Raw genomic sequence first — 69,962 nt, 5'->3', positions numbered from 1 at the left:
TCAAAGCAAGTGCCAGATACCGAGTGGCTGGAGGTCCCCCCTGGCTCTGTGAATGTGGAGCTGCTGTGAGGACAGGCCGCTGGACTCGGGTCCCCTGTCTCTGCTCCTCCCCTGACAGGAGCCGGCAGCGAGCCTGTCTGTTCTCTGAAGCGTCTCTCCTCGCCGGCTTTGCGAACCCCTCAGCTACACGAGTACACGGTACACAAATTCCTGGAATATACAAATTCCTGCATGTGCCCTCTGCTTTGCAAAGCACAAATTAGGAAATAAGTGAAACACTGCCTGTCTGTTCCAGAGATCACAATAGCGTCCACAGACTTTTATCTGTATTCACAAATATTAGTAAAAAAACCCTCTTTCATATTTGCCCAGAAAGCAAGCTGGAGCTCATTATAGCTGCATGCTCTATGGGAGCTTTAAAAATGGTGAGTACAAGATACCTGGTAAAACTTTAACAACGTATAATTAGATCTGAGCTGCCTATTTTCTGAAAAATATATTGAATTATTTGCCAGTTTTGGCTCTGGGATTATGCTGTAATACAGAATGCTGAGAGTTTTGAGAAAATTCAGGACTGAAAATACAAACCAGCTATCTGAAATGCTGGTGGCAGGCCAACATCAGTATTCAGGAGTTAAAACCTAAATCTGATTTGTGGGCCAGCAAAGGTTTGTGATGAGTGCTGCGGGGGGCAAGGGGCAGCTCTGGAGTCCCTGCGGGGTCCTGGCTCTCTGGGAGCTTTGCAAGTCTTGGGCTGACTCTGCCGGCATGACCCCAGCGGCCGTGCGAGCCAGGCAGGGGAGCTGGAGGAGGGCTGCTCTGCTCGCTTCGCCCCAAACCTCCCCATGGATTGGACGAGTGGCGAGAAAAGTAAGAAAACTGAAGACATCGTTGTGGACGGATTAAGACGTCTGTCGACGGCCACCTTGGCCATGCAGCCACAGCGCTGCTTTCAAAGCAACTGAGGCCCATGAGTTTGAGGAGGATGAGGAACTTAGGTCTTGCTAAACAGACCTGGAAAACAATTTAGAGCACCCCTGAAATGTATCATGAGCCCATCTATGGTTGATAGACGTGAGTACTGAGAAGAAAGCTAACACATTCCATGGAAGATGTAGGCTATAGCAGATACAAGGCTATAAAAGATGTGAGCAGGTCACTCCAGCGCCCGAGGAGGGACAGGGCCGCTGAGGGCCAGCACACCTGCGTGCTGACAGGCCTTGGCTGCGAAGGTCCCTCAATCTCCATCATGTGTTTCCTTTCACTTCCACTGCTAATTGGCACTTTTTACCCATTTTTGCATGTGGAGTGTGTTAGTACAGGATAGGGTTATTATCAAATTAATTAGGAGCTCCCTCCAATTATTCCTGCTGTGCCTGACGGGCTCTCCCCGCTCCCCCTGACGGGCTGATTGGCTACTATAAACTCTCTGGCTTTACACGACTGAGCGGTGCCACGGGCTCATTAAGAGCGCTGCCTCACTGCGCTCCCCCGCCCCGTCGCCTCCCTGTTGGTGCCGGCCGTGCCGCTGCTGGTTTGCCTCCCTGGTGCCAGCGAAGCGCCTGGGACCCAGCGAGCCCTGGAGATGACGGGAGTGTGGATGCTGCTCCAAGCGGTGACGGTGGCTGTCCCGGCTTGGTCCCAGGGAGCTCGGGGACGGTGCTGGTTGGTGAGTGACCCTTCTCCTTGCACACACCAGCACGGGTCTTCAGGGTGGTTCTGCACCGTGGCAGGGCAGGGGCGGGTGAGCAGCATGGCTTTAGCGGGGCAATGTGACAGGAGGGGATGGCAGGGGATGAGCAGAGGGGAGAGGTTTATCCCAGCACCCGGATCGCCGCCAGCGAGGGCGAAGCTGCAGTACCTGGTGTCAGGAACAGCCAGCCGAGGCCCTCAGGCAGGGGACAGGGATTTATGTACTGGATCGTGCAACGTACAAAACCACAACAGCAGCTAAAGCCAACCAGGGTGCGGAGACTTGCTTAATTGAGAAATAAGCACATAGTTGTGGGTCAGTGACTACACAGCTGATTGGCTGAGGCTACTTTATTTTGGAATAATTTACAGTTGTTAAATGGATTTGGAAAAGCCTTAATAGTGGTTATTAAACTATTGACTTAGCCTGACGTGTTTAGTGTAGTAATCCGTGTTTGTATTTGTCGCCGTGATGCGGCTGCCGGAGCCGGGAAAGGTGCTGGAGCGCTGTCAGCCCCAGGCGGGGAGCTGCCCAGCCGGGGGTGCGGGGCTGGTGGGCAGCGCTCCTCCTGCCAGCCAGGCAGGGCAGCAGCAAAGCACTTCAGATTTTATCTGGGTCAGAAACGATGCTGTGCTTCCCCATAGTTACAAATTCATTATGTGCATCTCCATCAGCATCTACTGAACCTAATTTAATGTCAAAACCCCTCCTGTACAGAGTGGTTTTTTTGCACCTGTGCAGAAGCAGACTCATTTTTAACTCATCTTTTCAATGAATAACTTCAAGTGCGGTACTTGTCGAGTGGCCTTCTGGCCAGCAGTTCAAAATGTTATGCATTCATTTATAGCACGGTGCAGGATAAGCTAGGTAAGGACTACAGAGCACATGTTTTATGATGCATAGAAGAAATCCCTGTGAATGAACTAAATATCCCCAACTCATCACGTGTGCTGTCCACAGGTGATTTACAGAGCAATTCTTATTTTCTTTTTATAGTTTTCTTTTGCATGATGGTTAAAAAGACAGTGGACAGATACTTAAAAGACAAATCCCCTTTTTTTGCTTTGTTTAAATGAGCAGAGTACTAAATGTTGGTCTTGCCTGAAATGCCGTGCTGTGGGCTGGCAGCTGCGTATTTAGTACAGAGGCTTTGCTAGGAGGAGTGGAGCTCTTGGACGTTTTACAAAACGCTTGTTTCTCCAAAATGTCAGTTGATCACCAAACTCCAGTAGACATTAACTAGGAAGAAGGAATGCTAAGCAGTCAGATGAAAAATAAAAAATGAATAAAAAATGCATTTTCCCCTCTAGACTTCCACTCCCTCGTCTCAGGCAATATTATTGTTTCATTAGTTGCCCAGTTAGCCAGAACCCCTTCTGGGAGAGACAGGACCTACATTTTGAAAGAAAAACAAAGAAACAAATAAACAAACCATCATGCAGAACCTCTCATCTATCTCTGCCAGTTTCCAAAGAAAAAAATTCAAGACTCCTTTAAAATACGATAAAAGGGCAGGAGAGGTCAGAGCCTCACGGGCTGCCTTTGGAGGTCACCTTTGAGGGCTGCTGTGCTGCAGCCAAGGGCTGCAATGTTTTTATTCCCCATCCTCTCTTAAGATCGCCGCTTTGGAAATGCACCTTCAGTGTGAATGACTCGCTGGACTGAAAGGGGATTTTTAGGTTGCAGTGGAGAAGAAAAAAACCCACCTATTCAGTAACAATTACAGAAATGGTGTGAAGTCCATTGTCAGGAGCGCTGGTGTGAGGCACCTGCATACAGCCATGTTTCCAGCTTCAGCAAACCCTGACCAGCAATGGGAAACTCGTGTCGTGGCCCATTTACAGCCGGGACTGCTGCCCAGGCTGCCTGGCATACTCGTTGGCATGCCAGCAATCACGTTATTGCTTTTCCAGCCATTTCACAGGCCCAAGGTCGGATCAAAAGGCGCCTTTTCTGGCAGCGTTCCCAAGTTTTCGTGTGTGCTTAGCAATGCAAAACCAAGTAACAGCAGTGGCAAAGCTCTCCATATCCTGATCCTGCTATTGCACCAAAGCAGTCGTATCGTGATATGCCCTGGTGATATAGGAGCACGCCTGCAACGCACAGCCAGGTAAGAGTTGGGCAATTTCTGCAGTGGCTTCTGGAACATCAATGTTTCTTGGGATACAAAAAAGTGGGAAAAATGTGTTTTGTGAGTCAGCAGCAAAAGTGCGTGTTTCCTCAGCCCAAGGTCTCTCCTCTCTTAATCATCTCCTGGTAGCTTGGATGAGAACTGAAACTGTGGGCTTTGGGAATAGTCCCAATCAAACTTTTGTTTTATTTAGTATTTTTTTAATGTATCATAGGATCATAGAATGGTTTGGGTTGGAAGGGACCTTAAAGATCATCTAGTTCCAACCCTCTGCCACGGGCAGGGACACCCTCACTAGACCAGGTTGCCCACAGCTCTGTCCAACCTGGCCTTGAACACGTCCAAGTCCTCCTCCTTGGGGCTGCTCTCAACCCATTCTCTGCCCAGCCTGTGTTTGTGCTTGGGATTGCCCCGAACCACGTTCAGGACTTTGCACTTGGCCTTGTTGAACTTCATGAAGTTTGCCCAAGCATCCCTTCCCTACAGCGTGTTGATTGCACCACACAGCTTGATGTTGTCAGCAAACTTGCTGAGAGTGCACTCAGTTCCACTGTCCTTGTCACCCAAAAAGATGTTAAACAGCACCGGTCCCAATACCGACCCCTGAGGAATGCCACTCATCACTGGCCTCCACTCGGACTTCAAGCCATTGACCACAACTCTTTGAGTACAACCATCTAGCCAATTCCTTATTCACCAAGGGGTCCATCCATCAAATCCACATCTCTCCCTTATCCTCCAATGCTGTAACGGCATCATAGAAGGCCACCAAATTTGTCAGGCACGATTTGCCCATAGTGAAGCAATGTTGACTGTCACCGATCACCTCCTTATTTTCCATGTACCTTAGCATAGTTTCCAGGAGGATCTGCTCTGTGATCTCGCTGGACACAGAGGTGAGACTGACGGGCCTGTAGTTCTCTGGGTCTTCCTTTTTTTCCCTTTTTGAAAATGGGGGTTATGTTTCCCGTTTTCCAGTCAGTGGGAACTTCACCAGACTGCCACAATTTCTCAAATACGATGGAGAGTGGCATAGCAACTTCATCCACCAGTTCCCTCAGGACCCATGGATGCATCTCATGAGGTCCCATGGACTTGTGCACCTTCAGGTTCCTTAGATAGTCTCAAACCTGATCATCTTCTACAGTGGGTTGTTTTTCATTCTCTGCCTTCTGCGACTTGGGAGGTGTGGCTTGAGCACTTGCTGGTGAAGGCTGAGGCAAAAAAGTCCTTGAGTACCTCAGCTTTCTCCATATCCCAGGTAACCAGATCTCCCGTTTCCTTTGGGAGAGGGCCCACATTTTCCCTAGTCTTCCTTTTATCACTGACGCACCTATAGAAGCTTTTCTTGTTGCCCTTGATGTCCCTGGCCAGATTTAATTCTATCATCAGGGCTGTAGCTTTCCTAACCTGATCCCTGGCTGCTCGGATAATTTCTCTGTATTCCTCCCAGGCTACCTCTACCTGCCCTTGCTTCCACCCTCCATAGGCTTCCTTTTTGTGCTTGAGTTAGTGCTTTGAGCATGCCAGGAACCTCCTGAATTGCTTATGCCCTGCTGTGTTGTCCCTCCAACAGATATCAGGGTGGTTGAGGTCCCCTGTGGGGACCATGGCTTGTGACTGTGAGGCTGCTCCTATCTATAGAGGGCCTCATCCACTTGGTCTTCCTGGTCAGGTGGCCTGTAGGAAACCCCCACTATAATATTACCTGTCCCTGCCTTACCTTTCATCCTGACTCATAAGCTCTTGGCTGGCTCCTCGTTCATCCCCAGGCAGAGCTCCATGTAGTCCATGTACCTGGACATTTTTTCTTCCTTTTGCTTTTTTACCAATGGTCATTAGTATTTCTACTTTAAAAATACCACGATCTCATTTAAATTATGCTACAATTAGTTTTTAGTCTTAGAGTTGAGAGACATTTCTGTATTTTATACATATATAATGTATATACATACACAAATACACTCTATAGATACAGATACACTACTGCAAGTGGGAGTTGCTGCTTTTCACACATATTTAGCTATTCAATAGTAAAGAACAACATGACAGTTTTCTATCACAAAATACAAAACACACACAAATTTAGGGGCTCCGGGTATTTCAGAACTGTGCAATGCCATTGTATTTACCTCCAAGTACTCTGTGAGTATCCTGCACGAGGGCACTAACCTAGATAGTTTACGTAAGACTCTGGAAATTCAATTCGAGAAATGAACCTTCGCATCTCTAGGAACAGCTGGGGAGGCTCAGGTCTACTCATCCTGTTCAGAATGGACACAAGGAATTTGGATTAGATACAGATGGAGCGGGGATTTCGTTAATGACAGAAAGAAAGGCAAACATGTTGAGACATAACTGCCTGAATACAAACGCATAATATCTGTGTATATATTTCTGACTTTAAACTATGAACACCATAAATATACTATCATGCAAGAGGCAAAGCATATGCAAACGTAACAATATGCCATTACCTCTCCAGCAAAAAAGAATTTTCATAACTCATTCATACCCCATTGAATAAATGCTAAGATTCACTGCTGGCTGTTAATTATCCTCTACAAAGACCTGGTTATTGTGTTCAATCTTAGTAAAGGCGCAGTTGTTATTGTAGTGTACATAGAGAGAATGGTACCTGAGGGAGCGGGGAGGAAATATGCTCATGCAGAATTTTAACAAGGAGAGCTCTGTTGCACAGAAGGGATTCATAGGGTGGGATTTTGATATGTGCTTCAGGAAATTAAGCTTTTTCAAGACAAAAACCTTGCTGTGACTCTCTGAATACATGATATCGCTCAGTATTTGAAAGACGCCAGCCGCTTAAAAATTGCTCGCTGTTATTAAAAGGAATTTCTAAGACTACTTTGACCGAAAGGGTAGAAGGGAGGAACTGGCCTGTTTTTCCCCTGAAGTCTATGGCCCCATAATCATATCAAGATAGGTGTATGCAAGAGCTCACAAGGCCCATTCATCTCCCTGGGGTTTTGGGGAGCATTTGGAGGCCACTGGCCAAAGGCAGCAATCTGCTTCTCCTGCACCAGCACGGTGGAGGAACTGGGCCCTTACACGGGAGCTTTCCCCGTAGGTCCTGGTGTCTTGGCACGGTAGGAGAGCGCCAGCTCGAATTGCCCTCTGGGCTGGGTGCAATGCCAAGGCCACCGGGACTCATCAGACTTCAGAAAAAGAAGAGCTGGGAACAAAGGTGATTTATCCCAGGGAGCAACATATTTTCTGCACTGAACTGTTGGAACGCTGCAGCTGCTTGGCATTCCAGAGGGTCCAGGAAAGATCTGCTGAAGGTGTCATTTTCATGGGCGAGTTCTTTCCCACATGCCCTGCAGTATCTGAATGTCAGGCAGGAGGAAGCAAAGCCTTGTGACATTTGGGTTGCTAAAGTCATTGTGTTTGGTATGAAATGGGTTGGTGGCTCTAGGCTCGTGTGGGAGGACTAGCCTTGCTCAGAGGTAGCATGGCGGCTGCAAGGAAGTCAACTTCTCTCCCTGTTTCTTTTTCTCATTTGTACTCTATGCCCCTCTTCTCCTTGGTTCTGCAGGGACGAGTACAGAGCTCACACAGTTGTGCTGCTTGTTCCAAATGTGAATGTTGAGAGGAGAACAGAGCTTGTAGCTTTGGATGGAAATACCGAGAACAACAAGAAAACAGAATAAACAAGGATGAAGAAAAGAGAAGTAAAACTTCTATAAATACCAAGTATAGCTAGGGATGAAGGGAACAGAAAGAAGATATTGTAGGTCAGGGAAGTGAAGCAAGAACTTTGGGGTGGGATATAAGAAACCATGAGACATCACAAGATGATCCCCTGTTGGTCCAGCTTACCACGACGCTGGCTGTGGCACAGCCCTGTTGAGGAGCCCTTCCCTGCAAGGCCAGTTGGATATGACTCTGGTAGTCCTGCCATTGCCTGCCCGACTGGGCTGGAACAGAACGGGACGCTTTAGTGGCTAATCCAGTACAGCAGTTAAGAAAGCAACACCAGAAGACACAGTTCACTTAGGAGATACTTGGATCCTTGCCTTGCGTTGAAAAGCAAAGACCTGTGTAGGCTTCCCCCAGAATCCTGAACTTGGTCTGACTGTAATAGCGAAATAGATTAATTGTACCTTCTGTTCATCTGTTAGCACTGTGTTCAGCATTAAATCCTCTCTGACCATTGAGCAGATAGATACTGGTTTTCTTTGCACCACTGTAGTTAAGACGACTACTATCAGTTCATGCTCAGAGACTGCTAGCTTATAGCAGCTAGAAACAGTCATCAGCTAGAAACAGTTCACTAACAAGAGTCTGGATAGCGTGATATGTTGTTTCATTCGCTTCTTTTAAGTTCTTTGCGACCAAGCTGGGAGATGCCTGCTGCCGGATGGCCATCAGGACCTGTAGAACGTCTCCCCCGTGGTGAGACCTGATACCTAAACCTGATTTTTGCTGCTCAAACAATGTGTCTGAACAAGCAGGATCCCAATGTATTTCCACTACTCACAGCTTGGGAAGTGTTGCAAGACCATTTTGTCTGTAAGTCTTATTACCGGAATTATTTTTTTTGCATTTTGGCATACCCTTGGGTTAGAAGGGAAGACTGTAAATATTTTGAGGTTTTTAATAGTTTTTATTACAAACTGTGTAGTATTCTAATAGCTGCTTGCAAAGTTCTTGTTTATTTGGGAGTGACTTGTCACATCTGTATAACTTTTAATGTTTAATATTAAAACATCTCGAGAGGATTTTAAAGATTTTTTTTTCTCTGTTGATTTTTGTGATGAGTCAGAAAATAGTTTTGATGCCCCTTCTGCCTGTGATTTTTCCTGACCCCCAGCTGTTGTCCTGCAGCTGTAACAGACGCACGCTGCACCTCCTGGGGTCTCACTGGCAGGAGGAGGGGAAAATAGCCCTCAGTCAAATTCCATGGGTGGCGTGCTGTGCTCCATGGGTAAAGCTGGTGGATCAAAGATGTAAACTAGGAGTATGTGGTTTGGTTTTGGGGTGGGCTTTTTTGGTTATTCCCCCCCCCAGTTCCTGCAGGGAGGTAAGACTTGCCTTAACTAGATTTACCCTATAGGAACACAGTGTCAGTGTGGAAGAATGCTGGGTCTTCCCGCTTCCTCAGTGTCCGGATTATATTTATCAGCCTTATTAAAAAAGGATACCAAAATGAGTATGCAAATCATTGCAAGGCAGAAGCGATCATCTGGCCAGCATCTAAGGGATGCATTTGTATTTGTGTCTCAGAAGTGCAAGCGTGATAATGTTCAGGTGCTCAGGCAGAGCAACAGAGCGGGCAGACCGTCAGGGCTCCAGCCTGAGCTGCGGTGGCAGTTTGCTTTCCCTCCTCCCCTCCGGTTTTTTCCTTCATTCGACCAAGCAGCATAACCACCTAGCACTGCAGCATTTAAGTGCTATTTTGCAACAGACACACACAATGCAGAGCACAGGCTTTTCTGGTATATACGTTGCATTTTGTTATTATGAGTCTCCTAATCTATTTCTAGGTGTGCTACTCCCAGTCAATGGCTGCCGCTTTCTTGGGGCTCAATTCATACCACGGTTAAACATTACACAGCAGATGAACAGTCTTGCGTAGCCTCAGTTTTGGCCTGAAATAGTGGCTCATATATGGTCAGTCTTTACGCGCAAGGGAAAGAAACACCAAGGCAAATGTTGTCTGCAAGTCAGAGAGCTGTGGAGATGAGCCGGGGTCTCTGAATGTTCAAGCAAATGTGCATCAAAATACAGAATACCTTATCGCAGCGGTATTTGTGATCTTGCCTTTCACTTCTTGAGTTGCAACACCAGAGGGTATTTGCTCAAGGGTGGTGGTTTCCTGGTCAGTGTTGTGCCTTAGCGTGATTCAGGGCAGCACTGGCGGGAAGGAGCAAAGGAGCCGCGCTGGGACTGCCAGCCCTGAAGGGTTTGGGGCCCCACGGCGAAGCCTGGATCAGCCCCAAACACCTGGCTCTTCTCCTGGAGGAGACTGTGCGCAACTGGGAGAAGAGCTAGAAGAAGGGGAAGCCGTATCCCTGCCTGGAGAGGAGGGAAGGGCGTCCAGGACACACCTGAGAGAAGTCCAAGCAGGGCCGGCACGCAAGGCGAGTGACTGCAGTTTCGGGCATCTGATACGCAGGTGGTTGTGCTGCATAACACAGCTCACTCCGGACTTCAGCGTGGAAGCATATGCCTATGGAAAATAAACCTGTGTCAAATGCACAGGTGATGGATGGAGTGAGTAATCTCACAAGATATGTGAGAGAAACACGGAGATGATATCAGCCACAGGGGAACTAGACCAGAGATTGGGTAAAAGTGGAAAAGAAAGAAAAGGAGAGTTATCCTTCCTTTTTTGACAGTTTCGGGGACTAAAAAAACTATCCAGTGTAAGCACTGAATAATGTTTTTTTTCTTCTTTGTGTAAAATAAACTAGAATGTTTTTTAGATCAAGAACTGCCAGGAAAATGTGAGCCTGCTTCCTGGAATGGAAAAAGGAAACTTACACAACAAGAAGGGGTTAAAAAGTAGCAGGAGGAAGGACTTCATCCTTCTCCTACTGATCCTTAATCTTTTCCTGGGAACTACCTTTCCTGATGGAAGGATATGTCATGTAAATCATGCAAATTGTTGTTTTATACCATTATTTCACTTCAAACATAAAAACAAATGTGCCACTCTGGGCTTTTTCTGGGCTTCCTGGGCAAGCGCATGTGCCGAAGGCACACACCGCTGCCTTACCCGCCGCCCTGCAACGCTTGGCGCTGCGAGAGAAGCCAGAGCGTGACAGGGCAGAAAGGCGAGGGGTTGAGGGGACACTGGGTGCCTGGGTTTGGAGCCCTGGTGGGAAAGGAGCCGGTAATACTATTTGCTATGTGACAGAGGGAAAATATCGGGACAGACCATTTCTGTTATTAACGATGATCCTGCTGAATGCCCCCTCCTATATGCAAACAGGCTGCTCGACCGCAGGCACGCCAGCACAGTCTGTCACATAGCTTGCAGCGTGCAAGGAGCCCAGCCCGCGGCTGTGCGTGTGTGTGAATACCTCCGTGCCCCCGAAGAGTCTGGCTGTATCTCGCACTCCTACCCGGGCGAGTCAAGTGAAGGTTGGTATGGCCACCAGGTCAGGCTGTGGGGGCATTTTGATTTAATCACGTCTCATGTATGGCAAGGGCTATCATTGTATTTTTCAGCTTTGCTTTCTCCAACAGTTTTAGATACCTCATGTGGGGAAAGTAGTATCTTTTAAAGAATACATTCTATATTTGGTAATGATTTGAGGCTCGAACGTGTCTGAAGGAGAAAGGCTTTTCAAGCCGCGTGCTGCTGGCTCAAAGGTTCCTCAACAAATTCTGCCGGGCTCTGCCTCTGAGCCGTGCTGCCCTCTCACCAGCCTGAGCCTTGAGGGATCAATTCGGGAACTGCTTGAGACTCTGCACGATATTCTTCAATGGCCCCTTTCTTCTCTGGAAGAAAGATACAGGGAAATGTCAGAGAGAATTAACAACTTAGATGGGTGGGTGGCAAGGCTTGAAAACCGTACAGAGATGATTGAGAGAGGAGCACTGTCCCACAAGGAAACAGTTACTAATGCTGCACAGGTGGACTTGGAAAATGTGGTTGGTTTCTGCTTTGGGGTTTTTTTTAGTACAGCACAACCTTAAAAAGAAAAAAGTGGGAAACTAGATTTAAATAATCACCAGCCAGTATCTTGGCAATAGTATGTTGGGAAGGGCTTCTATTACCATCCAGGCTGAAAAACTCAAGTTGGCTATAACGCCCCGGGGCTGTAATGATACGCTTCCTACGCACGAGTGTGTGTGAAATTGTCAAAACTGGAGAGCACAGGCCAGGCAGCGGCAGCTCTGTGTCGGCTTTGCAGGATTCCCACTTGGATGCTGATGTGCCCAAGATGACACTGAGTTGTTGATGAATTCAGAGCCGTTCCCACCATTAATGCCTTGAGTTGTTTTCCTTCTGCGTAACTACAGATGTGTGGTGCAGGCACAACCTGGGCTGGTGCTGCTTGGGAGCTGCTTTCGTAGCTGGCCTGCTGCTTCCCAGGACATTAACTGGGAGCAATTTGCAAATTGCAAAGGCATGCTTATGTGGAAAATCTACAACAGGAAGGGAAAACATTTTACAAAGAAGAGAATGGAGCAGTAGCCAAATAATTAGGCTCTTTCTCAAAACAGAGGACAAGGAAGAACGTTGTTCCATTTCTCTTCTCTGAGGTGGAAAGACAGAGGATGGACTGGGATCTAAAAAATGGGAGTTTAGTTCTTGGTTCTGCCGCGATCTCTGGCAAGGCTCTCAATAACCCTGCAGGTCTCTTCCATGTCTGTGAAATGGGGATAATCCCTTCCATGATCAACAGAGATTTTATGAGGAGAACATCCTTAACAGACCAAGTCCTCAGGCCGGGAGGTAGAGCAGTGTTGGAGGGAGTTCTCTGATTTCTATAATGGGCACCGCTGAATTAGATAAGCAACAAGCCAGGATTTCAAACAGTTCTGGAGTTGAACAGCATTGGTACCCAACAAAGAGCAAATGTTTTATATTGGGAGATAAGGATATTGTGTTTCTTACAGTGTAAACAAGAAAATATTTGTCTTTGTAGATTAGCTGCAGCAATGAAAATACTTCGCATAGTCACTAGTTGGGAGTTCTCAGACTCTGCTAACACATCCCAAACAGTCTGGTACAGACTGGAACAGGGAGTTGAATTAAATAGGAGATACTGGGCAGGTTGAGGCCTTTTCGCTCAGGATGCAGCAGGTTATGTTCTCTGCGAAGTCTCTTCTCTGCTTATAATCATCACACTGACGACCTGCGTATCAAACATGGACAAACGGTAGACACACCAATGCGGAAATGGCAGAAAGGAGCATTAGCTCACCATCGTGTTGGCTGCCACTCGTTTTTGATGCACGAGAGACTGCCTCTCTGACCCTGTGGGAAATCATTAACATACTTTAATTCCTATTGATTTCTATGTGACAAAAGTAGTATCTAACTCACGCTTTTCACAGAAGCCAGACTGGGGCTCTTTATGCTGACTTTCACAGATAAGTTTCTTCTCCGTGTGGAAAGCCCAGAGGCAGATTACAAAGTTTCACAGATCATTTGGAAACCCCTAAAAGTGGGTTTTTTCTTTTTTTCTGTGGCCATAGAAACCTGCTTCCCAGCCTGCCTCCTTCATTGCCTGAACATCATGGGAATAAGGAAACATTTTCTGACTACAGCCCTTCCAACTAGGAGCATTATCATGAATTACAGAACCGTGAGTGTCTGGGTCCCAGAAACTCCAAAATCAAGCGCGTATTTAACTTCTAATCCGTACTGCCCTGGGGTCTTAACTCCGTAGGGAACAGTAAATAAGAATGAGGCAGCTTTTTCTCCCTCTGGCCTAGAATTAACTTGCAGATTTAATTGACCTGTTTTATTGCAGATGTTTATGTTGAATTGTCCTACTACAGGAATTATCATTCATCCAGGAAATAAAATGGCTCTAATGACTAACTTGAGTGTCACATAAAAAAAGATAAAAGTGCTGCCAAATTTCTAAGGTTTTATGATACTGTTCCCTTATACTGTTAAATGAAAGTAAATTTGTTAAATATTTACTTATTCAACAAACATGGTGTTCTAACTTCCTCTCTATATCTTTAAGTAATGAATGACAGAGCACAAAAAGGCCACTTGTCTAATTTATTTTAGATTAGTGCAGGAAAAACAGGGACTGACAAGTATAATGTACTGAAGAGAATGGATATTTTCCCATAAAATTGCAAAATGTAGCTAGTTTAGAAGACTGTAACTTGATTTTATTGCTCCAAGCCTTGGAGATTCTTATTACTGTGCCGGGTCATTATTATTCTCTTAGCAACAAAAGATCAAAAAAAAAAAAAGTTCATTAAAAATATCTCAGGCCAGCCTCACACACGTGTAGCAGCAAGAATAATAATAATGCCACACACATCCCTTTGTCACCCTGTGACGAGAACGGGCACTTCTGTGGTGTTTGGAGTTAACGTTTTTTGGGAAGAAGAGGGGAATAGCAGGATTTGGCTCCTGAATTCTTTCATTATCTCTCCTTCCTTTGTGTGGGGTATGAAGGACTGTGGATCAGAGCGCTGCCAGATACAGCTGCAGGCATCCAAAGCAGCCTAGGTGCATTGATTGCCTCAGCACCTACGAGCAAGATTGCTGAGCCTGAGCGCCAAGTGTCCTTGCTACACACCATGGAGAAGAATAAAAAGTTTCTGGATGATATTTTTAGAGACGTGAACGTGCCTAGCAAAGGAGGGTCTGAAGCGTACAGTGCAGAAGAGAGCTATCGATGAAAGATGAGCTACTGTGAGTAGGACCTAAAAAGGCAAGCAGTCATCCAGAGGGGACTGCAAGTGGTGGAGCACTGGAGTTTGTCCCTGGATGTGTGACCGATAGGTGATGAACATGCAACTCTGTGAAGTAACCACCCCAGCTACGAACGGGGTGGAAATGTGGCCGAGACAAGCACTGTAGTGGGTAAGTGTTGTGAAGACAGTGTGTTTATTGGTACAGCATGGAGCACCTGGTTTGGACACTCTCTTGCTTTCAGTTTTCCTTTGGCATCCAAGCGAGATGCCAAGGCCACACGGCACTGGCGTGCATGTCTTCTGCAGACCAGCAGAGCCCAGGGCCCTGTGCTGCACCAGCAAGGGACAACAGTGCCAGGAAGCCTGACTTAGTCCTTCCTCCAGCTGCGTCTTCTGCATGGATACCGCACTTCTCTTACAGAAAAATCAGGGAAGTTGATAGGCCTAAGATGCGTATCCCTCACCAACCTTCGGAGACTGGTTAGAGCCTTGGACATCAGTGCTGTGACAGGCTAGAAAGTGGGATGAAAGGCTTTTTAACAGCACTGGCTCTTGCTGACTTAAACAAGACCAAAGTCCTGGCTGCCAGGGCATGCAGTTTTTCTCCAGTCTCCAGGGTTCAAGAACCTGAAGATGCTGTCTTCTCTTTGTCTAGTGTGTGGCATGGATCACTGAGACTCTGGTGAGAATACCCCATGGGGTCTTTGAGAACACATTCTGGTCCTTCCTTTCCTCTTGGGTTTCAGCTTATCAGGTTTGTATGGAAAAAAAACCCAACCCTTTTTTTCTCCAGAGTCAAAGGGCAAACATCGAATATGTCATCTTCAGAGCTGGACAGCAATGGCATAGAAATCTAGCACAAACCAGTAGTCCTGTGGATCTGGTGGGGCTTGGTTTCCCTTGGGCAATGTCTTGTTTGGATTCTCCTAGGTTGACATAGCTGGAAGCTCCGACTGCAGCTTTTCCTGTGGGTGGGTATTCGTAACATCTTTCATCTTTGCAGCTTTCTGGGTGTTTAAGAAGGGTTTAAGTCAAACTGCAGTGGGTCTCTCTTCTTTTACTTAGCAGCCTGTTTTCCTGAAATGTATAGGAATGTAACACTTTTAGCCTTTTATTGCTCTGTCAGATGTGGTTAAAATTGGCTACTGTTTGTTCTTGTTCCCTCTCTTTCTCTTGCACAACATGCAAGTATGTACATGCACGTATGTGTGCACACATGCGCACACACACAGAGATTTATTATACATATGAAGAGATAATGATCTCAAACCCCTTTTAATTTCTGTAGGAATCCAGGCTAGGAAAAAAAAAGTATTGTAATGCTTTTTCTTTGGGAGAGGAAAAAGAGGATATTTTTTTTTTCTATGCAGCAGACAGAATATTCAATTACCACCCTGTTTAAACATAACATGTGTTGCTGAAAATCTGGCATTACTATTGTAAAGTAAAAGATGTAGTGGGATCCTTGTCCTGGAACTGCGTAGTCGTGCTTACGCACGGCACGCATGCTTCGCCTCCAGTGCCTGAGTGGTCCTGCTGAGACTGGAGCAACGTGCAGGGAACGTAGGCTTCCCATTGAGATCCTGTCTCCATTACATCTTTTGGAGTTTTGCCACGGAAAGGAAGGCATTTTACCCTGCATTTGTAAGTAATTAAGATGATAGTGGAGTTTCTGAGTTTTCCAACTTTGTGAAAACAAACTAATAGCAACGATCCACTTCAATAATTCAGATATTAATTGACACGAGAGAGAAACAATACATTAAAAAATAATTAACTTTCGTTAATTAATTTTTAGAAATAGGAAGGACACCTGCAGCAAGTGCAGACGTTTGCAAGTGTCATTAGATGGGGAAGGCTGTGCAGCAATTCTGAAATGAAAACAGGTCAAAAGGACTGAGAGTGATCTGCAGCATGGTCTGAGAAGTAGCGTGAACTATGCGATTGCTGGTGAGCCACAAAAAAGTTGATGAAGATGTGCATTTTTTTTAAAGATGTCTATGGAAGCCAGAGGTTAATTAGCAGTTTAAAAATGTCTATTGGTGTTTTATGTCAGCACCATCAGTGTGTTAATTATTGTCATTTTCAAGCCTCAAATGTGCCTCTTTCAGACTTAAGCTGAAATAGATTGATGATTCTTTTACTGAGGCATTTCTTAAATTTTAATTAGTATGTTTTTCCCCCTGAAACCAGTTTTTTTTTCCATGACCAGAACTGGAATTTCAAATCTCACTCAGCTTTCTCTTCCTTGGTATTTGTGATGCACTTGTCTGTGGTATTGCAGGAAGATAAGGTGAACATATCTGTTACCGTGGTCTTGTCCAAATTTTCAATTTTGACTTCTCTGCAACATAAGACACAGAAAGACCTGAAATGAACCCTGGAACTTTCCACCTCCTCTTTCAAAGTTATTAAGCAGAAAGGCACAAACCGAATTTGTTCTGTTGCTCTTAATGTTTATGTCTACTTTAATGAAATTATGCTTGTAGGAAAAAAAACTGCAAAGGCTTTATATGCCACTGTGGCCACGCCAGAACTCCGTTCAGCAACTGGGGTTCCTCACAGGGGAGCGAGGGTGGATCAGGCACCTCGGGGGCATCCAGGCCAGCCGGTCTGGAGACGGCATGGCTGCGTGCAGTCCCCTAGTGCCAGCTAAAACAAAATGCTGAGAACCGCTGCGAGGTCAGGTCGATCCTGCATCAGACACCTCCCAGGGAAGGTTCTCCTGCCATACACGGCCCCCAGCGCTCTTCTGGAAGTCGCTGATTGCAACTCCCATCAAGGATCCCCCACCTGAAGATATGTACGAGTTTAGAGCTGTCACCCAGGTTTATGAATCTCCTTTAGACAGAAAAATGGACGTTCACGTGATCCCTGGCTGTGCAGACCGCCTTAACCCTCCGGCCCTTAGGCTGCTGGAATTGGGGCTGCTCACCAACAACCCCGAGACTTGGCAGAGAGAGCACAGGATGTGGTTTGGACTGGAGCCCCAGCCTTCCTTTTCCTAGAGGGAGACAGAGTCCTGCTCCATCTTGCTCTGGGAACTGGAATTCAGACCGCGATGCCTAAAAACTCATCCCTCCCAAAATATTTCCTTTCAGAGTATGTAACTCCTGCTATTAAGTTTTCAATTTTTCAGTAAACATATGTGCATGTATATAATTTGACAGACTCTTTCCACAATGGCCTACTTTTCTATCAGTACTATTAAAAGTAAAATGCCAAAGTGGAAGACAGAATTACACTAGACAAGAAGTACATAATAAGACACCTTTTTTTTCTTTCAGGTGAATTTATCTATGTATCTATTAATTTATTTCCATTCCAATTTTGTGACAGGCTATGGAAAAGGACCCTTAGATGCCATATTACTGATTCTGCAAGTCATGGTTATGGACTTCTTCCTCTGAACAATTTTACTAACCTTACCTACACAATCTGACTTTTTTTCAATTATTTCTATAATTAAATTGTATCCATTGTGATGACCTTGAAGGGTAGAAATTAAGCATAAACAAACAGGATTAATGATGGGGCCCAAAGGCAGTAACTTTTAGGAAGCTTGAAAAAAAGATATGCATTTCTCATTTAAGCGAAGTGAAATGAAACTTATCTACAGTGATTTAACTGCTATAGGGCAAATTTTCAGCTATGTACCTATCTGCTTTTTCTGGCCACGTCTCTCCAAACGGGAGAGAGATTAGATGAATTTGTTTCCTCTTTGTTACAAAATACATTTTGTTAATAAAAAAGTTCTTACTTAGACACGATAAGTTGCCAATCGAATAAAAACCACCCAAATTTTACAGAGAAGATACAAATAATATACTCTTTATTTATTTGTATACACAACTAAAAACAATACAATACAATTAACAGGACATCCCCGCCATGCAAGTACATTGAAATTCTTCTCCTGTCTTAGTCATGTAGTTTAACATGAGAAAGAAAAAACAGCAGAATTAGTTTTCTCTAACATGTTATTAAGGACAGAGCTTGTTTACCAGTCAAATATTAGATGTCCCCATGGAATCTGACAATTTACAAAATACACAAAAATATAGTGCCCAGGGAGAGTTGCAGCTGTAACAAACGAGGAAGAATTTCTGACTAAAAGGGAACATGACTTATTTTGTCCTAATTGCTTAAAAAAATTCTTAAATACACTGACTAGGCCAGAAACAATGTTCCAGAGGACTGTCCTCACACATTGGCACGTGTAGAGCTTGGACAGACCTTCTGTTGGCCCCATTCTTTGAAGATCTGTCATCTGTGTTGGTGAAGAGTCACAGCCTTTGGATTTGTGTGCAGACTGAGTAGTTAGTTACTCACAAGTTCTTCCTCTTACTGTGGCTACATTACATGTCTCACACATCCAGTCAAGGGCAGAAAGCGGCTGGAGCTGGCGCGTTCCTGCTGTGAATGCTGTGCTGTCCATTACTTTGCTAGGCCTTTCTTTACCCTGTCAACAGCTTCCACTGGACGTGGAATCAGTGGAATCTAATGTCTCCCCTGCTAACAGCTGGATCCAAGTACCACAGATTTCTCTTTGACCTCACTTTAATGGCACCGTTTCAGGCAGGAACTAGTATTTTTAGAATTGCTTTCCCATTTAAAAAAGAAAAATTGTTCTTCCAAAATCCAATTTCACTTTTAATAAATATTATTTGTCTGTGGTTACACTTGGATACCATCACACTTCTGCAGCAGACTATACAAATGCCTTGAAATTTCAGATGCTCTCGAGGACTGTTTGTGCTCCTCTAGAGGCTAGCAATCCCGGGCTACTGACAGGCACTCTAGACAAACCTAGCCAAAAGCCAGTTCCTGTGCAGTCTAGCAAGCCTGACACCCTGAATTAATCTACTTGCTGCTGCTGAAGGGAGTCCTACCTCTCCCCATCTGCTCCCACCCATGGAGCCCTGTCCCTCACTGTGTCTACTTTGACTCAATTTGGCTTGCAATGTGGGGAGCTGTATTTGTGCAGGGTTTGTTTTCTGCCAGTTGTGTAAGTTGATTAAATTATGGTGAGGTCAATGAGCTATTAGTTTGGCTCAGCTGCCTCTGGTCAAACCACACCTACTGCTCAAGCCTGCTCCCGCCTTGCAAAATTTGTGCTCTCGTAGCTACTCATGCCAGGATAGGGACATGCTTTCTGGGGGATGACGACATGATCCCAGCCACCACCTTTCTCTGACCGCTGCTTCTTCCTTCCTGATTTTATGCCAGGCAAGGAATCATTTCTCTGTTGGTTTCTAAGTGGATAGAGTCAAGTCATGCAACTATATCCAACTAGTATGTGTTGACTCAAGAAACCTCACGAGTCAACCTGTGAGTCCTTCCTGCAGTGCTACGTAAAGATCTGCCAATACTCTTAAGCAAATGGGCCCATACGTGACGCAGAAATTAAGAGTGCGATGCCTAGGACTAGTAGCTAGATTCTTTTTCCTGTTTGCTAAGACTTAAACAAATTGGAAAGTAAGGCCAAAATCCAGAATGAAGTTGAATTCTACTAAGTTTAATAGGTCCGGTTCAGATCGTTGTAATTATCTTGGGTTTAGTACCAAGTAAATGTTTGGCACTTAGAAACCAAAACATATGGTCCTCCAGATTCTACTGAAATTTTAAACAGATGACTAAAGGAAGGTACCTCAAATTCAAGAGGATAAATCCTCTGAATTGTTGGGGTTTTGTGCCCTAGGTACTTTTTCAGGCATGAGATTTACAGACAATTCTGCTTGTTGTCCCTTCAGTAAAGGCTGCATTTTAAGGCAGCTTGTTGAATCAAATCCCTACTGATTCTTCAATGTCATTTTAAAGCCAGCCTTTCAAACTAAAGTGACCCAAATCTGAGTTTTCCCAGTAGTACTGAACACACCACAACAGAACACGTTCCTGCCCATCTTGTCCAGTTGCATTCTAGGCTTCAGCATGGCAAAACCACCGCTTTACAGAGGAACAGAGTAACACGGATGTGAAAACTGAACCGGACCACATACCGACGACCCTTAAATAATACATTCCTTTAAATAAATGCAGGGTCACCAATAGAAGGGACTACTAAAGATAGAAATATGTCATAACTCAGAAGTTCCAAAGGAGTATACAGACAGAAAAGACATATCCAAGTACAGCAGGCACTGTACTGGATGGAAGTTGTGTTAGGTGGTGCGCTTCCTTCTGAACTTGGACTGAATTGATATCCTCACAGACGCAGAGCTCCAAGACTTAAACCAATGATATAAGTTACAGTGGCTAAACGCAGCATTGAGCTTACAACCAAACTAGAGTGTAGGTATTAGTTTTAGCATTCTTTCCAATCTGCATCTTATTCCATCTTTCAAAACCTTCCCTGACGTTTCATCAGAAGCCAGTAGGCATCACTTCCTCGCCTGAACTCTACTGCTACTTAGCGCAAAGGCTGCATCTCAGTTCCAAAATAGCTGCGTTTTGGTATCTGGTGGAGGTATTCTCATTACGTATAGACCAGTGTTGCTTTCGCTGTATCTACGTAGCTCAAATTACAACACCCCATTTTCAGCAAATAGATTGAGAATTCATCGCAGGACCTGCAGTTTACCACAAGCAGCCTTGAAGCAGGAGGCAAGGGCTTACAGAGGCAAGGCTCTTTAATAATACACTGGTCATGGTTAGTTTATTCAGATCACATACTGATACAGTACATCTGGTGGGTAATCTCAAGAAAGAGGAAACAATGGCTCCTCTAATTGGGCATGGAGCTCAATCTCTGTAGGGATATCGGCACAGCGCTAACTCAGCAGAAAGACCACCGCCTAACAGCACTACCATCCGGTACGGATAGAATACTCTCTGTGATACATCCGGGATTTTTCTAGCGAATGCCTTGATGCTAGTATATTGATAAGCAAAAAGCTACAAATAGTGTCTTTTCTCAATTCCTTTTTTCCTGGATTTTTCTTTTTGCTTCTCGTGTTCTTAATCTCCACTGGGGAGTGGTAAATAAAACCACTTTATTTTTATTACCAAACAGTTTCTGTGTAACTTTTCTGACGGAGTTGCTTCTTTACACCCCTTTTTTAATAGCATACTGTTTATGCAACTTTCTGTAATTTATCTTATTTTTTAATAGTCTATTAATATTCTGTTTTGCTTCTTTTTTTATCTGAATGTTACCATCATGGTGACCCCCTAATTTTTAGGTACTTGACTAGAAAAAGTTAGTCCTCAACTAGTGTTGTGAGGCCTATTTACATCTGAGTACTGAAAAACTCCTTAATATATGAAAACAAACCCACTAATGATATTTCAAATCCTTCTGTCCTAACGCATTGCAGCTCTGTCCCAAGCCTACAGTCAGATCCATACAGGTAAACCACTCTATTAACATCTCACTGAAGTCGCAGAGCTCTCAACATACATCCAATTGTAGAAGAAGGACCAACGTTCCTATTTAGTCCTAGACAAATATGATATTCCTAAAGCAAAATGCCATTGACAAGGTTTGGCAATACCCTGCTAATTAGCAAGGGCCAGTTTTTTAATATCATTCCCACCTTCCCAGCATAGGAACAGGAATTATCTTACAGATCAATCTTTAAATGAACCACTTCCTAGGTTCAGAAGTCCAAAGTCATCTGTAACCATTCTGGTTCCAGGATCACAGGCTATCAGCCACTTTGCCAACAACTTCTGGTATTGCAAAACAAACTGCAGATTTTATACCAGCTGTAGAAGACTTTTTTTTTTTTTTAGGTAGTACAGTAGTCTTCTGGGTCACATAATCTTACGTTTTCACTTTTCTTCTAAGAGTTGTTTTTGTATATGTACTCACTCATTTTTAGAGGTTATATATTCTAGCTTTTACTGGCTAAAAATTATTTGACATTATTATATTATGTCAAAAGAAATGTGACTTCTGTTCCTAGTTACAGCTTTTGCTTCTCAGAGTATTCTATTACAGTAAAAATAATGAGTTGCAAAAAAAGCTTCCTCTCTTCTATCGATATGTTATTTAACTTGTCAACAACTGATTTGAAAGTAGAATCACAAGAGACTATGTAAACAAATATAGACATTTTAAAAACAGAAGTGGTTGGTTTGGTTGGTTTTTTTTACTACCCTGGAAAAAATGAATTGTGACAAATAGCTTTGGGATTAATTTACAACTTACTACTAAAAGTCACCTGAAGGGACTCTCAACATACTGGCAAAAGTAAATGGGCTTAAAATAAGACTACACATCACACAGTAAAAGCAATCTTCCACTGACGGGGGAGATACTGCAGTCTACCTCCATTGTAACTTCCCGTTATTACATTCACATTTTCTCAGCCTATTTTTTCCTGTTCTGTAATAGTTTCTAGGCAAAGCCTGGGCAGCTACTGCAAGGTCATAGTGCTGGACTGATTAAAAAAGCACTGTTTATTCTCTGCTCAGAGGCTGTTGAAAATCCTGACTGTATTTCTAGGTGTCCTAGTTACTAACTTCTCCGTGGGTTTATCTGGCCGGCCTGTGGCTTCAGATGCTCAGCACAACTATGGACATATGAGACTATGCTCTCTGTATCTCCTAGGTAGTTCTCACTGATAATTATGTTAAATATTGCAACAGGAAAGTAGGTTTGAGTTCTTCAATCCAATGCCTTTCAGCCTCATTCAGAGACTCCCTGGAACACCACGTGAAAGGTAACTAAGCAAAATTAATTCACCGGGGGAGTTTACAAGGGTCAAAATCACTGCCCTCAGCCTACGCGCTGTCCCATCACCCTGTGCGTGCATTTAGACGTGAGGAAAGGCCAAGCTAAAGTTGCTCCCCTTTACAGGAACCCCTCACGACTTACACGGCGCAGCAGGGAAACAGGCCCCGCTAATAACCATTTCAGCATCACCGTATACTTATATAATGCTTTAAACATATTTCCTGCCTCGGTTTAGCAATCCGAGAGCTCCCAGTTTCCTTTGTGTTGCGTAACGTGAGGGACGGAGCAGCTAACTGACACCGAGATCTTATTAATTCCCCTTAATATGACTAAAATAAAACCCGCTGGCACAAATACTCGGTTTATGCCAAGGCTCGGCTGCCTAGCTCGGAGCAGAGCACGCTTTCACGTCAAAAATCTTACTCGCGGCCTTATCCCCGACGGGTTTTATTCTACTGAAGAGGCAAAACAGCTTTGTAGCTTTAGCCCGCCCGGGTCAGCCAGGTGCGAGCCCGCCGCGGCCAGAAAGCTTATGCAACGGCCCACGGGGTCGGCCATTGAGGTGTGGCTCCCGGGGCCGCGCCGCCGCCGGACAGAGGCCGGCGCTGACCCGGATCCCCCGTCCCGCAGGAGGGGGCGGGCTGCCCTGCGGGCTCCGGCACCCGGCGGCGGCTCGGGACCGCCGCCAAGCAAGGCCTGCCCGGGCGGGCCGGCTCCCCTAGGGACGGCGCGCCGACATCTTAGCGCCGGCGGGGACAAAGCGCGGCGGCGGCAGCGCTGGCTGCTGGCAGGGCGCAGCTCGGCCGCCGCCCCGGAGCCGCGGCTGTCGCCAGCCGTGACTGACACCCCCGCCAGGGAGATTTCAAACCAGCGCGGCTCCAGCCCGGCGCCTCCCGGGCACACGCGCACCGCGCCGCCTGCGCGGCGGGGGGACGGGGGGGACTGGGGGGACGGGGCGGGGGGGGGGGGGAGGAGAGCGCCGCTGCGCAGCTGTGGCTCTGCGCTGACCCCTGCGGCGCGGGCGGGCTGACAGGCCCCGCGGGCCGCGTCGTCCCGGCGCAGCGGCGCGGTAAGCGCGGCGGCGGGCCTGCCTCCCCGCGGCGCGGGGGCCGCGCGAGCCAGGACCGGAGCAGGCCGCGGGCTCTCGGCGGGTCCCGCTCATTGTTCCTCGCACGAGCCCTCGCAAACAGGAAGCCGCCTCGGCATGGGGCGCCCCCCCCGCCCCTGGAGAGTGACTGGCAGGCCGGGCGGCCAGTGCGAGCGGCGGCGGCTGCGAGGCGCAGCCAATGAGCGCGCGCGCACGGGCGTAGGCGGGAGTTCCGGGCTGGCAGGCGGGCGGGCGGGCGGCGGTGTCGGCCGGGCCCCCTCTCCCGCTGCAAGCCCCACCTTTCGGCTTTCCCGCACCGTCAATCAAAATAGGAAAAAAAACCCCGGAGTAGGCTCGGGCCGCCGCCGCCGCTTCAGCCCGTGAGCACAATAAGCATGTCCCCGGCAGCAGCCGCCTAGCCCCAGCCAGCAGGGCCTGTGTGCGAGCCAGCCAGCCTGCCTGCCTGCCTCCCGCCCAGCCAGCCAGCCGGCCGCTCGCACTCACACCATGACCGGTACGTACGCACCGACCGAGCCGCCCCGCGGGGCTCCCTGCTCCTGCTCCGGCCCTGCGCTTCCCCGCTCCGGCCCCGGAGCGTCCGTGTGCGAGCGAGGCGAGAGCGGCACTGAGAGCAGCAGCAGGAGGAGCAGGGGGAGGAGGGAGAAGAGGGGCAGGGGCAGCAGCACGGGGAGGAGGAGGAGGAGGAGGAGGAGGGCTCCGTGCGGGAGGGCGGGGGGAGCGCTGGGGTTAGGGGGGGGGAGAGGGAGGGAGGGAGAGGGAGGGGGGTGATCGCTCCCGTCAGTGACTCTCCCCTCCCCCTCCCCGCTGTGCCCGCAGCTCCCGAGAAGCCCGTGAAACAAGAGGAAATGGCTGCCTTAGACGTGGACAGCAGCAGCCACAGCGAGTATCTCCAGCACGGCAACGGCGCCGCCTCGGCCTCCGCCGGGGCGGCTGCCCCCCAGGTAAGCGCAGGCCCGGCCGGGCCCCTTCCCCCCCTCCCCCGGGTGACACGTTGTGAGCGGGTGCGGGAGCCGGTGCCGCCGCCGCCGCTTCCTGTGTGCACGTCTGCGAGGAGCCCGGTCGCTGTCCCGCACTAACCGCCACCCACTTTCTCTCCCTGAACCCGCCCATTGTGGGTAGGACGCTCAGCCGTCACCGCTCGCTCTGCTGGCGGCCACCTGCAGCAAGATCGGCCCGCCGTCGCCGGAGGAGGATGAGGCCGCCGCCGCCGCCGCTGCCTCTCACTCTGCCGGAGCGGTGAGTGCCCGCCCCGCCGCTCTCGCACGGCCTGCCGGGGGGAGAGACAGCACAGCCAGCCAGCCCGCCCGCCCGGGGGGAGGGACGGGACACACGGCACTGCCCGCCCGGGGGGAGGGACGATAGCAAGGCCGACCTGCCAGGAGAGGGGTCCCCGGGCTCCCCTGCCTCTCCAGGAGGAGCCGGGCTCCCGGGAGGAGGAGGGAGCCTAGCTCCCCCCTCCCCCGCCATTGGGAGCGGCGCCTTCATTTACTTTCAAAAACGGGGGCAGGCGGGAAATCTTCCCTCCCCCGGCCCTGGCACCGGAGCGGCTCGCTCGGCACCCGGCGAGGCTGGGAGGCATCTCACCTCCACCTGAGAGCACCCCCGGTATCCTCTCCGTAGCTGTCAGCCTGGAACCGCGCACCCGGGCAGGAACACAAAATGAAGGCTGACTGTGGGGAAGGATGCAGTTAGAAGTAAAATGGCTGTTTAGAAGCGAACGCGGTGGTGGAAAGCTGCTTCCTGTATCGACGCTGCTTTTTCTTGGTGCAGTTATCATGCAGTCCCTCGTATTGCAAACTGAATTTCTGGCCTTATCTCTCATGCGCTGTCGGCTCCAAAAGGAGCCTTGATGACCTTGGGACCTTGTGTGATGAGATGGATCTTGCAGACTAGAAATGTATTCTTGCTGAAGCTAGTTTAACCATCTCCATAACAAAAGCCTAATGGAAACTCGTATGTTCCTCAATCGTCTAGCTAAACTCTCTTGTTGGCATATGATCATAAAGTTAAAAGAGATGGGGCATTTCTAAATAACTGATAGCTAAAAATATAGGTATATTAAAAGGGAGTTCCAAAATACCTTTTAAAATGACGTGATGAAGTATTTTTTTGGCCTTAGTCCTTGGGAAACCACATATATTACCTCTGATTTATTGTTTTGGGCTTTTATTACAAAAAGGGTTTTAAAACAAGAAACAAAATCTACTTTTTTATTTTAAAGTAAGTCTTGTTTTTTAAACTTGCTGTACAACAGCCTTGTATGTTTTTAGGATTCTGCAAATAGGAAAACTGCAAAACGTTGTACTGGTGGATGAAGTGGCTTTGGCAAGCTTGTAACAAATGTCAAAATGTTAACGATAATGTCAAGTTTATTAAATGCTTGAGTGCTACACTTTAAAATACTTTTCGTCTGTGCATTTCAGCTTACTTTACATAAAGGGAAGCTGCAGTAAAATAGTTGTCTGAGGTCATGCAGCAAGTTGTAGATGAATGACAGAGCTTGAAAATATATTAAGATTCTGACCCCCTTTCAAATGTCCTTTCTGCTGAACCTGTTTATTTTCTTAAGCAGTACACTTTTAAAAATCTTTCTAGACATTGTTAAGTGCCTGATACCTCTAGAATTTGTTTCATAATACCAGATGCATGCAGTGCTGAAGAGTGGAGTGTTGGATCTGTCTCTTGCGTAAACGTGAGAATTGAAAAATGAATGATGCTTAAAAGATAGCTTGCTTTCCTATATCCACTTTAAGGTTGTTCTCATTTTAAAGCTGGAATTGTGCACCTCGAGGATGGGTTGATCCCTTAGCATGAGCAGTGCTAGGTCTGATGGGGTACTAGAGTGCAAGTACAGGACAAATGGATCCTAATAGTTCTACGTGGGCAAAGTAGTTTTGAAATAGTACTTCTTTATTCTTGTTAAATTCATCTGTTGTTACGTTTATGTATAAGGGGCTTTTCAGGGCAGGGTGGAAGCAATTCAAGAGAAGCCAAAATCTTAGTTAAAACTAAATATGAATATAAACTCACTCACTACTTTTCATACATGCAGATAGGCCCCTCCTACCTATCTGCTGTGAGTTAGGTTATAGCATTCTGGTAATTTTTACACTCCTACAACATAGCTCTTGAATGATTCAGAATATTTTGGGTGGAAACTAAATATAAATTGGAGGAGATACCTACAGTAGCTGAACTAGACAGTGGAGTTAATTAAGATGACCTTAATAAAGAGAGGGGAGGGACTAAAGTCCCTGAAATACATTCTTTGTAAAAAACCAGAATGCCGAAAGGGATTTAGTGCAATAAAGGTTGTTTGATTTTTTTTCCTGGTCCCCTGAGTGTATCTTAATGGAGAGTGGAAGAAAGAGTGATGAGCTAAAAAGGCTTAAATTGTAGGTCCCTCATAACTTGTACAGAAAATGAAATCTATACGCATGGACACAGACATAGTGTCTTCCTGGGGTTTGTGATGCTCATCCCTTTCCTAGGAGCATAGATGAATCAATTTGATATCTGTCTGTGAGTCATGGTGTTAAATGTAGTGATGGGGAGTCAGTTCTTTCCCAATATCTTCTATACCTGGACTGCAGTTTTGACTGCTGAACATCTGGTAGAACTCTCAAGCCATATAAATGGAGAGTAGAAGTTAAACTAAGTGTTTCCTTTTAGAAGCATTTGAAGAGCTTGCATGTACAAGGGTAGTGGTGCTGCGTGTTTGGGGTTCTTTTGTTAATGCTTTACTGACATTCGCTTGGTAAGAACTGGCAGGGCTGGAGCCAGTCTGCTAGGCTAGCCAGTTATTGCACACTGCTTTCCTGGCTGAAATGATATGCTGCAGCTGCTCCCCAAGAGACCAGGAGTATGATTTAAAAGCAACAGCAACAATAAAACTCCCATAGGAATGCAGGGAATATTGCATGTCTGGGATTTGGGGAAGAGCTGGAGCAAATGCGATTGTGTTTGCTGTGATCTAGTTGGCCCAGCTTTGAGCCCGGGGGTTGGACCGGATGACCTTCAGAGGTCCTTTCCAACTGAAACTGTTCTATGATTCTGTGTTGGTATCTCAATCCAAGCCTGCTGTTTGAGTGGTAGCCACTTTTATGCCACTGAAGGGATTAGTGTGGAAATAAAAAGACTAATGAATGTGGCAAATGCTTGGTATGGAAAGCAAGTGAAGAAAACAGTTGACAGAGCTAAACTCAACCCTCTTCTCTCTTCCGTTCTGTCAATGAACTAGGCAGGCTGTCTCTAGTCCACAAGGTTTTCAGCTTGGCCCGGGATTCTGGTTAGAGCTATATTTACTTTTGGATGACAAAATACTAGCAGGCATTACTGCTGATCTTGTCTTTGTGCGTTGATGGAGATTGCAGTCTTTCAGCTTAAACTTTGACACTGTGATTTATTTTGCCTATGATCATTTGACACCAGTGCTTTGTGTTTTGCTTGCTGGTGTTTAGTTTTAATGTAAATGGCCTTGAGCTTGTGGCTTGCTTACCTGAGAATCTTTTCTTTGGTCGCCATACTGCTGCATCCATGGTTGGTTCAAATGCTTGCCATGGAAACTTCCCCTCAAATATTGCTGCTGGCTGGCACGTATGAAAGCCTTGCTGGGATGGTATGCACTACTGCCTGTCCTAGAATGGCAGCTCATGTGTTTTGACCTCTCTGGATGCCCTTAACTCTCTTGGGAATTTAAAGTCTGCGAAGTTTTAGTTTGGGTCTTGCTTTTTCACTGTTTATCATTGACTAATAATTCTACTTTAAACTTTAATATTTAGGATTCTTTTTCAGTTAGTTATAAATACTCTAGTTTCATTCCAGTTTAAACACCTGCAAAGATTTTAGCATTAGGTGAAAAGGAGAAGCAAAGCAGAAGGTGGCAGAGCCATGCATAGGGGAGAAAAAAAGAGGAAACATTATAAAATCAGGTCCAACAAAGTCTTGATGGTCAGTTGTATGGTTGTCACATGATCAGATGATTGTTTAAGAAGCTACAAAGTTGAGATGATAACCAGTTGTTTATGGTCTTTTACTTCATTGCAACACAAAGCTAAATGCGCTCTCTTGAACTATCATGCTCCCAAGGGCTGTTCTTGTGGTTGTGCTGGGCATGGCTGGGATAGGTGAGGAGACAGTGCAAGACTGATGGGAGTGCGGGGTGGGAGGACTGGAAGGCGGGTGAATTGAGAGAAGCGGCAGGCTGGCTGAGAAAGCTGTTGGCTCTGACAGCTGCCAAAGAATGGGAGCTGTCAGAGATGACTGCCCCAATTGTGGTGTGTAGTTGCATCTAGTTTGCTGCAGGCTGCACTGATTCTTTAGTCTTTTTTTTTTTTTTTTTTTTTTTAAAAGGGGGGGAGGAATGCTTTATTTGTGTTGTTGCTTACCAACAATATGTGGAAAACATTTGGAGAGGTTAATAATTAGCAGTGCGGGGAAGATGAGTATCATTTCTCTGCTGTAGACAAAGCATTTGTTTTTATCTTTTACAAATAAAGGTTGGAGTGTTACAAGACTGCTTTGGCATATCTTGAGCTTTAGAATTGAGTATCAATGCTTCACAGAACTTAACGAAAATCTGGAATTCCAGTTTGTTTATGCCTCAGAACATTACTTTAAGCATTTGACGTGCAACTAGCTTAACCTCAGTTTAGGTGGAACTAATAATAGTGCTTATAGGATAGAGAAATATGAAGGCATTTTAAATTTCATGTTTTCCACTAGGCAAAAATATGGATGAATGCCATGTGTCAGAGTTATCCATACTTCTCAGCTCTTTGGCCTATATGATGGTTTTGGGGAAGCTCAAAGTTATTCTGACATCCATTTTCTCCTTTATGGGTGATGATATAGCTTCTGGATGTGAACAGATGCACCAGAATGTATTCAGCCACCTTAGAAAAGCCTGCCTGGGATTGTCTTGCTTCTTTCTGTTTTATACTTTTGCAAAACAGAGAAGTTTCAGGTAGAATGTAGTGCCTAACAGTATGTTTCCCCTGCTGCTGTCCAGAAGCTCATATTTTAAAATGTTCTTTTATTTTTGCATTCCAATTATGTCTTCCTAGTGCTGGATCAGAACCAAGTGTAGAAGTTCTTTTACAGGTGCTTTAAGGATGTTCTTAAAAAAAATTGGTTTACTTCTCTTTACAGTTTTAAAGTAAGAAAATACATGTTTTAAAACATTTCCATATTTAAAGACAACATAAAAAAGTTCTCTCTCTGACGTTTTAACATTAGTAAGAAGTGTAAGACTTCATAGAATAGTTGAGGCTGGTATGGATCTCTGGAGATTGTCTGGTCCAACCTCCTTGATCAAAGCAGGGTCAATGAGAGCAAATTCCTTAGGACTGTCTCCAGTGGGTTTTGAATATCTCGAAGGATGGAGACCCCACAACCTCTCTGGGCAGCTTGTTCCAGTGTTTTATCACTCTTGGGGGGGGGGGGAGGGAGAAAAAAAAAAAGTTTTTTCTTATGTTATGGAGGCAGAGTCAAAAGTCTGACTAAAGTAGTGATAAATAATATCCCCTGCCTAACCCCATCTACCAAACCAGTGATCTCATCATAGAAGGTTGTCAGGTTAGTTAATTAAGCATCATTTTCCCTTCATAAGTCTAGGCCGACTACTTCTGATCACCTTCTTTTTTTCTTTCTTCAAGGTTATTTGAAGGTGGGGTTTTTTTTCCCCAAGGTTATTTTCAAGGTTATTCACTCCATTGCCTTCCCAAAGATGAAGTTTGATGTCTCCGGTCCTTTTTCTTCCCTTTCCTGATGATTTGGTAGAGCCTTCAGCACCTGTGTTGAAGGCATGAGCAAAATGAACCATTTCACACAAACTTCTATGCAAAATTCTAGTTTGGCATGCAGTTATATAGAGATTAATACACATATATAGATTAATAATTAATAAACAAATGAAGTTACGTACAACCTGCTTAAAAATGCCTCCTTGTTGCCATGTCTCGTTCCTTAATACTGCAGCTTTCTTGTTTCTGCTAATGTCAGGGACATTGTATTGTCTTAATTTAGACGGGTTCTGAACTTCTGCTGATTGAAAACAAGCTATTAAAGTTTTGAGTCCAGTTGTCCATCTCAAGCAAAAAGACATAGACACAATTAAATGTTAAATACGTTTCACCAGATTGGAACTGTCTTTTAAAATAAATTTTTAAGCAGCCCCAGATAATACTTTTTCTCTGAAACATTCTTTGATTCTCTAAACTTGTGATTTGGGCAAATGCATTTCTCTGAGTTGAGTGGCTTCATTGGCAGAGGTCTGAAACATGCAACAGAATTAATTTGCCTTAACAAGCAGCTTTGTGTCAGCTGAACCACAGTGACTGATGTTGAACATGTTTTTAACCTATGGCAAGTACAAGATAGAATGTATTAGCTCATACCTTAATGAAAGACTTGAAGCAAGTGCATTTTATCTTCTATTTGTAATGACCTAAGAATGCACAGATAGTTTATTGTAGCTTGGTAAACATATAGTATTAAACTGAGGCATTAGAGCCCTCACTCTTTCATAAAACAACAATTTGGATGAGGCAGTGGCCAATCTTGTTCATTAGGTATGTGATTTTTAAATGTTTAGGAGCTCATGACTCATTATCTGTCCACCTCTGCTTGTTTTGCTGATGCTTTTGCTCCAGGAATAAATGGGGCAAAAGTGACTTTCTGAGAACTGCAGCAAAAAGCAGTCCAGAATGGACTGGCACAGATAAACATTTGGTAGTTCTTTAGCAATAAAATACTGAAGACTAATGGCATGTGTCCAGTTGATCACATTTGACATGTCAAAATGCAGGTGCCTACAACATATACCAGTTCTTACAGGGATGTTTCTGCCCTTTCCAGTTTTACTTTGGTGAAGGATGTTTTATTTTTTTTCAACCCAAGTCCCATCCCTCAACATGGTTTAGATCACTTTTAAAAAGTATTTTGTCTTCTGCATGTTTCGCTTGTGTCCTTCCACATTTGACTTAATGTTTTTTTAATTTTCTCCAAACAAATTGAACAAGACAATTATTAGATTTTTATTTATCATGATCCCTCATTCTTCAGGGATGAGAATTTTGGCTCAGAGAAATCCCTTTATTTTACCCACTGGAAATTATATATCGCTTGTTAAAGAATCAAAAGACGGGCTGAACAGCGGTTGTTGCTTCCGCTCTTTGGTGGTACTTGACCTTTCTTCAGGTGGATGTATCATTTGATTTTAATTCTTCCCGTGCCTTGTGCCAGCTACTCTCTTTGCTTTGTTCCTGTCTCTTTCTCTTGTTTCCTGATACTGCTTCCAGTGAACTCCCCGTTGCTTCCTGTTCTCTCCTCCTTGGCTGAGTAGTGCTAATGCTGAACTTTCCTCAGATCTTTGTCCCTTCCTTTTGACACAGAGCCTTTGGCTTGCAACCGTCCAGCCTTCTCTTAAAGGAGCAGCTTCCAAATAACTACTGTCTGAGTATCAGTTGATAAGGAAAAGAGCTGTTGCTTTATCTCTACCCTTTAAGTATTTTGCACGGATGGCTGAGAGACAGCAAACATACTCTGGTCTATTAGGACTGTGCTGTAATGATCACTAAGTGAGTGGGCTGTAGATGTTGCTGCTCATACCTCACTGCTAGAACTTTGAGTTACTACAACAATGTTTAATTGCTTGAGGATCCAGGTTATTACCCTTTTTAGTAGGAAAACAAGTCCAAGAAATGTCCTACTAGCTCAGCAGACTTTGAGAAAGGGTATAACAGTCAAGCTTGTTATGACAGGTTGATGACCAGTTGAGGTTAGAGGTCATCCTCAGATACTCTTTACCATACAGGGTTTTTTCATGCTTTAGCACTGGCAATTTTGATAGCTGCCAGATAGCTTCTTGAAAGCCTCACCCTCTTTCTGCCCCTCCCTCCCCATGATTCATCTGGTAGCGTCTGATACAGCCAGCTGTAAGAGCAACATGTGAATAACAGGCATTTCATGTACTACATGTAGCAATAGCTTCGTATCCATGTACATGGTTACCCTGAACTTCTCTATGGACTGACAAGTGCACCTACCAAAAGAGTGGCTCTATTGAGCTAAAATCCTTACAGAGCAGGATTAGAGGAAAGATTTCAGTAGATCGTGAAAAGGTGAGGAGAGATGTGTACCCAACATGAAAGGGCAGAGGCCATTGAATGGTGATAAGGAAATCAACATACGTTTGGGGAGGAGAATAATGTAGGTCATTTCCGTATTGTGAAGGAGACAGATTCCTTTTGAACTGTTTCTGTGAAGGATACTCATATGTATTACGTATGAGTAGACATAGTCATACTATTGCATATTAGGTCAGTTCAGTTATAGCCTTTACGTACAAGCAAATGTTGAATGTTGTCTTAAATCAGTGAGAAATTATATCAGACTTGTAATGGTTCCCATTACTTTTTCTTTCTCTTTTGTTCTAACAGATACTATCAGCACATTATATTATACATTTATTTAATAATGACACCCATTAAACATACAACAATCATATTTTTGCTTTTGGTATTTTCTGACTGATGTTTACCTATTGGCTTTTATGGGTCTTTTGATACTTTATAAAACCTGCACTTAATAAGTATTTATATACTAGTGAATTGAGTAGTTAGGAACTTCTTAGCAGCATTTCAGCAACCAGTACCTACGTGTAAATGTTATTAAACACAAGACCATAAAGTTAATGTGGTAGCAGAGGAAAATGCCTTTTTCTGGATAAGATGGTGTGATGTGGAATATTACATATTTTTTTCTAATCTCATAAATTATAAGCTTGAAAGACTAAAAGATTTAAATATGTTCCTTAAATGAAAGGCTAATCAGTATAAGAGGAAAAGAAAATAATAAAATGGAATTACCATTACTCCCTTTTCTCTTTCTGATCCTTGAAGCGTTAAGGTCATAAAATTAGTTTTGTTCTGGTTATGCTGTAACTATTTACTAATAAACTACCTGAAAATTATATAAAACTTTGGGGGAAAAGAAGGATAGCATTCTTTTTTTCTAGTCACAATTACTATTTGTACAGCTCTTGAGAGGAATTTAGAATCAAGATGTGTGTTTCCTTATTGGAAATGAAGCTTGCCAAGCACTGTAAAACTATTTTTTTAATAAGTACTCAGACTTAAATAGAGTATTTTTCTTGTACATGTAAACATTTTAGTGTCACAGCTCAGAATAGGATAAGAAAGTGAAACTAGCAAAGTCCCAGCCTACACTGTGGACTAAATTCACTCAGATGCATGCCGCAAGATTCATTCAAGCTGGCTAAGTCTCAATGTCGTGTTAGAGAAGAGTAAGCTGTGTGCTGTATTTTGCATATCCAGGTTTTATTCTAAAGGAAGTCGGAGTGCAGCATCAGTATGCTCTGGTAACATCCCTACCAGGAGTGATCGCAGGATCAGTGCAGAAGGCCAAACTAGAACTTTTTTGTCTTTTTATGTCCTGTGGACTCTGCCAAAGAGACAAAATTTGTTTCACAGAGCTGAATGAGTTGTAAGACGAGTTAGTTAGTTGTTGCTGAATATTGTTATTCCATTGGTTTCCTGTAGTGTCGTAAAACAGTTAAGGAGAAAATTAACTACATCTTTTTTAGATTCATGGTTATTTACAATACCAAGTTGGTTGACTACACAAATCTGTGCTAAGTGTTGCAGGATGTTAAATCTAATTCTTAATACTCTATTCTGAAAAAGCTTGCTTTGGTAAAGAAAGGTAAGTGCAATTAACCTTTTCTTTACTGAATAAGAAACAAAAGCATACTCTGTTAGTCTTTAGGTTCTTTAGTCTTTAACCATGCAGGGGTCTGCTCATAAACATTGACCTCTTCTATTGTTCCAACTTAATGAAGGTAGATTTTTTTTTTAAAGAATTTTTTTTTCCCCTTAACGGATACATATGACTAAACCAAGTATGATTTCAGTGTAAAAGTCCTTAGTTTAGAGGCCTTCTTCCCTAGTGAAACAGTAACTCATACAAGCTTATAAATACTAGGACTTTGTATTATGCATAACTTAAACCCAGGCTATCCAGTCTTTCCAACCGTGTGACTAAGTCAGCTCTTAACATTCACCATACTGCTGAGAGTCACAGCATGCACATTTATACCATATATAACATGGAGTCAAAAGGCAGTGGAGCTCCGGGAGCTCCAGGCAGCACTGGCTTCACAGCGATTCCTCCACTTCTGTGCAATAGGTGCCAGGCTAGGTAAAGAGTGTAGCTGAGTCCCAGGGTAACCTGGTGATGACATCTCCAGCAGCCCCTGCCAGCTCCCTTCTTCCCACAGCCAGGCATTTGGATTACCCAGCAGCCCCCACACCAGAATAACCCTGCTGCTGGTCACCTGACGTAGCCATGGCACAGGAGCTGCATTTGACCTGCTCGCGAGCCACATGCAGCTAATGAACCACAGGTTGGTTACCCTGACTTAGGCATTAGCTCACTCACAAAATCTGTACTTCGTAGTTCTAATCCAGTTGCTCCTGTTCATATGGGCTGCACTGCATGTTGTCCAGTAGTGTGTCAATCTCTAGTGTTGAATTGCATGACTGTTCTAGCATATAGTCTGTATGTCTCTTGTTTTAATTTTGTCTTTTCTTTTTTCTTTTTATTCAGACAGGGGATTTGGCTTCTGTGCAATTAACAGGAACTCCAAATAGATGGGAGGTCTTGTCTGCAGCTCCTGCCACTATAAAGGATGAAGCTGGTAATATAGTACAGATTCCAGGTGCTGCCACAGTAACTTCAAGTGGGCAGTATGTCCTTCCTATTCAGAGTTTGCAAAATCAACAAATCTTTTCTGTTGCACCAGGATCAGATTCATCGAATGGTACAGTGTCTAACGTACAATACCAAGTAATACCCCAGATCCAGACAGCGGATGGTCAGCAGGTTCAACTGGGCTTTACAGCCTCTTCTGATAATAGCAGTATAAATCAAGAAACTGGTCAAATTCAGATCATTCCTGGCTCTAATCAAACCATCATTGCCTCTGGAACACCTTCAGCTAATATTCAGAATATCTTGTCGCAGTCTGGTCAAGTCCAGGTTCAGGGAGTTGCAATTGGTGGTTCATCTTTTCCTGGCCAAGCGCAAGTAGTTGCTAATGTCCCTCTTGGACTGCCAGGAAATATTACTTTTGTACCCATCAATAGTGTTGATCTAGATTCTCTGGGACTTGGCAGTGGTTCTCAAACCATGACAGCAGGCATTAATGCAGATGGGCACTTGATAAATACTGGACAGGCCATGGATAGTTCAGATACTTCTGAAAGGACTGGTGAGCAAGTTTCTCCTGAAATTACAGAAACCGCCACCGATAATGACTTATTTGTGCCAACATCATCTTCATCACAATTGCCCGTTACCATAGACAGTTCAAGTATATTGGAACAAAATGCAAACAACTTGACTACAACTAGTGGTCAAGTTCACAGTTCTGATCTTCAGGGAAATTACATCCAGACGTCAGTCTCTGATGACACACAGGCTCAGAATATTCAGGTCTCCACAGCACAGCCAATTGTACAACACATACAGCTTCAAGAGTCTCAGCAGCCAACCAGTCAAGCCCAGATTGTACAAGGTATTGCGCAACAGACAATCCACGGTGTCCAAGCAAGTCAAAGTATATCTCAACAGGCTCTTCAAAATCTTCAACTGCAGCTGAATCCTGGAACTTTTTTAATTCAGGCACAAACAGTGACCCCTTCTGGGCAGATAACCTGGCAGACATTTCAAGTGCAAGGAGTTCAGAACTTGCAGAACTTGCAAATTCAGAATGCACCTGGTCAACAAATAACTCTAACCCCTGTGCAGACTCTCACTCTTGGTCAAGTTGCAGCAGGTGGGGCATTGACGTCAACTCCAGTTAGTCTAAGCACTGCTCAATTGCCAAATCTACAGACAGTTACAGTAAACTCTATAGATTCTGCTGGTATTCAGCTGCATCAAGGAGAAAATGCTGGCAGTCCTGCAGGTATTTATTTTACTCATTTTGCAGAAAATGTTTTTTTATTATTGCATGTCGTTGGTTTGAATGGTGATAATTGTAACAGTATTGTCTTGCTGCGGAAACCTACAAAATACAGTAGGTTAAACATAGTGATGATAGATTTTATTTAAAACTACTGTTCTGTTAGAAACCGCTGTAATGGTAGAACATTGTCCCAGCTCACTTCTTTTAGTATAAGCTCCTGTAACTCCCAGCTGGTCATATTAGTTAACAGCACTTCTAATACAATGTTTATTGATGCTTTTGAGTCTTACCATGCAGAAGATCTGCATACTAAATTGTGGAGGGGGAAATCTGACTATCAACTACCGCTCTTCTAAGACAGCAGTGTCATTAGCATTCCATTCTTCCCAGTCCTGCTTTGATGAAGTTTTCATGGAAAATTCAAATATTTCTGTTGATACAATTTTTTTTTCCCCTGAAAATTTTCAGACCCCCTGAGGTGCTTTTATTGATTCACTGTTTTGTTAAATTAGTTTCCTACTGATTTAATATCAGTGTAACTACGAGGTACAAAACTCACGTAAGCAGAAGCAAAGCAAGCATGTAAATATCAAAATGGAGGCTTAAGAACGTATGTGAATTTCCAGTACTACTTATTTGTGTTATGTTTCAGAATGTACAATTGTTAATGATAAATTTCAGTGGGTTTTACCTTTGCGAGCAGAGAAGAAAGGCAATTTTTTTAAAAATAGGTATTTTTTAATGTGAGAAAAAATAAACATGCCTGTTTATTTTTGGTAAATTTGATACAATGCATTCCAAATTTTAGTGCATAGCTACCTAAAAAAAAGGATAAGAGGTGATTGAGGTTCAAGACATTTTGCTTTACCAGAAGCCATCTAATCTCATCATTGTAGAGTTGTACGCAGGCTAGTTATGAGGGCCAGAGTGAGCAGAAGAGGTAATCTGGGAGGGGACTGTTGCACAAAATAGCTTGGAATCACTGTTTTGCTATGATCATGTGATCCAAGGCTCTGGTTCATTAAGATACTGAAGCATAAATGTTTAAGTAAACCAAAAATGTTTTGTATTGTGTGCCTATTTAAGCATGTGAGACGAATGCAATGTTAAGTGAAAAATGCCTAGAGGAGCTGCTGAATGGGGCTGGTTTCAAAAGCCTACTGATTATAATACTTATATAGTTATTGATACTGATATATTCTACATCAGAAAGCTTGCTTTCCCTTTTGAATCTCACATTTGAATTTAAAATAATAAGCTGGGATGTTTTTCTAGTTCTTTTTGGTTTGGAAATGACTTCTGTATTATGGACTTACCAAAGTAAAATTACCCAGACCTAGATACGCCTGCTCTTCATTGGCTTGTAGGCAACAGCACCAAACAGATAAGTGTGCTGCTCACAGCATTTGCTCTGCTGGGTAATCTTGATTCTTAAATTTTCTATTTCCAGTGACCACAGCAGGTCTTGGTTTGTCACACCTTGTTACCTATGAGGACAGTGGGTATAGACATCAGTAACAAAAAGCATGTATTGTGCACAATAATACAGCTAAACTTGGATGTCAGAATCTAACTCTTGGAAAAAGGGCCCTGTGGCTAATATGAAATACAAGGGGGATGAGAACTTCTTTATTTCTGAGATTTATATTTGGTATAGGATCATGTAGCTGATGTTATTGCTTGTGGAGTAACATACCAGAAACTCGAGAGGAAAGACAGAAAGGAATAGGAGAGAGGAACCAAAAGAAAAGACATGTGAAAAAGAGGTTGAGCCTGCTGTGTGTATTAGTTTGTCTATTGACAGTCCTTGAGAGTGTTTTAATGGTGGTTCATAATAAAATGCAAGGGAGGTCCATCAAACATTCCTTGACTGTATTTTCCTGTGAGGAATTTCACATGGGAAGAGAAGAGAGTAAATGGGATATATGAAATGTGATTAAATAGGCAGAAGCAGTAGATGAATAGCAGAAACTATTGCCTGAAGTGAATAACTATAAACACCTGGTTATATTACAGATAGGGTGGAGATTTATAATGACATTTTTCTCACTTGTGTAGGAATAGTAAATGGACTGGAAGGTATTGAAACTGCCATCCCCTAAATTTGGGGAGAATTTAATTGGTCCCTCCTTTATGTTACAAGAAACTCACTTTTCCAAAATAATGATCAATGTGAAACTGCTTCTAACTAACAGAATCAGACTCAATTATCTTGATTGACCTTCAATGTCTTTTCCATGTGCATCTGGTATTTTGTCTATATCAAAGTTCTCTGAGATAATCTTTTTCAGTGATGTTCCTCCCCTTTTTATTTATAACCCCTTACAATATGGTATGGCACCCTTTCTTCAGGTTGAAGAATACATATGCAATTAGAAGCAGATAGTAAAATGATAAAAATTTTGCAGTCAAAAATTGCTCTCTCGATCTGCAAATGAGGAAGACTAATTTAGTTTTAAACTGAAAGAGGAAGGTATGTGGAAGGGACAGCAGAATGAGAGAAGTTAAAGCTAAAGGGTGAGAAGCTACTTGATTCCTCTTTCTGCAAACTACCAACAAGCTTTGAAGCAAGATAAGAAGAGTTTCCCTGTATTTTCTCCCTCCAGCCTGGATAATGCACTTCCATAACAAATAGAGTCGGGCTGTATTTTCCATTTTCGTTTAGCAAAACTTCTCTGCCTGAAGCAAAAATAAAAAGAACGTATTCCTAGTCTTGGGTAAGAGATGGTAATTATCTGAAGTCCAAAGAACGTAGATTGCTGTGTTAGCAACGTAGCTGTGAAAACTGTGGGTTAGGTTTTAGATTTTGGTAGCTACAGCCCATTGTGTTCTTCCAAGCCTCTCTTCCCAGGTAAGCATCAGAGGACATCTTTACTGTTCTCAGGAATGTGTGAGAAGAAAAAATGTCTTTACCTAGGTCCTATGTTTTATTTACATAATGGGAAGTCATCACAACCTTAATATAAAGCTAATAGCTTTCTCCATGAAATGTACAGTTTTCTTTGAAAAATGTCCAGTAATTATACTTCTACCAAAGTGTCCGCTTTACCAGGCATACATACACAGAGACTGCCATTGCACTTAATTTGTTCTGAAAGTTTTGGCTGAGCTTATTTATCTTAGAACGTTCATTAGAGCTCATATTCCTCCTCATTGTGCTTAGTGTTGTCTTGCGGCAGCAAAGGGAAAGGTATTGATTAGTCATAGCTAAAACTTTCCTCAGCATTGCTTTTAAAAACATAAAGCTATATCAAATAGTATCTACGTGTTAAACACTGGCAAGGAGATACCTTTCTCACCTGTGTTCTGGCTTCAGGCTTCTGGTCTTGAGAGGAAGTTAAATCTGAGAAAGCTTTGTAGTAGTCCACTCCTTTTGTTGGCAGTTAGTAATAAAATACTGCATTGTGTGTAACAAAAAGAGCCATTACACGCACAGTTCACATTACTCTTTAGCAACTTACCTGTTCAAGAAAAGTATTTATTTTTATCAGCACATTTATAGATTTCTTCTTCAGACATTTCGTATAAAGTAACAGCCCTTTTGGAAAAACACAGGGTACTGAAATGTACCGACTTGATTTTCATGTTTCTGGATTATTATTTTTTTCCCTAAAGCCATTGTCCAGACAAAGGAGACTTAACGGTGTTAATCAATATCTAATTGTAATAGTGTCTCAGCTAATTTATTAATGTACTGAATCACAGTTTTGGATTGGTTATTTCCTTGAAAAAAAAGCAATTTTACCGGGTCTTATATAGGTTGCTTAACTTTTTATAAGATGCTAGATCCGTTTTTTTTATACTTCTTTTGACTATTCCAGTAGCATCTGATGAAACTAACAAGTGACCTGAAAGAAAGTAGCATTGGCTTGAGAAGGGACTTTGCTGCTTATCAACCCAGACACACTCAGCTGGAGGATTCATTTATTTAAAAATAAACTACAGTTTTCCAGGTTGGTCTACAGTTGGAATAAAGTCAAAGGGATTCCTTTCAAGAGTTGACTCAAAGTGCCACTGCAAATCTGAGGTCTTCATTTCTTCATCTTTCTTCCCAGCTCCTCCTCTGCAGGAGTATACTCAGCTACTTATGGACTCCTCTGCCTGCTGCCATTGAAGCTTACAGTCATGCCTGTTTATCCACTTATTCCAGTTGATGTAGAGTGGGAGTGGTTGGCTATTTGTGGTGGGGACTTCATTCCATTCCTGCCAGAACGTGAAGTCTTTATCATGCTGAAGTAATTTAGCTATCTAAATTTGGCCAAAAAAATTGGCAGACAATTTTCAAGGTAAATAGTTGCCGAAGTGACAACTTATCTTTCATCTGCTGGTGTCTTGTGAGGCTTTGGTCAAACATCTGTTAGGTAAAACAGTCTAAACCACCAAACAAAGTAAGTTAAAAATGGAGTATTTACAGTTTTACTTGCAGGGATGGCTGTTGCAATATTTTAATGCTTCTGGTGAAGTAGTGCAGAGTGCTACTGAAAGCATAGCTTTCTTCTGGCATCTAGAACTTTTTATAAAGTTTTGGCTGGTTTTCAGTATTACACAACTTAGTTTTTTCTCTTTCTTTTTAAGTCCCAGTTTTTAACATAATCAATTTTACTTTCAGTTATGCAGTTTTTCCTTATAAGGCATTCTTTATACCAAGCTTCTGTGAGAAGGGCATGGTGTTATTATGAAATTAAATCTGATTATTAAAAAAAAAATCTTATGAAATGCATGAAGTAAACTGAAGCAATGATATTAAGTAAATACTTTCATCTGACGACATCTGTTTTGGTCTATCCCATTTACATCTGAGGCATTTAGTTTGCATGTTGTAAAATCAGAATAGTTAAAACCAGTTCCCCCACTGTTTTATTTTTGATACGAAAAATTAAATTCGGAACTCTGACAAATTTAAGTTAGTGCAGGTATTAGAGCTATTTATGTACCAATCTTGTATAAATAGTTTGCTTTCAACATGCTTAAATTACATTCCTTATTTTCTCATAGTTTTGAAAGGAAATTAATAAATTGTGGAAGAATTAGATGATCGTGCTTGTATGTGTTTCACAATCTTGCTTATAACAACATACAGTAAATTATCTCACTTCAAGTGTAATAACTTTAGTCTGATTATTTTTTTAATGTAGTATCTACTGCTGTGGAATAGATTTGCATTTTTTCTTCAAATTCTTGAAAAGATTGAATTGTTGCATTCTTCTTCTGTGTCTGTACTTCATGTGCTTTTCTGCTCTGTGTTCCAAAACAGCTCCTAGTCTAATTCATTCTCTTGCAGCCCATGGTGGTGAGGTGAAACTTTGTTGTATGTATGTTACTGTTAAGTGAATATTCTGTCATGTATGCTGAGTGTCTGATGAAGCAACTTAGATTCTCAAGGTTAAGTAGGTTAGCCTGAGTTATTTTAGGCTCAGATATCGTCAGAATGTTCACAAAAGAATATATTACCCAGTTTCAGGTACTCATTCATATCATAGAATCATAGAATGGTTTGGGTTGGAAGGGACCTTAAAGATCACCTAGTTCCAACCCCCCTGCCATGGGCAGGGACACCCTCCACTAGACCAGGCTGCCCAAAGCCCCATCCAATCTGGCCTTGAACACTTCCAGGGAGGAGGCAGCTACAGCTTCTCTGGGCAACCACCCTCATAGAGAAGAATTTCTTCCTAATATCTAATCTAAATCTACCTTCTTTCAGTTTAAAGCCGTTACCCCTTGTCCTATCACGACATGCCCCTGTAAACAGTCCTTCTCCAGCTTTCTTGTAGGCCCCTTTAGGTACTGGAAGGCTGCACTAAGGTCTTCCTGGAGCCTTCTCTTCTCCAGGCTGAACAACCCCAACTCTCTCAGCCTGTCTTCATAGGAGAGGTGCTCCAGCTCTCTGATCATCTTCGTGGCCCTCCTCTGGACTCGCTCCAACAGGTCCATGTCTCTCCTGTACTGGGGACCCCAGAGCTGGATGCAGTACTCCAGGTGGGGTCTCATGAGAGCAGAGCAGAGGGGGAGAATCACCTCCCTCAACCTGCTGGTCACGCTTCTTTTGATGCAGCCCAGGACACAGTTGGCTTTCTGGGCTGCAAGCGCACACTGCTGGCTCATATTGAGCTTCTCATCGACCATCCCCCCCGCCCACGTCCTTCTCCTTGGGCTGCTCTCAACCCATTCTCTGCCCAGCCTGTACTTGTGCTTGGGATTGCCCCGACCCATGTGCAGGACCTTGCACTTGGCCTTGTTGAACTTCATGAGGTTCACACAGGCCCATCTCTCAAGCCTGTCAAGGTCCCTCTGGATGGCATCCCTTCCTTCCAGCGTGTCAACCACACCACACAGCTTTGTGTCATCGGCAGACTTGCTGAAGGTGTGTTCAATCCCACTGTCTATGTCACCAACAAAGATGGTAAATGGCACCGGTCCCAACACCGACCCCTGAGGAGTCCCACTCATCCCTGGTCTCCACTTGGACATCAGGCCATTGACCGCAACTCTTTGAGTGCGACCATCCAGGCAAAAAAGTCTTTGAGTACCTCAGCCTTCTTCATATCCCAGGTAACCACGTCTCCTGTTTCCTTCCAGAGCGGGCCCACGTTTTTCCTAGTCTTCTTTTTATAACTGACGTACCTCTAGAAGCTTTTCTTGTTGCCCTTGACATCTCTGGCCAGATGTAATTCTATCAGGGCTTTAGCTTTCCTAACCTGATCCCTGGCTGCTCAGACAATTTCTCTGTATTCCTCCCAGGCTACCTGCCCTTACTTCTACCCTATGTAGGCTTCCTTTTTGTGCTTGAGTTTGTCCAGGAGCTCCTTGTTCATCCTTGCAGGCCTCCAGGTGTTTTTGCCTGACTTCCTCTTTGTTGGGATGTGTCACTCCTGAGCTTGGAGCGATGCATCTCCTTTTTTATTTTTCAAATACCCTTTTTACAAGATGCTCCTGAAGCAAAAGGAAAACTCTCTTACACCTGTGGGCGTGTATGGCAAGTATCCATGAAGTAAAAGAGGCAAGGGATTTTATGTCTACTACTGCTTCAACTTAAAAAGAAGGCTGGAAACTCAACTTCTGTCTTTTTGTAGTCTCAGCCCTTTAGGTCCATGGTTTCCAGTTCTGTGCAGTTTTCTTGCCTGTTGAACCTCCTGGCAGGATCACATACTTTGGTTCTGATCTCTCAAGCTAGCATGTCAGTGCATCTGGCTCATAAAAAGCAGCTGAAGTTTCCACCAAGGACAGTGGTGGCCTTTTCATAATGCCAGGAATGCTTACTGGGATCCTACTCTAATTGTGATTGCCCTCTTGAAGAAAAAGCTGGGCTGTAGATGGGTTGTCTTTCACTGCTTGTAGAAGACACTTTTTCAAAAGGTAGCAATTTTTAAGGACAAAAGGGGGAAAGAATACACTTTGTCAGTGACATGTCCTTATTACTTATCATACAGAAATGATAGTTCTCAGTCTGCATTTAAATTTCATGCCAGTTTTTAATCCAGGTATTCCACATATGTTTTGTACTTAATTTTTCTTAATCAAAATGTTTTACTGTATCCTAGTAAGTCAGTTGCTGTGCAGAACTGTCAAGTATATTATATCAACAATGGTGTCATCATTGATTTAAAAAACCCAACTTTTGAATCTAATTGTTCCCATAATCCCATTTTAAGTGGCATTCATTCTTTCTCTACTTCTTTGAGTCTTTGTTTACCCTTTTTCAGTATTATCAGAGTGCTAGCTTTTTTCTAACCCACTGAAGCATTCACATGGTCCAAGACTTGCAGCATTAAAACTGCACCGCGCTCTTCAGCCATCTCTTAAAATTATTGAATGAAAATTATTCCAATCTGTTGATTTATTAAGTGTTTATTTCAGTAGCTGCTTTTACATCTTCCTGACCTATTGTCAGTGGGACCGTTATTTGGTTTTACCTAAAAACAGAACAGAAATACTTATTGAACAGTTCTGCCTTCCTGAATTACTGCTGACAATTCTGTTGTTTGACCCTAGCAGGAGTCTAATACTCTTTTATCTAGGAATACTTAACCCTGTTGGTCACAGAATTCTCTGTGTCCTCCTGCTTTCCTTACTTATTTCTGCAGTTCCTGGCTGCTTCTATATCGAGCATGATCAACTCTTCTTCCCCCTTTCTAGTTATCCCCTCTTACGTTTTCAACTATGGGAAAAAAGGAAAAAATAAGGGCATGCTGCGGCAGGCATTACTGTCCATAAGAATCCAAAATCTTGAGAATCTGTAGACAACACATCTCAAAGAACTGCAGTTACTGTCGGGTAAGTAACTGTTCTTTGATGTATAATATGTGTTGTGGTAGTACTGGCTTAAGTACTTTCATGATTCAAATTTTTAAAATAATCAGCTTAGAATAATGCATAGGATCACTTGGAAATACATTATGTGGCATTTTTTGCAAGAAAAAACCCTCTGTAGCTCTATTTTTAATCATTTTGCTGGTAGTGCTTAAATATTCAGCACTGTGAGGTCCTGCTCTTAGGCTTGTACGCAACAGTTGTTTTCCTCAGAAACGTAAAACCTGATTTACAGCTATTGAAACTAGATGATAGAATCTTTCTTCTGAGTTGATGTTCGCATGTATTTCAAGATGATATTCTGCAGTGTTCTTCTGTTGCCTTGTAATTTATTACGTAATAAAAATGCCTAAATTCACACTTCAGTTTTGGGAGGCAAATCAGAGTAGAAATCTTTAACCTTATTGAGTTTCCTGTCTGAAGGACTTGCACAGTTGGCCAGCTAGTAGGGAGAGTTTAGTTTAGGAAGTTTAGCTTAGGAAGTTTAGTTTAGATGAGAATGAACAAGGACAGTGTCCTTTGTTCATTCAAAAGAAATTTGAACATCTTTATTAAAGCTTGCTCACATCCAGAGATTAAGGCAAGATGAGTCAAGATGCTGAGGGAATGTGGGATGCACTGTAGAGAAAACTGAAAACCAAATTAACAAGAGAAAATGGAAAGGAGATGGGAATTCACATCTATTTTCTTGGGAGGGGTGGGAAGGGAAGCATCTGTTTGGAAAAATAAATGAATAGGCATGACTGATTACAAGACATTGAAACTGCATACAGTCAATATGTGATGCTGTGAGGAAATTGGTGTGAAGGTATGTGCAGTGCTGCTTGCTGCAAATTGGTTTTCAGTCGAAAGATCGTATTTCTGCTTTTCACATCAGGAACTTGTAACGCTTAGCTGAGTAAAAAGGCAGGGTGGCTTTCAGCATCTAGGAAAAGCAGCTAAACTAGAAGCCTGCAGTTTGGAGACTGTTACAGGTAATGCTGAGAGTACCTTTAATGTGGCATTCTGCAGAGGCAGATATATCAAAAAATTAAAGTGGTGGCATAGTCTTCAAATGAATCATTTTTGCACTGCATCCTCCTCCCTTCTCAGTTTATCCCTGTTTATATGGCTGTTGGGTAAACTAATAACTGTTCTCTTAGATAAAGAAAACAGCATTTTCTTGAAGTCTTAGTTGAAACAGGGCAAGATAGAACATGAAGTGTAACTGATGCATTCATCTCATACATGGTGAAGTAGGTAAATGACCTGGCTGTATCAGTGACCAGCAGTAATCCTCTCTACACTGTGGTTGAAATGTACTCAAAAATAGTTTAAACTGCATTTACATCTGCATAGTTTCATCCTGGCAGTTTAGTTATTCTTCTCTGAAGTGCTTTAAACAAATCTCTTAGTTATTGTTTTTATTTGCCAAATACACTTAAACTTGCTCCATATTGTAGCCAGCTCTGGGCTGAAATACTACCTTTGGAACAGAATTGTACACCAAGGTCCCAATTTCTGTCCTTTAGAGGAAAGCAAAACCTAAACCAAATCTAGCTCACTAGATCCCAAGAAGAATTTGAACAGAATATAAGGTGTTCAGAATCTGTAGGCATTTTGAAACAGTGACTCTGTCTGAATTTCCCCTTCATACTTACCTAGCGCTAGGTCTTGAACTTAAGAAGTAGGGGCATATAGAAATTTGAAAGCATGGAGATAAAATAGTAGTAAAGAAAATATAACTTTCATTTAGCCTGTGTTTAATTGGTAGAAAACAAAAGTTGCCTCAAATTTACCAGTATTTGCATCAGCTTGTCATGACTTTAGGGATTATGTAAATTTTTTTTAGGCCAAATTTTTTGCCGAGTATGTGTAAAACCTAGTATTCTGTCGGTTGAGACTGAATTATGATGGAGCATGGCCCAGAGGAGTTCCAAGGGAGAAATGTGGAGTCGTTGCTATCTATATGAATTTGCATAATCTCCAGTTCTGTTGCATTGGAGAAGACTCTTTATCTTTTGCTTTTCTCCTTTTTACTCCTTCATTTTCTTTCTGTTGTCTAAATTACAGTGGCACACTCTCCTCCCCCCAAAAACAGTGATGGAATTTTCCCTCATCTCTTGTAATAATGTAAAACCTACTTGGAGCGTAACAACCTCATTGGCTCTAAGGACCTTGTTAAGGCAATCTAATTCACTATGGGATTTGATACAATCCACCGTCTGTTATACTACATCCTGGAGAGGCTAAATAAACACTTCATCTTTTGATATTTCTTTTAATTTTGTTTCATTTAAAGTATAATCTACATAGGTATTAAAAAGTCCTATCTGTAAATTGCCAGTTTACATGGTACTTTTCTGTGTGCCTGGAGTAGAAGATGGTGCTTCAGAAGAATGCCTCAGAAGCATTAGCTACACTATCTGCCTTACCAAGATAGCCAGGAAACACAGCACAAAATTACACACACAGTACTACTTTGACTTCATTTCAGTTTTGCATTTTTTTTGGTAATACTATAAACCATTGTATATCCATGCAAATTGTTATTTTCTCTGGTATCCTCAACTCTTAGAGTGTTTTGTCTGTCCCTCTTTTTTGTCCAAATAATTTTCTCATTTATGCCTCCACCATTATAAAACTATTATGAGCCTTTGTGCTGCTGCAATAATGGTGGTGACTGGGAGGGACTGGGAATAGAAAGATACTATTGAAAAAAGCGGAAGGAGCTTATGATGAAGGTTTGCGAAGTGAAACAAACGTTGCATGAGTTGAAGGTAGAAAGTCCTGGATACTGGCATGCGGCAATAGACATTCTGGACGTGCTTCTATTGTTAGGTGTATCTCTGCTATTAGAGTCTGACTTTGGCATGTCACTGTAACAGGAGAAATCATATGTTATATGGAATGTTTGACTTCAGTAGGGGAGCTGGGTCTTGGGAGCACAGATCCATACCCTAATTTGATCCATTTATCTTTGCTAGGACATGCTGGTATCTCTTTTGAAGTATGAGTACGCAGTGCTAACTGGGTTCAGCTACTGCCTTTACAAACTCACTGTATGCCAGTGCCTAATGTTAGTAAGATCATAATGAAATTATCTTAATACAGTGTTTTATTTTATTAGCATTACTTTAATTCTTATTTTAAATAAAACCAGAATTTATACAATGTACATTTTGTGGAACATTTGAATGGTAAAAGAATTTTGAGTATGGTGCATAACATATCCTCTCCTAAAGAACTGCTTGGAGGCTCGAATTGGCCTGTGCTGGCAGCCTTGCCCCTTTGCTGTATTTAACTTCCTATTAGGTGCCCAGCAGCATAAGATTAAATCAGGCTTTTGCCTTTTTCTAAAGTTGCTGTAAGTGAATGTATTGGTATACTTAATAGTATTCAACTTGAAAGATCAGGTTTTTAAACTCTTTGTATGTTGTATAGTGCTTTAATCTTTCCTTATGTAAAATGAATTTTATACATCTATATACAAATTATTACGTATAATAAAATGATTTCATAGGGGAGTCTCAGAAAATGGCTTAATTTGGTAGGGAAGATAGTTTGGCGGCTAATGCAGAAGACTACAAGTCACCACAGAGGTTTTCTAGGTCTTCACATGAAAGATACTTGTTACGTTCCTGTCTGAAACTGTGAACTTCTTACGGTAACAGTGAAGCTCAGTGTGCAGGTCACTATCGACAAGCTTACCACAATAGTTCCGCTGGATCTTACCACACGTGTAGAGTCAGCAAAAGTGAGTGTGCTCGCTCCTGGATTCCCACAGCTCAGAGCCTGTCATGTTCATGCAAACTTAATTTCTAGCATTGACTTTTGCAGCCAAACCAAATAAATATTCTAGACTTCCCTGTTTCTGACCTGGAATTCTCTTCCAAATGCAGTGGTTTCCTAGAGAATTATTTTAACTTTAGTTACACCAGTGATGTAATTGTACATGTGCAAGTAAAAGGAAGGCAAACTCTGGTGTTGGGAAAGACTGGACTGAGACTTTATTAGCAGCAGGCAAATTTTTGTGTGTAGCTACATCCTTTGTCTCTACACAGATGAATGCTGGAGGTGATTTGGAAGGTAGACAGGTAACTACTACTCTTTACATGTTTTATTATTAATTTCTTTTCTGATCTTTACTGGGACAGGATGCTGTTTATGATCTGACCAAGCACAGTCTTTCGTATGTTTTATCATGCAATCTGTGCAGCTTTGTCTTCATTATACAGATGATGGCTGATGAACTGACTCCCAGAAAGAATTTAGAGTGGCCACAGTGCTCAATAAAGGTTTCAGCGTTTGAGTGGGGTTTGGTTTAAGGATAAAAAGGACTGCAGAGAAAGGAGTCTCTTAAATACATCCAGAAAGACACACAGGTTTTAGTTTGAAGCTTAACTAAAGAAAAAAAATAAATTGATGGTTTGCTTATTAGTTTGTGCTAGTGGCTAATCATTTTCACTGAAAAAAAATCCAAAGCAAACTATTCTGCTGAACCAAAGAAGGGGCTGGGGTTCAGCTTTCTAAAATGATACAGAGAAACTGTCTTGTTTTGAAATGCAGGCTTAGACTTTCAGCTCATTGGGAATCCAGAATAGTGTCTTAGGGGAAAAATGTTCCTATTAAAATTTGCTAAATAGTTGTTGTTTCAGTGATGATGCTGTAATTAATTCTTGGATTAGATTGAATGAATGCCCTGTAGGGAGAGGGAACACGTACTTGCAAATGTCCATCCTATGAGGATAACTTAAGAGGCTTTTTTGCATCCATGAAACTGCAAAGACCTATTTTGACTACTAGCTCATCAAAATGTTAAAGTAGTTCATGTGTTGCTTACCTCTGTCTAATGCTGAATAACATTCTTCCCTACATATTTTCTTCTCTACATATAGTGGGAAAGGCAAAAATTTGAGGGGAGAAGGGGAAAATTGAACAAAGGCATGATTTTTTTTTTTTTTCTTAGATACCGTGGTCTTTCTTAGGTCAAAACCTTTTATTGAATTGATTTTTTATATTACTTTATATATCACTGTGCATACTGAAAACTTCTGAAGATCATCAAGAAGGGCTGTTTCTACTACATGTCACACTAATTGAGAAATCCTGTGGAAACATAAATGGCTACTCAGGATCATTTGAAACATGCGTTTACATTTTTTTTCAACCTCTGTCCAACCTCTTGTTCTTCAGTTTTTCCCAAGTTTCAAGCAGGCAAAATCCTCCTGGTGACAGCATTCCCTACCAAGAACAGTTCAAACTCAAACTTTAATACTTCGTTATAGCTTGTCTTCAACTTTGAAATGTATAGTAAGATAAACTTTTTAAATACGTTATAGGTTACAAGGGCACAGAAGCAATGTCAGTATGCACTAAAGGATGTTGACTTTTGACTGACATAGTGCTCTCAACAGCAAGAAGATTTGATCATTATGGTTTCCTTCTCTGTATTTAATGGGCTACTTATGGATCTGTGTTTGTTCTTTTCCTCAGATATTAGGATTAAAGAAGAGGAGCCTGATCCAGAAGAGTGGCAGCTCAGTGGTGATTCTACACTGAATACCAATGATCTAACACATTTGAGAGTACAGGTGGTAGATGAGGAAGGGGACCAACCACATCAAGAGGGAAAAAGACTGCGACGAGTAGCTTGCACATGTCCCAACTGCAAAGAAGGTGGTGGAAGGTATGTAACGTTCAGTGTCATAGAATGTACATCATGATGAAAACAAACAATGACTGAGGAAAAAAGGAGCCTTAGTTAATAGCAGTTGTCTGCAGTGAGAAAAAACCTAGAGGCTTATGCAAAAAAGCTTATGTAATAAAGGGCTGCCACTTTTATTTCTGGGTTTGCAGATGGATGGGCAGATTATTCCATCCTCTCTGAGTTACTCGATTGAGATTAATTGGAAAAATCTGGAGTTAGATGCCACCTAGTACAAGTGAGGGCGATAGATTGCCCTAAATAATATGAAAATGAAATATTTTGGAATATGCACATCCGTGATTGGCTTCCTATCGTATGTCAAGGACTTGATTAAATCCTGTGTTCCTGCATTTCCTCACTGATTGAGCATTTTTTTCCCCACAGTTTGATTGCTTTAGAGTGTTACAAAAATACAGTTATCCTGGTTTTCTTATTCACTGGTTTCCTAAGAAAAACAAGGTTTGTATAATAACTCTAAATGCCAAATTTTGAATTGGCTGGTTGTTTTCAGTCAAAGTTAGTGGAGATTTGGCTAACAAAGAGGTACCGAGTTCCAATTAGTATAAAACTTCAGAGCTGCATAGGAAGCCATGTTTTATTATTCTACATCTCATGAAAGTATTCTTCAGCTTTTTGTTATTATAAAGATTTTATTCTATTCCAAACCACTTCCTTTTAAACATGTCAATTACGGATATAAGAGAGAAAGTGTGGATAACAGGCTTGCCTTTTACAAGTGAAAATGTTTAGATGTGTTTATGCTTGATATAATTGTGCTGGGGCTTCTTTCAAGCATGCTAAAATTTGTCCATTTTGATAGTAGTTTCTTCTCTAAAATGGAAGTCTTATTTCTGTGAGATCTATAGTGTAAATTACTGAGTTCTCTTTAAAGAACCTATCAGTGTCCTATGTCTGAATATGTGCATTCATAGACATATTTACAAGTCTCATGTGGGTTTTTGCTGTATATTCTAGATAACCTTCTTTGCAAGCACAGAGAGGTAGTATCTTAGGCAGCCATGCCAAATAAATATTAAGTGTTTAAGACAAAAAACACTTTCATACATTTACATCACAAATTAAGCTAATCTGCAGTTAAAGTTATATAGCATCTTTGTCCATCAGCTTCCTCTTGTTAAATTCCTATGTGTAGTTCACTGAAACCCGACACAGATTTCTAAGTTCTTGGTGAACCTTGGCTCTGCCATGAAGATCTGCCCAAAGTATACCCTGGGTTGAGATTTGCTTCCATCTAGGAGAAAACTCTGCAAATGTGATTTGCACTGGCTGTACTCTTAGGAAACATAGAGATTGCACACGTTACATCTTCCTTGTGCTCTATTCCAAACTACAGTGGCTTTAATGTAGAGACATCTTCACTTTAAAATCCTCTTCCTCCTAAGTGGAGTTGCTGTAACACCAAATTTTAAAGTCGAAGCCCAAGAGAGAATCTTTTTGAGAGGTGATTTTGATGAAGTCTGGAGAAGGGTGTAGTCTACCTGAAACTCAGATATGGGAATTTGGGAAGGAGTTGAGAGAAGAGCTAGGACAGAGTTTAGGTGGGTGAGAATCTGAAATCCACTGTAAAGGAACAACTGGACACATCAAATACACAAAGTAAGTAGGAAAAGTAGGACAGGAAGTCAGGAAGAATTAGGACTGGAATAGAAACAGGGTAATGAAGGAGACAATAGTGGGGAAACAGAAAAGAGTGAAAGTGCCTACAGTTGCTAGAGCAACTTTCCCACCAGAATGTAGAATTCGTTCAGAGTTGAGCAAAAAGTAAGCCCACTTGGAGGAGTATTTTCTTTCTCCCACTGATACATGTTGATCATGTTCCATAGCTGCTACATTACTTGTTTATCTGTAGTGCTGTAATTCTGAGTTTTGATCTGTCTTTCAACTCTGCTGATGACTTGTGGAGTTTCAGGTAATAGGACATTTGTTTTTATAAATTTCTTCAGATAGCATTCACAGTTCTTAAAATGATGTTAAAATTGCAAAATTGAAAACGTGGAAGTTGGCAAATGTTGAAGTTAAGCTATCCTGGGCAACTTTAATCCCTTGTGCATATGCATTATCATTTGGTTTCTAATTACATGGCTGCATACTATTTTTTTCGTATGACCCCCAGTGTCATTCAATGGATGGGATGGATGATGCATGGGGGGGGTGAATCAGGGCTCTGTAATGATTAGCACCTGCTTCACTTATTGCAGAAAGTGGAAGGCATTTAGGGAATGAGATACGGGACTGCAGCAACAGGGCTTTGGAGGTGTTTGTCCCCCCCACCTTTTCCACTGCAGAAGTACTGAGTTCATTCCTGTAAAGAAGTTGATTGAGCTGAATTGTGAACATCTACAGCACTCTAAGAAAATATGCTTCTGCTGTATTGAACTTGACACCTCAAACTGGTGGGTGTTGGACAGTTTCGGCCTTAATCTCTTTGTCTCATACTTGGATGTATGAAATGATTGTACTAGTTCAAGTTCACTACACAGGAGTGTTGCAAGATGATAAATTCATTAATGTTTGTGAATTGCTTAGACACTGTGAGTGTTGTGAGTGCCCATGAGGAAAAAAAAAACCTTGGGGAATGAATAATTCTGTATTTAAGATAGTACTTAAATAATATGTAAGACAAGAAAAGTGCATGAAAACAGTATGAAAAAGCTGAATAGCATTTCACTCAATGAATACTATCACTCCTATGCACTGAATGGAGTAGGAAAAGATAGTACATGGCTTCACATATGCAGACTTTATCATAATTTCATCTTTGTGTAGCCTTAGTTTTGGCATTTCTTTTCTGTTTTCTGGATGCAAAGGGGAGTTGAGGGTTTTTTTCTGTTCTTTGTTGTTGGCTTTTGTTGTTTTGTTTTTACTCTCGATACAGAATTAGACTACATTGCAGTCTTCAAAGGATTTCTATTTGTACCAGTCCTGTGACGTAGGAAGCCAGTATTATCTTTACCTTACTTGGCAGGGGGTAGGTAGGAAACGAAGAGGATGATGTATTAGGTGCGTAAATTAAAACCTTATAGCCTCAAGCTTATATAGTAAATGGGGGATAAGGAAGTGGGGGGGGAGGGGGGGAGAGAGAGAGAGATAAGAGGGATGTACCTCAAAGGATGACTCTGATCCCAGACAGACTGTATGAGGCTTCTAGTTAGGGTGTCTGAAGTTAGATGGAAAGTTCACCCTCCTCTCAGTTGCATCCGGAGATTTCACGCTCCTCTCAATTACATCTGGGATTGCATTGAGATGTAGCTACTACTGTCTGGATCTATAGAGGATCGGTGCTTCTGAAGTACTGCTTCAGGTATGTAACTCTAATATACACATCCTTAAAATAAGTAGCAAGTGTATGTTTTACCCTTGAAATACTTGATGTTCCTCCTGGAAGTACTGCTGGACTGAAAGTCCAGTTTTTCAGTGGATGAAGATGTCTCCTGCTGAAACTGTTGCATTCTGCATGGTTACTGAGAAACATGGTTTCCAATTTTTATAAAGCTAAACTGTACTATGAAAATACTTAAATATTAATTGATTTGAAGACTCCAGTCAAGGAGCATGCCTGAGTCCTATCCTTTTACTCAGTGATGATGGTTATTGGCCAGTGCAGCAAGAAAGGCCTCTTAGCATGACGTGTTAGGGCATAGTGCCAGACTGTCACAGCTGCAAAGCATCCAGACAGAATTTGGCTCATACCCAGTCAGTTTAGAGCACACGTGAAGCAAACATGCAGATGCCTATATGAAGCTGTGTAGGATAAATACACTTGATTACTCATTCATGGTAGTCTTGCAGATTTCATTCTGTGGATCCCTAACTTTCCCCTCTCTGTAAACTTTGTAGTCCATTAAGGAATTCTGTCACCATTTAGGTGGAGTGCTTAGAATTACGTATACTACACCACCTATGCACAGTAAGCTGACCGTGAGTTGAACCTTGGTTTCCTTCAGTCTAGACTAAAGAGGCAATTAAGCAACTTCAAATGATTGACTTAAGAATCTTAAAATTATTCTAAGGGAATTTTGATGTGATTTCATGTCATTTGTGTCACATTTATGTACTGTATCATACAAAGTTACATAATATTTGTACTGATTATTGTGAAGGGGAAGACTATACTATATTTGGAGAAGGCATGAGGATGAAATACCAAATACAAAAAATATTCTATATACAGTAATATATTCTCAAATGCAGAAATACATTTTGTTATAATAAACACAGGCTGAGCACTTCTTAGGGTTATGTGGAGTTGGACAGGCAATTAAAGACACAGGATAGCGGGATCCTGTGGAGAATTCTTTCAGTTACCAAGACTGTATAACGGAGAAGAGCCATGGGTGTTCCTTTGCCTTGCACCGCAATTGCTGTGTGCCTTGAGCCACCAAACAAGAGGACCTGAAGAAGAGCTGTCTAGAACTGAATCATTAGATGAAGGTGAACGTAGAGCCTGAGAACTGTGCAACTGGTTGCAGTAAGGCAAAAGGAGCAATACAGAAAATGTCTTCCTTGGAGTCCAGGGAGCTGGGTCTTTTGGGCTGGTAGATGAAATCTGCTGGAACTGTTACAGGTAGAGTGAGTTTTGTGTGCTGGCCTAGCCATCTGCAGAGGCTGAGAAATTAGAAAAGAAAGGGGGCAATCTAAAGAGATTTTGCTAAATGCCTTTGAGATTGGCAGAACGTTGAAAACTGGTGAATATTGAGCTTTTGTGTAGGTGGCATAGTACAAAGTTAAATGCCTGACATTACAGTTAAGTTTCATCTTGGCTTGAGGGAAGGCCATGGAAGAGGGTGAACCTGACGTCTCTCCTACCTGAGGTAGGAGATGTAAAAAAGGCAACATTTGTCCTGGTCCAAGGAAGTTATCTTCTTTTTGGACATTTGAAAAAGGAAAATTAAGTCAAAAGTATTCTTGCCAAGACTAACAATGATGGAAGAGCTTACGGTGTCAGGTCAGATGCCAGAGAGTTTTTTGCATTAAATTTATCAACAAGCTGGATAAAACAGGCAGGTGAACTTTCTGTGAGGCTAAGGATTGAGGGGTGGCAATAGAACCAAAATAAGATAAGCAGAATCTCTTCTGTTACCACATCCATAGGCTCATATGAGTTAACTGCTACCACAGCAGGGTCAAAAGCCTTTTGGACTCTCTACTTCTGCTGCCATTGAACTTGTTCTGAAGTCAAAACCTATGTTGTCATGACAAATAATTAGTATGTAAAAGTGATAGTTTTTTCTTCTGAGACAAAATTACTAATGAAGCAGTATGAAGATCGCTGTATATCGAGACTTCTTAGAAACATTTTCTAGGACTTAATTGGATTTTATCTCTTTACTTTTCTGGACTGTCTGGAATTTTTTAAGTGCGTATGTGCTTAGGTTGGATTTCCCTTTAAATGCTGTGAGTTTCTAGAGTGAGTTAATTTCCGTGCCTGTTCAGAAATGCTTGCTCCAGTTGCTAGCTCCTTAAAGTGTGTATGCATTTTACTCTCAATCCTCATTAGATGTAAAACAGAATTGTTCTGAATGCAAGGATGAGAATCTAGGTCTAATAGTTGCTTGGCAAATCTTTCAGCCACTGGACTGTAAAGCAGAAGCTGAGCACCCAATTTAAGGAAAAAAATTGCCCTGAGGAGGCAACTGAAAATTGTATAATCAGTCATGTAGGATGGAGTGCCCAAGACTGTGATTTCAGAATCCACTTAAGCTGTTCTAAGTTAACAGTGCTGATGAATAAGGTGGCCTGATGCTTGGCTGCATTTTCCAATCTCCTCCCTTGTACCAGCATTTACCATTCATATAGCTGCATTGTCAGCCAGATCTATTCCCTGGAGTGCCCCTTTCAGCAGCAGCAAACACTTAAATTGGCTAAAATCAATCATGATGCCCTGTGCTGGCCAGACTGATCTCTTTCTCTGGGTCTTCAGAGGCTCTTATCTCTCTCTGAGATAAGATTTTATTTAAAGAAAAAAAATTAAAAAACAGGCTTTTGTGTTAGGTGCTTCCCCTGAATCAATCACCTACCATTTCAGTGAGGTGGCATCTTAAAATAGGCATCAAGCTCAGTAGTCTGGATTATACTATCTGTGAATTATGTGTTCATTTTGATGGATTTTTTTTTTCTTTTCTGAAATACCAATAAATTAATTAAAATGTCAGCAAGATCAGCTGTTTCACTGCCACTCCTTTTAGTGGAAATAGTTGGGTTAGTATACTTGTCCTCCAACCCCAAACTGCTTCTCAGGTTTCCCCAAGATGCCAAAAGTCCCATCTGTTCTCTTCCCAGTTGCCAAAATCTCCAGTTTCCGTTTTGGCAATTGCAGTCATTTGTGTTTTTCTTTGCCAAAACTGTCTTTGGTATGGTAAAAACTGAAACTGGGAGAAATTTAAAATATGGGCAGTTCAGCATCAAAGTAGTACAAACTGCCATAATGACAGTATTTCCAACTTTATATACATGTATGCTTGCTAAAGATTACACTTCCAACATTTAAATTTTGCATGCTGTTGAATTTATAGTTTGTTGCAGAATCGGGATAGCATTACAGAATTTAGTTCCAGCTTCTTAGGGAGTGTACTGGACTCTGATTGTATTTGAAACAAAAATGGGAAGCTGCTCAGGTTCGTTTGCAGATCTGTTGGTGTATGTAACATCACTTACATGTATGACCAGTATTTAGGAGGAATGTATTTGAATGAAAAACTTTTTTTTTTTTTTTTTTTTTTTAACAGAGGCTCCAACTTGGGAAAAAAGAAGCAACACATTTGTCACATACCAGGGTGTGGCAAAGTATATGGCAAAACCTCACATCTGAGAGCTCATCTCCGCTGGCATTCTGGAGAGCGTCCATTTGTTTGTACTTGGATGTTCTGTGGCAAAAGGTTCACTCGCAGCGATGAGCTTCAGCGACACCGAAGAACGCACACAGGTTTTCAGTCTTTGATTCGGGTGCATTTAACTAAAGACGTGTCATGTGAGGGCTTGGATAAATGACTTTTAAGAGGAGAACAGATCTTTTTATAGGATTTATTTTCACATAGTGTGACTTTTCTAAAATCAGCTAATACTTAGAGCTAAGTATATACTTGGGTTTCTTTAGTAGGTCTGAGGAGGAAAAACAGCTACCTTTTTTGATTCAGAACTGATATTTAAGATAATATTTAGCATAGCTTAATCAGAATAATTTGATTCAGGTTCTGCAATGCATTTCATTTGTTTGAACCACATTAGAACTGTTGTTCCAGCTTAAAACTTCAATAATTTTCTCTTATTTTAAAAAGAAAAATAAAAATGGAGGGCTACATGTCCAAGAGTTTAGATGCCATTCACAAAATCAAGGAACAACATGTGGTGGTGCATCACTCTACATCTTCTAATTTCATGGTGAGATCATCCATTAGGGACTCCAGGTTCATTTTGTCTAATACAAAGAAAAGAAATTAGTCTAACTCTTCCACCTTTTCAAGGAGCAGTTTGTTTCAAATCTATTGTCTGTATTACCTACTTTCCTACAAACGGAATCCATAATTACATCCTAGAGGATGCTTATCTTTTAAAATTAGACTATTTGAAAAACTCAATGACAATAGATAAATAATTTATGTGCTTATCAGCATTTACATTGCTTAGAAAACTGTCTTTGCAATGTCTATGAAAAATATTTCATGTTTTGTACCTAATGGTGTATTTTTGTTAGACATGTTGGATGCTTAAATCCAAACTGGGATGTTACAGTCTGTCTGGACAGCCAGCCAGATGGGTTTAAAAATAAGAGGCCAGTTGAATCATCCAGCTCAGAGGGTATGGTTAATGGCTCCTAGGGTACCTGCATACCAATAAAAAGTAGAGAACTGCAGGGATCTATCCTTTGACCTGTTTAACATCTTTATCACTGACCTGGAGGAGGCAACAGAGTGCACGCTTGTTGCGTTTGTGGATGACACCAAACTGGGGTGACCCGTCAATGCATTAGAGGGCAAGGCTGCTACTCAGAGGGCTTGAGTCTGAAGGAATGGGCTGACAGGAACCTTATGAAATTCAGCAAGGATAAACACAAAGTACTGCAGCTGGGATGGAGTTAACCCTTGCAGTAACACATGCTAAGCACTGGCTAGTTGGGAAGTAGCTCTACTGAAAAGTACCTGGGAGTCTTGGTAGACAACCAAATGTGAGCAAGAGCCAGCAGCAAAGATGGCCAGGGCTGTATCAACAGAAGCAGAGACACTAGTGCTAGGGAAGAGGTTATCCCCTTCTTCTCAGCACTGGTTAGTCTGCGTCTAGAGTATTGCATCTAGTTTTCAGCCCCCAATTTAAGACAGACATTGATCAATAGGACTGAGTTCACTAAAGGGTGACCAAGATGATCAGGAAGCTGGAGCGTTTGCCTTATGAGGAGAGGCTGTAGGAACTGGGCTTATTCAGCTGCACAAAGACAAGAGTAAGGGCGGGGGGAGCTTAATAGCAACCTTCTAGTACCTGCAAGGCCACCATTAAGAAGACAGAGACAGACTTTCCATTGGTGGGAGGATGAAAGACAACAGACAAAAGTTGAAACAAGAGAGCTTCAGACCAGATATAAATTAAAACTTTTTCATCGTGAGGACAGCCAGGCACTGGAACAGGATGCCCAGAGAGTTTCTGCAGTCTCCATCCTTAAAGGTTTTGAAGCCCAAACTGGGTAAATTCCTGAGCAACCAGGTCTGACCTTGTAGCTGACCCTGCTTAGAGAGAGATCAGACTAGAGACCTCCAGAGGTCCCTTCAGACCTGAATTACCCTGTGATCTTGTCTGTCAGTCTCAAGTGTGATTCTGCAGGAGCTCATATAGTCTTCCCTGTCCATCATTTGGCAGGTTTTGTTCTCCTCTTAAAAGTTATTTATTGGTAATAATTGCAGTGAAATGTAGCAGCCTGAGGATATGAGATGGCAATGTTCTTTAGCTTGCCTGAAGGATCTCCCCAAACTCAGTGAGACACAGAAAAATGAATAAATTCTTTTACAGGATTTGTATAGATGTCTAGACTTTTAACACAAAAGTTTGTCATGTTGGATTGTTTTTTTTCTTCAGTATAGAGTTGTTAGAATTCTGACTCTTAAAGGCAGTAAGTTATCCCAGTTTTTGTTGTACATGTGATATTTTTAATGTTCTTGAAAACATTTTTTTTTCTTACCTTCTTTGACAGGTGAGAAGAAATTTGTCTGTCCAGAATGTTCAAAACGCTTTATGAGAAGTGACCATCTTGCCAAACACATTAAAACACATCAGAATAAAAAAGGTATTCACTCTAGCAGTACAGTGCTGGCATCAGTAGAAGCAACACCTGATGATACTTTGATTACTGCAGGAGGAACAACACTTATCCTTGCAAATATTCAACAAGGTTCTGTTTCAGGAATAGGAACTGTTAATACATCTGGCACCAGCAATCAGGATATTCTTACCAACACTGAAATACCTTTACAGCTTGTCACAGTTTCGGGAAACGAGACAATGGAGTAAATATTACACAAGATACCTATTAATTGTGGTTATTTTTATACAGTAGTGAGAAGAATATTGTTCCTAAGTTCTTAGATATCTTTTTATTGATGTGCAAAAATTTTTGGATTGACAGTAACTTGGTTATACATGACACTGAAATGCCTTACTTTGTATGATATTCCATAGTATATTAAAATGGTAAAATTGCATGGGTTTTGTAGGTACTTTTGGAATCTAGAAGAGATGAAATTTTACCAAGTTATATTAAAAAAAAAAAAAAGAATTTAACGATGGAAATGGTAGTCTAACCAAATGCATCAATCCTGTGTGGTTTAGTGTAAAAAAAATGAGAACATGTTGGTATTTATCTATTGTAAGATAAAAGAAGTTGATGGGTGAAAAGAAATCATGTTATGATAAAAGAAATTTTGTAATTTTCTTGATGACTGGAATTTTTATTATGCATAACTGACAAATCAAGTTTCCAAGCAAATGTTACATAGTGTAGGCTTTACTTAGCTCATCAACTTGTCATTTTGAAGCTAATTATTTTAATTAGGTTAACTATGTACAATATTTTAAGCATTACTCTTGTAAGATTTTGAAAACTACATTTTAACATGGAACTCTAGGGATAGTCACCTTTTAAATCCTATTGAAAAGCCATGTTTAAGATTTAATTTGCCAAAATGATGTCTTGTTAATATTCTTTCAATAACCAAGGTGGGCAATATAACCAATGTTTAAGAAGCTTAAAATGTTAAAAAAAAAAAAATATGTATAGGTTGAGGCATTTGGGTGGTAAGGCAAACGCTATAGTGAAGTATATCCCTTCTTTTGAACATTGGAGGACCAAAAATAAGGTGTATTGCGTCTCAGCAGTGATTTTTATCAAATCTTTTTTCAAAAAACATCTGTCTGCCAGGGCCTTAAAAGCCATCATGTAAATTACCAATAAAATATAACATATGCAAATACAACAGAAAAATCACTTCCATATTGACAGTACTCCCAAACATATGGATATAGTCATAGTGAACTAGGGGTTTTATGAGGTTTTTATTTGTTTGTTGTTTAGTTTTTGGTTAGTCAATCTGCATTTAAATATCAGCCATCTTTCCTTTTTTGCTTCTTCCCTTAAAAATTGTATGTATCCAGTACATTTAACTGATAAACATATATGTTTTTTATTATGCTGAATTTTCTTTTTATTTTTTAATTACTGTTTATATTTTCAATTATAGAAAAATGTACAAAATGAAGTTATATAGCCAGTCTGTAAGTGCTATACCATTTTCAAAAAATGTACAATAATTACTGCAGTTCACCTATTTACAAACATTTGGAAATCTGTTCATTTGTTATTCTTAAAACCACCTCAAATTTAAAGGCTACCTTATTGTACGTTTAAAGTGTATTATAACAGTGTGGTAGTTAATAAAACACTATTTTTTTTTTCTTTTGACTTGAGTTTACTGTACTTCTTGTTAACTAACAAGGTGTAATTTCATAATACGTCTTGATAGCCTGAGATGTTTTATTATTTTGCACTAGATGGTGGGAAGTCGAAATAGTGTTTCCTTTCCTTATGGGTGAGGAGATGGTAATACACCACCTCCTTGCTCTCAAAAAAAAAAACAACCCATCTGTATGTGGATGGACATGCATGTACTATATACTATGTTGGTGCAGTGTAACTGTTTTGACCTTATGCTGAGCAGGGCATGAAGGAAACAGGAAATAAATGCAACTTTATTTTTATATTCTATAGGATATAAGTCCCCTGACACTTAATGCCGCAGTACAGGCAGTCTTGATAGGGAACTGTGGCTAAAAGGGATAATGGCCTTTTGCTTAAAGCATAGGAAAAAGTACTAAGTACAAGAGGGAAAAAGCTGTGAGCTTAGAAAATATGACTGGAAGAGTGAGGTGATAGTTTTAGATGGAGTAAGAAAGACCAGTGAGAACTGTGAGATTAAAGAGAGTGATGATTGTATGTGATGCTATAATAAAAGTTAAAAACTTTTATTTGTGAAGTCTGAAGTCTTGGAGTATCAGATGGCCAGAAGACAGACCAGGATAATTTAGGATAAACCAGGTGGAGTTCAGCCTAGAAAAGAGAATGGGAAAATCATGAAAGGAAGATTTTCTGCATTTGCAGTTTAATGGGAAAAAATGTAATGCAAATATTTTGAGATTCAGAGCAACAGAAACTGACAGGAACAGAGAAAAGGGAGTTAATTCGCTATCAGCTTAATCTTCTATTTAACAAAATAAGAGAGTGAAAGTGGTTGGGAAGGCAAAAGAGCAGCAGCTTGGGAGAGAAGACAATTGTGCTTAGACTTGCATCATTCCACAAATGTTGTCAATATTTTAACATACTCTGAATCCACTTCCTTCCAACGGGTGAGTGGGCATTGTTTCCAAAAGCTGGTTTGCTTCACAGGGTATGTTCATGTAAATTATTTCCATTTGTAATACTAAGGTTCTGTTTCTCATCTCTCCAGCCATTGGTAGCTATATTAGTGCATTGTTTTAAGAGGGAGGGAAGAGGGTTACTTTCTTAACGAAACTGCTTTTTCTATATAACAGGTTTATGGCATAACAATTTCACTGATGTGCATCTAAAGGTGTTTTGGTGCCAAGGGTTTTGATGCCTCATTGCTGAAGATGAGATTTGCTTCATTTCTCAGAACTTTAATGCTCAGTACATCAAGTGGTTAATTAATTAATGTTTAGGTGGCACAATTTTTCAAAAGGATATTTTGTTGTTAAGAAGCTTCAGAAGGTAGAAGTTTTGGAAGAAAGTAACTGGCAATGTGTAGGGAAAAGTCTGAAGGAAAGCCTGCAGCCTCAGGGCTGTCTGCCGTAGTGTTTGTGTTACTTGAGAATGCTGCTGCGTGTCTTCACGTGTTGCGTGGTAGTGATTTTTGAAAGATCTCTGCTAACCTCCAGGGCAAAGGTCCATGAGCCCAAGTGTAAGATCTTTGGTATGTATAGGATTGTTGCTACCTCGTGACTTGCTTTCCTGGTCACTCTAGCAGCTCACACAATAGCAAGACAAAATTGTGCGCTCTGTAGACGGCTTTCTGAGTTTCTCTGTTAATTGGTTCTTCATGGGTTCCTGATGATGGTTGCTTGGTGCACTTCTTGCTTCGTATTGGTATGATCTGTAGCATTTTACATACTTATTTTCACGTCAGGCTTCCTCGCTTGTATAGTTTCTTGGTACAGTAGCCTTTAGATCCTTGGATGGTTTGTATCTCTTGCAGTCTGATGTAATCACTAATTAAGATGACTTTGCAACTGGTTCTGCAAGAGAGCATGAGCTTGAGAGCGGCCCCTGTATCAATTTCAGCAGTCAGGGTACTTATTTTCAGTAAGTACAAGGCCTGTATGTACACTTGCTATAATTTAAGTGTTCTTGGGATCATTCCTGAATGAACTAATGGCTTGATCCTTGCAAGTTACAAACTACTACCGATTCTTGCAGAGAACAAGAGGTTTTAATCATTGCTACTTACCAGGTCAAGGGGCGGTATGACTAAGGAGAATGATATAATCACTGAAACAGTTGTGAGGAGCAGGATTTCTGGTTTGAGGATTCAGATTTCACTCTGGGAAGGGACTCCACAGAGCTGCTGTTCTGGCTTGTTGGAACAAGAAATAGCAGGCTTTGATTTGAGGCATTTTGAGATGTTGGAAGATAAGCCTTTCCAGTGGCTTCAGGAAAGCTCTGATACGTTCTCTAACAAGTTGTTCTGGGTGTCAGGGAATGAAGGAATGGAGCTAATAGTCACCTGTCAGATGGTTCTTAGTCCCTTTAAGTAAAGAACTAATGAGTAGCTGGCTGTCTTTCCTCCAGCTTTTTACCATTAACACCAGAACAGGGCAGAAGCAGCTGACATGGCTGACTCAGATCTTATCTCGCAGATGATATTTTCTATAAAAAGACCACCTCCATTTGATGCTCCAGAATTGCCATTCATTACTACTTCAGTGGATTCTGGTACGTCTTTCCTATAATCTGTGTCTGTAGGACATCTGCTGGAATCTTAGTCAGATGTGTAGGTGCTTTATGCAGTCTCAAGTATTGCTCCAAATCAGTAATTTATCACAAGACCCTGTGACCACACCTCTTTCTGGCAGTGAAACAGTGGTCTACAGGAGCCTTACACCTCTCTTCTCCAGAGATGTCGGTCCAATTCCTGAGAAGTCCAAAAAAAAAAAAAAAGGTAAGAGTAAAAAGCTCTTGTGATTTTTGGGTTTTGCTGCAGTGCAAAAATACGAGTAGTCCCTTTGCTTAGAATTGTGCTGCATGCCTCTTGTGCACAGTGTCTCAGCCTCTGTGCTTGGAAAATAACTATTTATGAAATGTGTACATAATTTAATTCTGAGGTACACGATACATCATGTACCGTGTTGTATAAATTTTCTGTGTATGCGTATGTGGGGAGGTAATAGGTTATTTGAAGATTCTTCATTTTCAGCCAGAAGCCAGAAATGTTCCTGCCAGCGGAAACCTATCCATCACTTCAGTGGTAAGTCTCTGCTGTCTCTGACAGTCACAGCTAGCTACAAACTATGTGTAGTAAATCCCATAGTTTGGTGGTGATTGGGACCTAAAATTGCCCCTACAAAGAAAGTTTAAGGTTTGCATATTTTCAAATTAATGAAAACATAAAACAAAGTCTGCAAAGTAATAATACATGGCTCTTCTCTGATCGCCCAGCAGAGAAAGGCCCTGTGCTACCCTTACTGTTTCTACCAGAGAGGAAGTGCATCCATTTTCCACACCAGTGGAGTGTTGGTGGTTTGCATCAGGTTGTTTTGTGCTCTAGTTTCTAAAAGATGGTATTGATAGGAAACGTTTTATACATGAGGTTCTACATATGTTTCCTTCTTTAATCTTGAAAGTACGAAAAGAAAAGCCATTTCAAACCAGACAGTCCCCACATAACTCCAGAGCTCACTTTCACATCTTGACAGTGACCAAGCTCCTGTCTGGACAAGTTGGTACACGTTCTCAAGCCCTATCATTGCTAAGTTGGCAGAAGAATGCTCTGAAAATGATCTGCAAGGAAATAACCTTCCCTCCCTCGCTGTGCTTTCTCTTTAGTTGAAAGCCCAGTTGCACAGATTTTGAACTCGACATCAGATGGACACCATCAGGAAAAGGTTCCAAAGCAAGATTTGCAACTATTTATTATTTGCACACAGCTTTCCTGTTTCCTCTGAAAGCTCAAATCTTGGGCCTACAAGATTTACTTCTCTATGTATCTTAAAACATTTGCACTTTTCACAAAACTACTTGAAGAGCACTATTTTTGCAAGGATTATAGGGTGCTAGATCACTATAGTAATTTTCAAGCACCAATGATTAGTTGATAAGTGGTATCATATAAACCACACCTTTCTCCAGAAAGATCTTTCAAGTAAGGACCTCTTGGCCCCTGACAAGAAAAGGACCATCAAAGAGATAGTTGAGCCGGGTTCCAGGCATGGACAAAATACCACTGAAATCTTACATTATCCAAAGGAATCTCCGACTTTCACATATGCTGGGCCACCAACGCAGCCGCGTTCTTAAATTCTCCCTTCTGTTTCTGTAGAACTTACTCCCCTATGCAAGGTATTCATAGAATTTTATTCATAATTTATGCACAAAATCCACAAATGGCTACTTCATCACAGATGCTTCCTAACTGGATTTTTTTTCCTCCATTGGGTAGTGTTTTGATTTGACAAACACTTAGGAGAATAACAGTCTACTCCATTATGTTGCAAGTAACCATTGCTGCTGTGTTAAGAAATGACACCATAGTAGACGTTTGCAGAGAAAATCACTGGGATTCTGTGCATATGTTCACCCACGGTGGAGACATCATGATGATGTTTCTGATGGGACTGATCTACATTTACTGCTTAAATTGCTGATTTCTATCCTTTCTGTCTAGGCCATGGCATGAGTCATTATCAGTACACAGGGAAGGTAGTCCTATTGCTTCTGCTCACTGTGGGTTTTGGAGACTTTTTTTTGTGTTCTGTGATTTTCCCTGGTATTAGTTTGGTTCTAGTCTACTAGTCTACTACAAATGGTACTGCTGGAAGGTTTAGTGGTGAAAACAATGGCTCCTGAAAGGGAAGAAGTCATGTCTTGTATTGTTAGCTTGGCTGCGACCTGCTCTGGGACCAGCCCTTCCACTCCTCCTGGCTCCTGCCATTTCTGGTCACACTCTACCTGTTTTGGAGGTGTTGAGCACAAGCTAATCTTGCATAGCTGTACCCCTTACTATGTAAACCTTGGATCCCTGTTGGGACTTCTGCTACAGCTGTACATAAAGAAGTATTTAACGTTCAGTTGTGGTTTGGAGCAGATACAGGGCTGTATGGCAGCGCTTCGCCATATTTTTCAAGAGCAGCACTGGGGAGTGGGTGAGAAGAGCTGAAGTGAGCTGGTATCAAGCAGCTTGTTAGTAGCAGACCCTGAACAAGCAGTTAATAAAACAGCGCTCTTGCGGCACAGCTTATGGGCTGGGAGGAAGACTTGTGAGCATGAGAACAAAGCGAGGATGGTGGGAAAGAAGTAGGAACAGATGGGTTGGGAGAAGTGACTTGGAGCAGGGCTGCAGAAGGGTGTGGAGACGCACAACAGTAAGAGTTGATACAATTTATGGGTTCTAATCCCTGGTCTCCCCACTGAAACCCTCTGGGGTCCAGGTTGCAGGCCAGTGTGAATGCAGCTGTTCAAGGGGCTGTAGATGGGTCAGACAAGAGGTGATAAAGAGAAGAAAGGGGGACAGAAGGCAAAATTGGAGTGCTGCATAAAGCTTTCTGGCATTCATGATGCTTTCATAGCAGTTCTTACTGCCTTTTGGTTCTTTATCGCTTCATGGACCTCTTTTTCCTGTCATAATTCTCCTGCCAAGTCACCAGATACCATAAACACAGCAAGAGAGCAGGTGCTAGGCTGAGGTTTGCCATAGATATGCATTATTGCTTGAGGACAAATAAAGCTTGTATTTGGCAATGTGCACTATTGAAGGTGATTTACGATGGAGAAAAATAGGTATGCATTAAAGATTGACCTGTGGATTGCTGCTGAGCGGTGTCTGGGCTGAATCCCATTGTTTCATTTAAAATACAGGGATACCAGGGTTTCGGAACCAGACTGGAAACTAGTACGAGAGAGGGGCTTGGTCCTGTGGCAAAATCAAGGTTGTTTGCCTCTTTGCCTCCATGGCTCTTTTGCATGTTGGCTTTATTGTCTGAGAAAAAGGTTATTTCCTGGTTCCCCAGCCACAAAAACTTTGTTTTCCTGCTGTAGTTAGAGCTGGTCTCCACGTCTCTCTTGCCATATAAGAAGGCCATAGCAGGCCTGTGACAGCAGCGTGGGCCCAGGCCCCGCGGGGACGCTTATGCTGGGCGGAGGACCCACAGGCCTCCACATGGCTCCCAAGCCATGACTACACTGCGTCTGCCTCTGCCGGCACGCACACACACAGAGCACAATTTGAATAACATTATTTGTTTTGGAGACCAGTCCAAAGGGCTGGCCCGGGTCCTGCTTGCAGCAGGGGATCCACAGCCTAGCAGTAGGGCGGGCAGTACAGTCCCAAGCTCCCTCCCGCCCTTCACCCTTATGAGGCGGCACGAGCGGCCTGTGGGGCTGAGGAGGGAAAGGGTGAGCAGGGGCTGAGGGCGGCGGGGTCTGGCAGCGGTCTGAGCCAAGGGTGCCAGCATGTGGCGTTGGGCTTCGTTTTTAAGTGACTTTTGGTCAGTGTGCTGCCATGCCAGTGAGAAGTGAGGAGGGTGACTGCGGCTGTGAGGGGTGTCATACGCAGGCCACTGCCTTATGTTCTTGGCTTAAATCCGTCATTCCGTCTGGGGTGATTTGTGCCAAAGTTGCCGTCTGAGATAACAGGATTTAGTTGTAATTTTTCGATGTGTGTTTGTAGATGTTTTTAGTAAATGTAATGTATCCTCAATACATAATTATTTAACAGCTTGAAATGCTTCCAAAGGAGCTATTCAAGTCTTTTCTGTAAATAACACATCTTTTAAAATTATATCAATACTTAATGTTATTTTGGGACTTCTTACACTTCCTTAAAAATAAAATGACCCCCCCAACCAGTATTTACCTGAAGGATTAAAATAGTATCATTTTCAGTTGTGCTAATTAGCTTTTTTATATGTCCTATTATATATTTGCTCAGCTCAGATTTGGAACGGGAGGTGTTTTCTAGCTTCCCTGGAAGTCTTAACAGTCCTCGGAGGAAGGAATAGCTATGAGAAATACTTCAAATGTGGGAGGATTGGAGGATCTGGCATATTTTATGGTTTTTCCTCTCGGTACATGTTGATACCAAACACTAGTGAATGGGAATACAGAGCAATCGTGGATGAACTCCAGCTTCAGGAGCAGAGTGAGGGAGGTGAACTGTCACCTCCCAGTGTTAATCCTCTCACTGCCTTTGTTTTCAGCCTCACTTAACATGCAGCTCTTCCGCAGCTCTCCAAATTTCTTAGAAGCCCCTTCGTTCCTCCTGCCACTGAGCAAGAGCAGCAGATGTTTCCTGTCTGTTTATTTGTGGGAGGCAGAAAGTTTTGGAGTAGAAATGGTCAAAACTTTGTTCTGTCCTGCTTATTGAGAGAGGCAGTGTGAAAAAACAAACTGAGGACACTGCTCTTGAAAGTCGAACACGTAAAAAGGGGGCAAAGAGTTAACTGTGGCCTGATGTCACTGCGAGGGACCTTTACATCTGTGAATAAGTAAGGTAAAAGAGCTATTTGTGAATGTCTCTTGTCCAGTCATCGCATAGGTTTTAAAATCCGTGCAAGATTGTATTATCTTATCTATATAATTTCATACAATGAAGCCTGTACAATTAGGATAAAACCTCTCATTCTCACTTTTCTAAAAAATGTAATTAAATATACAAATTCATAAATAATTTATTGCTTACAAACAAGTTTTATGCTTTTGTTTTGTTAAGGCTCACATCTACTTTTATTGCCACAATAAAGCTTGGTTCAGTGTTACACTACAAAAAATGAGTCAAGTGAAACACTTTTATTATTTTGAGTAAGGGCTATAAATTTTCTCCCAATGTTCATGACTTTTTTCATACTTTAGAAACAAAACAGGCTAGTTCTGAAATTCAACTCCAGATACTGTAAGATGATTTCAGATTTCAGGACCAGATCATGTAAACAGCTGATTACAACAAAATTTTTAAAAATATTAATAAAGTTATGTAAGTTTAAAAAACCCAACACCTTCCCCCTCCTCCCCCATTTGACGTGTCAAATATAAATATTTTGCAACCTGAATGCTTAAAGACTGGTGCATGCATGCAAAATGTGATTTGTTTTCCAAGTGCACTGTTCAGTACATATTAGTGATCCCTGCAATTTAAAATGACATTTCTCTTTGAGTATATTTTAACCTGCGCTTAATCTAAGGAACACTTGGAGTAGCAATAACTGGAAAAGACCAC

At 42.0% G+C, this 69,962-nt stretch overlaps 1 protein-coding gene across 4 annotated transcripts; it reads left to right on the top strand.

Moving 5' to 3' along the window:
- The first annotated feature begins 23,341 nt into the window (after positions 1–23,341).
- SP3 (Sp3 transcription factor) lies at positions 23,342–61,924 on the top strand. Of its 4 annotated transcripts, none has more exons than XR_008577540.1 (8): positions 23,342–24,470; positions 24,794–24,918; positions 25,097–25,213; positions 35,606–36,968; positions 50,751–50,943; positions 51,349–51,423; positions 54,177–54,286; positions 57,711–57,837. XR_008577540.1 is itself a non-coding variant. In XM_054829177.1 (8 exons), the coding sequence occupies exons 1-8, from the start codon at positions 24,464–24,466 to the stop codon at positions 60,475–60,477; spliced, it is 2,214 nt and encodes a 737-aa protein (XP_054685152.1). In that variant the 5' UTR covers positions 23,352–24,463; the 3' UTR covers positions 60,478–61,924. The 4 variants fall into 4 exon arrangements, 2 of the variants coding, with proteins under 2 accessions (XP_054685152.1, XP_054685151.1); XR_008577541.1 differs by having other exon boundaries at positions 23,343–24,470; positions 52,319–54,286; positions 57,711–57,731; XM_054829177.1 differs by lacking the exons at positions 51,349–51,423; positions 54,177–54,286 and adding an exon at positions 60,161–61,924 and having other exon boundaries at positions 23,352–24,470; positions 35,606–35,696; positions 35,802–36,968; positions 57,711–57,907.
- Positions 61,925–69,962: the final 8,038 nt, after the last annotated feature.

The sequence above is a fragment of the Grus americana genome, chromosome 6, assembly GCF_028858705.1.
Source record: "Grus americana isolate bGruAme1 chromosome 6, bGruAme1.mat, whole genome shotgun sequence".
Taxonomy (NCBI): domain Eukaryota; kingdom Metazoa; phylum Chordata; class Aves; order Gruiformes; family Gruidae; genus Grus; species Grus americana.
The sequence above is the reverse complement of the archived record's forward strand: the minus strand, read 5'-3'. Positions and strand labels throughout refer to the sequence as shown.

What these genes read in the sequence shown, in the direction of transcription:
- SP3 (XM_054829176.1), top strand. An exon ending in CCGGGGCGGCTGCCCCCCAG is followed by an intron (nt 24,919 to 25,096) that starts GTAAGCGCAGGC and finishes CATTGTGGGTAG; the next exon opens with GACGCTCAGCCGTCACCGCT. An exon ending in CCTCTCACTCTGCCGGAGCG is followed by an intron (nt 25,214 to 35,605) that starts GTGAGTGCCCGC and finishes CTTTTTATTCAG; the next exon opens with ACAGGGGATTTGGCTTCTGT.